General features: G+C 42.7%; 2 protein-coding genes across 4 annotated transcripts in view; one reads left to right on the plus strand and one right to left on the minus strand.

The window, feature by feature from the left end:
• Window positions 1-8,183: 8,183 nt before the first annotated feature.
• PLEKHF2 (pleckstrin homology and FYVE domain containing 2) lies at window positions 8,184-29,371 on the plus strand. 3 transcript variants are annotated; one of them, XM_079984762.1, is made up of 3 exons: window positions 8,184-8,722; window positions 21,672-21,825; window positions 25,388-29,371. In XM_079984762.1, the coding sequence occupies exon 3, from the start codon at window positions 25,402-25,404 to the stop codon at window positions 26,149-26,151; it is 750 nt and encodes a 249-aa protein (XP_079840888.1). In that variant the 5' UTR covers window positions 8,184-8,722; window positions 21,672-21,825; window positions 25,388-25,401; the 3' UTR covers window positions 26,152-29,371. The 3 variants fall into 3 exon arrangements, with proteins under 3 accessions (XP_079840888.1, XP_079840887.1, XP_079840889.1); XM_079984761.1 differs by lacking the exon at window positions 21,672-21,825 and having other exon boundaries at window positions 8,186-8,722; XM_079984763.1 differs by lacking the exons at window positions 8,184-8,722; window positions 21,672-21,825 and adding an exon at window positions 8,760-9,062.
• An 18,391-nt stretch (window positions 29,372-47,762) lies between these two features.
• Window positions 47,763-56,260, minus strand: part of CFAP418 (cilia and flagella associated protein 418) — a 9,514-nt gene continuing 1,016 nt past the window's right edge. Inside the window, exons 2-6 of the mRNA XM_079984768.1 lie at window positions 55,266-55,365; window positions 54,601-54,671; window positions 52,603-52,668; window positions 51,468-51,563; window positions 47,763-51,027 (exon numbers count right to left, since the gene is read on the minus strand). Coding sequence (XP_079840894.1) covers window positions 50,868-51,027; window positions 51,468-51,563; window positions 52,603-52,668; window positions 54,601-54,671; window positions 55,266-55,365 — 493 coding nt within the window. The 3' untranslated portion in view covers window positions 47,763-50,867. The remainder of the gene's footprint in view (window positions 51,028-51,467; window positions 51,564-52,602; window positions 52,669-54,600; window positions 54,672-55,265; window positions 55,366-56,260) is intronic.

The raw sequence follows: 56,260 nt of genomic DNA on the forward strand, positions 1-56,260 counted from the left end.
ATAGTTCCTTGTTCCAGCAAATGAGCAAGTCAGTTGTGCTTGCAAACACAATTTCTGGCACAAATAGTAGATGTAAGTACATTGGACCTTGGCCACAGTCCCAAGTCCCTTGCATAAACAAGGGCTCGCTGTTCTCTCCCTTGAAGGGAAGCAGTCTGTATGAAATGCAGCAGCAGTTCTCTATGAACAGAAATGAGTGGGGAAGTCTCAATGTAGCTGTATATATGCTGATAAGACCTGCTGGATGATTGATCACAGCCTTACTTTTTCAAATCCAACACAATCTGAGTTAAGCCAGTACTGGTCACACTCTGACCTATGATTTATAGTTCACCACACATATACAACCACCTTGGTTATTTGTTACAGGATGCAAATGATTAACTTTAGAAGAGCCCCGCTGAGATCTGACCAAAGATCTTGCTGCCAGTAAGTCAAAACTTTTAAGACTCCCTTAAAGCATCAGACATAGCTTCAGTTTCTGATGTAGACCTTGAACCTAAAAAGGCTGCCCCAAATACAGGAGGTGAAAATAATTGAAATAGAGAATATGGCAGAAATTCCAAGCCAGATTCTAAGGCAATCAATGAGAGTGTGACGGCTGAAATGGTGATGTAGTTAATTTCTCTGGAAAAAACAACAAATGACTGTGCTCACTGAGAAAATGTGGGCAGGGGTAGTGGTACAGGAAAGTGGATTTTAAAAAGTGAGTGTGTTCTTAAGAATAACATTAATAACTTGAAGAACTGCGCCTGAGGGAATAATCTAAGATCATACAGGATGCTAGACTATGATGAGGTGCTGAACCAGCTCCATTTTGCAAAAGTGCTTGGTTGAACAACTCACAGATATATCGGAAGATAAACTGCTTACCTAGCATGTTCTTAGTTTGTGGTGGCCTCCACTGATGAAAGCTACAAAATCAAAATACTTCATGTTATCTAGAACAAGAGCTCTCATATCTGGGTCTTGCTGTACTCTTGGAGGCATATTGAGAGGGCTTCCTCATGCGGTGGATGCTGAAGGACATGGTGGCTGTCCATGGCCATTTCTCTATGGGTTCCTCCTTACAGTTATTGCCATTTTCCTGAACTGGCAGTGATGCTTTACTGTTACAGGCTGGGCTTTCTGTTTAGCCTGGTTACATTTCCTAAACCACCTCACAGTAAGGTGAGTTGAATTTTTCAACTTTCAAATTGCAAAAAATGAGGGGTGCTAAAAAGTTTGCAACATGACTTGGGCATTCAAAAGATATTTTGGTTACATTAATATAATGGTAGTTTTGCTTGGTAAATAATATGTATGTAAAATTGCATAGATATAATTAAAAATGATTGCCAAGTACAGTGGTACCTCGGGTTACAGACGCTTCAGGTTACAGACTCCACTAACCCAGAAATAGTACTTTGGGTTAAAAACAGAAATTGTGCAGCGGCGGCGGCCCAGCAGCCCTATTAAGAATGGACCTCCAGAACGAATTGAGTTCTTAACCTGAGGTACCACTGTACTTGCAGTTGTATTATATATTAATATTATTTTTTCATTTATATATTATACATATTTTATATTGCCTGACTTTCAAAAGGTAAAATTAAAATTCTTTGTTTCTCCAAGAATAGTTTATGTGCTTCTTCATCAAATGTTGACTTACCAAGCGAAATGTTGTCCATTCACAAAAAACAAAAGCAGATTTGAATTCCTTACCCCCAAAACATATTTTTAATACCCCTCACTAAAGAAATTTGCAAAAATTAAGACCCCTAAAATGACATGCTCTAATCTCACACTGTTAGGAAAGTTGCCTATGCAAGCAAGCAGGCAGGTAGGCAGAGGCAACCAGCCCAGGTCATGTGCTCCTCCATTCATGTGTTGCACAATGGTGCTGCATTGCAGCATTGGAGCAGGCAGTGAGCCGATAGCAGGAAGCAAAGAAGCCAGTGAGTAAAGTTAGAAGGGAGATCTACATATACCACGTGGCCTGCCCTGCACCCTCTTAAGCTAGCCTGCTACTCTCAAATCCTGTGGAGGACTCTCTCTTGTCAGCAGTGCTAAAATAAGACCAAATTGCCACGATGGCAGATGGGAGGTGGAACACCTTTGCTCCAAGCGGCAAAATATATTGGGCCAGCTCAGATCATATTCTGTTAAGTAACAGAAAGGATGGAGATGAAATTTGGGATTCAACCACCTTTTACTGTATGGCTTTATGCCAGTTTACTAATGACATTTGCATCTCACTGCCATTCACCTCCCACAGTACAATTTTCTCCTTTATGCACTTGCCAACTTAGATTTCACTTCACTCACCTGGCAAAGTGGGTTTGTCCATGAAAGCATAAGTAATTTGCTTTATTGTTTTTCTTTATTTCATAAAAATTATACACCGCTTGACTGTAAATAACCTCATTAGTCTTTATTTGCTTGTACAAATTGTTAAGTCTCCAAAGTGCCACAAAACTTTGGCTGCAAGATAGTAATACACTATTAAGCGCTTTAGGATTTGTTTTACCTAAGAAAGCTTAATGAAACTGGAGTGTTAGGGATATTTTACTTTACTTACGTGGTTTAAATGGGAGAAACGGATGGCTATTTATAAAATAGTGTTATTTTCTGAAATGTATTATAAAGAAATGATTCAAGGATTTTCAGCAAAATTACGCAAAATGTTACATCATCTTTCTGCTTTCAGTGCCATGGAGTTTGATAAGTTCAAACACTTGTCTCAAATAGTGAATCTTCCTCTTTATCAGTATCTTGAATTGAGGCACATTTTGTTCATTTCTACAGAAGTTTATTGTTCACTGGACTCTTCTGCAATATTGGTTAGAAGTGCACAATGTTGCCACTAAATTAGTATTGTAATATAGTACATCAGTACTGATGGGGAAACTTCTATAAAATTACAATGAAACAATTGCTTTTAAATGAATGCAGCCACTGATTATGCAAAATGCAACCACCACCACCACCACCACCTCAATGTGGGTGGTGACACATAAAACAATGAAATTGGAGTTTCTGCAGATATTTCATCCTGTGATAAATATCCAGGTTGAAGTTTGAAAAATACATTTTTTTGTGGGGGTGCACACAAACACAAAGTTTAAATCATAAAACAAATAACTGCTGAATATTTCTATTCTGATTTTATTTGATCCTCTTTTATATTGTTCTATTTTTCTATTTTCTGGATCAGTGGAAATAATAATTTATAATAATTTATTATTTATACCCCGCCCATTCCCAGCCACGCTGGGCGGCTTCCAACAAAAGATTAAAAATACATTAAAACATCATCATTAAAAACTTCCTTAAACAGGGCTGCCTTCAGATGTCTTCTAAACGTCGGATAGTTGTTTATTTCTTTGACATCTGATGGGAGGGCGTTCCACAGGGCGGGCGCCACTACCGTGAAGGCCCTCTGCCTGGTTCCCTGTGACTTCGCTTCTCGCAGTGAGGGAACCGCCAGAAGGCCCTTGGCGCTGCACCTCAGTGTCTGGGTTGAACGACGGGGGTGGAGACGCTCTTTCAGGTATACTGGGCTGAGTCCTTTTAGGGCTTTAAAGGTCAGCACCAACACTTTGAATTGTGCTCAGAAACATACTGGGAGCCAATGTAGGTCTTTCAAGACAGGTGTTATGTGGTCTTGGCGGCCACTCCCAGTCACCAGTCTAGCTGCCGCAATCTGAATTAGTTGTAGTTTCTGGGTCACCTTCAAAGGTAGCCCCACATAGAGCGTGTTGCAGTAGTCCAAGCTGGAGATAACTAGAATATGCACCACTCTGGCGAGACAGTCCGCGGGCAGGTAGGGTCTCAGCCTGTGTACCAGATAGAGCTGGTAGATAGCTGCCCTGGACACAGAATTGACCTGCGCCTCTATGGACAGCTGTGAGTCCAAACTGACTCCCAGGCTGCACACCTGCTCCTTCAGGGGAACAGTTGCCCCATTCAGGGCCAAGGAGTCCCCCCAAACCCACCCGCCCTCTGTCCCCCCAAAACAGTACTTGTCTTGTCAGGATTCAACCTCAATCCGTTAGCCACTATCCATCCTTCAACCGCCTCCAGGCACTCACACAGGACCTTCACCACCTTCACTGGTTCTGATTTGAAAGAGAGGTAGAGTTGGGTATCATCTGCATACTGATGAACACCCAGCCCAAACCCCCTTATGATCTCTCCCAGTGGCTTCATATAGATGTTAAAAAGCATGGTAAAGAGTATGCTGTTGCCAAAAGCTGTGTAATTGATATGCTATGATGAAATTTTTTTGGCTTGACTTTTAAAACTGAATTTATGTTTTGCATATCTTCTGTTGTATCCAATAAACTACTTTGATAAACATAGTTAAAAAGGTGTGGTGGTGGAAGGAACCATAACAGGAGATGAAGTGCGTGAAACAACTATATCCCAGTCTCAAGAAGGCTGATCTCTAAATCACCGACATAAAAATAACCATATTCATGGCACCATGCTCTTATGAGCTTTGTAAAATTTAAGGCACAGTCAACTAAGTGGTGTGCTGGTGGAAGTGTTTATATAAGGTTGAAAGAGCGTTTTATCTTGCCGGTCGAGAGCTTTCAAAAGGAAACCATCAAAGGAAGTTGGAAGAGAAGTGAAACGGAAGAGAGCATAAGATCAGAAAAAAGCAAAACTGTGAGGCATCTAATATAAGGTTTTTGAATTTCTGGGCTTTATGAGGAAGAAGTTCTTATACAAACTGAAGTTATGTGAATATGTAATTACTGGTAATTGTAAACTGTTACAAGTGGGAACTGCAAACAGCTTGCAAAGTCATACATGACTTAGGACTCAAGGAGAACCCAGCCTAGAACTAGCCAGCCTGAGTTTTGTGATCTGCAGGGGATGCTTCGATTGTGTTGTCCTCAGGCAATATGGCTCAGGGGGACATTGCAAGGCTATGGAACTCCTTCCCTGAAGAGATCAAATTGTCTTCCATACTACCGTAGTATGTTCAGTAAGACTTAGCTGTTGCAGCAGGCCACTAGAACATAATAGAAGTGACATCATTTGTACAATGTAATGTTGATTATTTTTGTATGTTTTGTAGTTCTGCTCTTGCTTTTAATGCTTTTTAACAATGTTAACAATTATTAATAATAATTAATGTTGCTACGTGGACTGCTTCTGTTCAGAACTCTCCACTCCATTCCATTTTCCCCAAACAGGTTTCCATATTTCTCCCTAATGTACAGTGAGCATTCCATAACTACTGAGCATACATAGTTCTTTCTCACTGAACTGTTCTCTGGGTTCCTCTGAGCCTGCTGATACCCCACTTCTTGTATGTAGGTGCTGTCATTTTGGCTACATAAGAGTGATACTCACAGCCTGAAGCTTGAAAATAGAAGTAACTATGAGAACATCTGGTTTAGGCAGCCCAGCCACCACTTTCTGCTGGAGGATTAAGCAGAACAAAAATTGATCGCTCGTTAGATTTGTCTTGCATTTGATATGCAGTTTGGATTTGAAGTTCAAGCACTTAGTTTCCCAGAAATAAAAAGTGTAGCTGTATGAGCAGTGAAACAACCCAGTGGAATGAGCAGTGTTAAATACCATAACAAGAATATATTACAGTCATAAAAACAAGGTAAACTTGAACCACCAACATCAAGATGCATATTTCCCCCCCCCCCCCCCGAAAAAGAACGTTTAACTCATTCCTTTAGATCCTGCTTGAGGAAATGAAAATGAAAAGAAAATGAACAGGGAAAATGAAAATGAAATTACCAGAGTCACAACGAGCACAAGGGGATATAGTATAAAGCAAACTTTGATATGTCATTTTAGGGAAAAGACTGAAAGGCAGATTTTTTTTGGGGGTGGAGGCATGAAAACTCAACTGAGTAACATAATGGCAATGAAAGGCCAGGACAAAATCAGTTAGTGGGAACAAGGGAATACAAGAAGCCCTGCTTAGGCTCAATAATATTGAGGCTAGGTAGATGAATTAGTAGAGAAAGGTAGGTTGCATTTTCCTAGAGTGTCAGAATCAAGTACTGATCACAATAATCAAAAAGATGTTTTATTTATTATAATTATTATTAATATTCTGTTAAGAATTTTGCTTTGAGAGTGGTGATAAACGGGTGTGTGTGTTGTGGATCTGGTGGTGTGAGGGTTGCCTGTGGTTTGAGACTGGAGGCACAGTGTGTGTGTGGCTTGTCACTGTGGTTGTAGACCACAGTGTCATGTGTCTGCGGTTGCCACAACATGCACTGAACTGAATAATTTGAATATTAAATGTTTATAAGTGGGACCTGCAACAAAATATTAAAGTATGGAGGGTTCCTGTTCGGTATTCCAGTAAGCCATGCTGTCCTCCACGATACTCTACTCCATTATCGCTCCATTTTCCATTCCTTCCCCAGATATTCAACATTTTGTGGCCATTATTGGACTGGGGTGCCTTTTGGGGGGGGTCCCTGTAGGGTTTTGCCCCCTAAAGAATTTTTTGTATTTATATAAAGCCTTCTCTTGTACATAGATGTGACAGTGGCTCCTCCTTTATGTAAAATGCAAGAGGACCACCAAGACAAGTGACTTGGTAATCAAATTATTGTCATATACCCTGAACCAGGTTGAACTCAGACTTTTTTTTGGGGGAAAGGGACTATCATTGTACCAATTCCACGACATAACGCCCTAAATATTAAGATCAATATATTCAAATTTATTAGACTTCTTAAATTCAGAAAGGTCTGAATTAGGTCTGAATCCAGATATATCCCAACTATTAATAATCCCAGTATCACTACTTTTGAAAGGGTAGTATTATGGGATATAGCACAATCTATCCCTTCATGAAAAGGCTATAATTCAGATACCGTAAGTAAACCAGCAAATAAGTGTGGAACAGCAGTCATTTTGAATGGAATCCACTTCTGAAATAACAATATGTGGATATATGTATGTGAAATACTGTAGATGCTTGTCTTGGTTGCAAAGGGAGAGAGAGAATGAGGTCTTAACTCACACCAAATTCTGCACAGGTCTTAGAGAAGATTTCACACACACACAGTGAAAGTAGAGAGTAAGTTCTCTGTACACTCAACCTCTCCTACTTTACCTGGTAAGCTATTGTTATCTTTACTTTTAAGACGAAGTGTGGAAGCCCTTAGTGTCCAGCAGTCTGTTATTACTCAGGTCCACCAGTTGAGCCTGCGGAAAAAAACAAACAAACAAATGCTACAAACTGGGACGGCAATTCAAACCCTGGCCAGGTTTAATGGAGTGGATGAGTGCGTCACTGCCGCATCTGCAGCCCTGCGTCTTACACCATTCAGCGCAAGAGGACAGGCAAATTGTTTCGCCAGCTTGGAGTTAGTGTAGCAATGGACCCAATGTTGGGGATTCAGTGGACTGTGGATAGCTCAACCCCTCAGTGTTTCGGGGCTTTCTGTGGCCTACCTACCAGTGCAGATTCTCCTGGCTGCACTTCCCAGGCGGATGGAGCGAAATATTTTGCAGTACTAGTGCCAGGGGCTTAGCCAAGAGGGGGGCAGGGAGGGGCCCCTAAAAAACAAAAATCCTGGCTATGCCCATGGCTAGTGCAGTAATGCTGGTGTGAAGGAAATTTTACTTGCTGACTAAAACCCAAGTGTTAAAAAACACTTCCAAACACATTCTAAGCGAGACCTACCCAAAGACATCTAGGTGCTACACAAGCCTTTGTGGAGGTGAATTCCCATCAGGAAAAGTATTGCACTGAAGATTTAATAGGCAAGGTGTTTCATGTTCATCCCCATCCTCAGTGCTAATAATAGATGTGTGGGCACAAGCGGCTCCAACAAGCACAGAAACAGCCTTATTATATATCTTCTTCCTCATCAAAATGTTGATTGCACTCATCAAAGGCCATAACAACATTCATAACATCAACGGACACAGCAATCACAACCCAATCTGGTGAAAACGTTCTTGTAACACAAGGCGAGTTAAAATAGAGGGGAATCACATATGGTTTGTGCGTGTTAGATCCTCCGAATCTCTTTTACAATGAACGGATCCAAATTATTCCCCTTATACTACTCTAGGGCAAAGTGAAGTGGCAAGTGATGGGAAGCAGCAGACAGGTGATGCAGGACCTTGCTGCCTACGTATGCCAGGTAACCAAAGACAATCCTGCTGCTGCCTCAGGAGAAGGCCCTTTTCCAGGCTTGAAGCGAAGCCCTTCGGTGTTAGTGCACGGAAATGCGAGGTGTGCTGCATCCACATTGCCCTTCACCTCAAGCAGCAGAAATGTTTTGAACCGCTCGGATTGCGCGGGGGGAGGCCAGAGAGCTTCAGGGGAGAATGACCCAAGGCTTTGCTGGAAGGGCGCCCCGTGTGAACCCATTCCCGTGCGCCCCTTCTCCAGCAGGGAGGGCTTCGACCCTTACTCCCCCTTCAGCAGCGCACCCCCCCCCCGGCTTCGACGGGCGCCTCTCCCAAGATGGCGCCGGCCCCTCCCCTCGGCTCTCTCTTGGGAAATCGAGCTGGGGTGGGATGCCGCCGAGGCTCGTCCTCCTCGCCGCTAGGAGGCCGGCCCAGGGTGTTGTGTGTGTGTGTGAACGCGCACGAGCGGCGGGCGGGGCAGCGGCGGCGGCGGCGGCGGCAGTAACCCGACTAGCAACGGCGGCTGAAGGAAACCAAGGGAGAGCGAGAAGCAACAAGCTGCGGACCTGGGAAGCGGAGCGAAGGGAGGGCGCGCTTCGGTTTCTCAGTAAGCGGCGCGCTCGGGTCAGGGGGGCGCGGGGAGAGAGCAGCCCGCCGTCCCCCTTCGGGGCGAAGCCGAGAGCCGGCGGAGGTGGTGCGGAGGAAACTTTCTCCTCCCGGTCCCTGGCGGATCCGCGGCCATGTTGGGATCCCGTCTGTTCTGGGGAGCGAGGACGGCGGCGGAGCGGGGAAGGGGGAAGAAGGAGGCGCCCCACAAAGACCAGGACGGCGTCCCATAACTTAGGGGCGGCCCCGCGGAACCTCCCTCCGGAGGAAAGGCGGCTCCAGCTTTGCCCATTGGGAGCCGGCGTCCCAGGCGCCGTCGGGGCCGTGGGTTTGGGCTTGCGGTGGGTTTCGGGCGCGCCCGGACTCCGTCGCGCACAGGCGGCGGCACACGACTTGGCACGGATGGGGGTCCCCTGCCTGGCAGCAGCAAAGGGCGGCTGCGTGGAAGGAGAGAGGAGGAGGAGGAGGGGACGTGGCGGCCTCCCAGATTCTTACAATTTAAACCGGTTCCCCTTTTAAGTGACACTTTCCGAAAGTAGTGGTAGCCGAAACTCATTCCCCCCTCAAACTCTGGCAAAAGTGAGAAGCGGCCGCCCCCCTTCTGCGTTCAGTGTGGGGCTGAGATCAAGCGGCTGCAGCCTAATTGGCACCCCGTGGATGCCTGTGTGTGCAGGGGGGAGTGTGCGCACCTCCCACTCCTCCGCGTGCCATTTATTTTGGGTAAAATGAGGCGTATGTGGTCGTCCCCCCCTCAGTAAACAAAACGGAAATCATTTCCCACTTCTCCAGAGAAAATAGGCTTCCCGCTCAGTTCTTCTCTTTTATTCTCGCACTGGAACAATAGTGTTTTGTTTTTGTTTTTTAAATACCCTATTTATGAGATTTATTTTTTATTGGGTTGTGGGGGGTCTTTTTGCTTTTAAAGGCTGCCTGTCAAAAGTTGCGTGTGTTGCGTTTCCCCTCTTTCCCGGGCGAGTTTCGTGATGGTGCGTGATTGTTTTGCATCAGAAGGCAGGGAACTTCCTGTGACTGTCAACAAGGGTTAGCAAAGCAAGTGGATTCCGGTTGGAAGGAAGTTAGCTCTCCTAAGTTTTCTTCTGATAGGCTGGGCCTGGTTGAGATGTTGTTCATGCCAGTGCTTTTTTGTTTTAAGTTTCTAATGCCATGGCATCCTGGAGAGGGTGCCAACTTTCTGTTGGCTGCTGCAGAAATAAGAAGGGCTGGTTCTTTTCTTGTGTTACCTGTCTGCATTTGGGATTTCATTTGCTTATTTATTTAGAGAACCCATACCTGCTTTTCCCTTAAAAGAGCACTCAGTGCAGCTTGTGAAAATTGCTATCGACGACACAGACAAGTCTAACACTTAAAAATGAGGCAAACAGTTTTATAGGTGTAAAGTCACACAGTGCTAAACATGGCTTTTAAACAATAATGATTGTGATAAGTCTATTGAAGTGGTAGGTCAATTGAAGTGATTAAAGCCTTTCCCCCACATTATTCAGATTTTATTAAAAATTGCTTTCTGTTATCAGGTAAAATAAATATGTTACCTGAAAATATTCCCCCCCCCCCCCCCCCGCTGTTGTAACTTACATTGGAATATATTGGTCCAGTCAGCTACTGTTTCTTAGATTGATGGCCATGAGACCTAACAGTTTCAAACTAGCCAGTACATTTTCTTTTTCCATATTTACGTTCAGATGACCTTGTTTTTTCATTTGCGTAAATATTTTGCAGTGCAGTCTTACACCTCCTCCCAGATCAGCTGATTAGAGAGGGTTAGGAAGGAGGGGAGGGGCACCTCCACTGGTGGAGAAGAACTTGGCTGATAGAGGACTGTTGAGATCCCTCCCATGCATGCAGATGGCTCCATGTGCATAGAACTTCAGCTGGTGGTTCTTTTCTCTCTTTTTTGCCAGTGGTTGTTCTTTTGCCAACAGTAGCTGGCATTAGGCCCTAAAGTGGGATGACCTGGGGCAGGGGTGGGACAGGGGCAGCCCTGGATCTGATAGATTCAGGGTCCCTTTTTTCCAGGTCAGAATGCTCCATCTTCCCTGAAACTGGCTTAACTAATTCCTTCCATGTAGGAATATAGAAGGGGGAATTTAAAGAGAAAAGCTGTGTGAAGGAAAAGAAGCAACAGCAAGTTCCCTTCACCTTCTGGACTGGTCAGCACAAGCTGGCAGGGCTTCAGAAGTGATAATAGGTGCACCACTCAGTGATGTGGGGGCAGTGATGTGCTTTATTTTTCTGCAGAAAACTGTTTTATCCATTCTTCAGTAACAATGACTGTCAGTGTCCCTTCCAGCTCTACAATTCTATGGTTCTATGCATTAGTTAGCTGTGACTTATATTTCTCCAGGGTTGGTTTCATATAGCATTGGGTGATTGTCTTTTGGCCCCCTAGCAGCTGTGCAGTTTGGGTGCTGCAGGGTATCATACTGTCCCTAGTGTCGTGTAACATATATATGAAGCCATGGGAATGGTTATTAGGAGATTTGGGGTGAGCTGTCATCAGTATGCTAATGATCCCCAGCTCTACTTCTCAGTAACATCTGAACCAGGAGAAGCCATGTAAGTCCGGGAGTGGTGCCTGGACTTGGTGGTGAGCTGGATGAAGGCCAACACACTGACTGAATCCTGGTAAGACAGAAGTGCTGTGGATGGGTGATTCCTGAGTCCAGATAATTTGTCTTCCCTAAATGGAGTCGTATTCCCCCTGAAAGAGTAGTTTTCTAGTATGGGAGTGTTACTGGATGCATCTTTGCTGCAAGAGGCCCAGGTGACTAGGTGGCTAGGAGTTCCTTTCACCAGCTTCAGCCATTCCTGAATCAGGATGGTCTGAGCACTGTCATCCATGCACTTGTAACCTCCAGGTTGGATTACTGCAAAGTAGTGCAGGTGGGACTGCCCTTGAGGTTGGTCTGAAAGCTTCAACTAATGCAAAATAGGACAGCGACAGGGTATCTCCACCATGCTACACCACTGCTGAATTAATTGCAATGACTGCCAGTTAGCTACTGGACTACTTTCAAGGTGTTGATTTTGGTGTATAAAGCTATATACCATATTGGCCTGAATATAAGCCTCACTTTTTCCCCAAATTCCAACCGTGAAAAGTTATAAAGTGTGGCTTGTATTCCCAACCTTACGGTATTGCAGCCAGGAGCGCAGGGCAAACAGCGCCAGGAGTGCGGCCTCTCCCCCAAGGCCGGGAAGGGAGAGAGCAAAGAAGGGGAAAGGCCGCTGGCAACACAGTGCAGTCCCCCCCCCTATGTAGCCAGGAGCAGCGAGGAATGGAGCAACTTATATTCGGGTATTTTTTCTTTTTTCCCCTCCCTCCCTTCCAGTTTTAAAGGTGCGGCTTATATTCGGGCCAATACTGTACAGCTTGGGACCAGGATTGTCTCACTCCTTATATAGTCACTGTGCTCTTTTGTTGAGGGCCTCCTGCAAATACCATGTTATCAGGAGCTCCATTCCACACTGTATAGGAATTGGGCCACTGGAACTGCGGCACCTGCTCCTTGGAATTTCCTCCCATTAAATAATAGGTGGCACTTTGGTTGTCTTTTTGGCACCTCCTGAATTCCTTCCTCTTCCAACAAGCCTTTTAAGCAGGCCTTTCCCCCAGTCTGCATCTGTATTGGAATTGTTTTTAGATGTTTTTATTGCTGGTGTACTTGCCGCTCTCAGCTCCTTTGGTAGGACAGGCAGGATATAAATTTAATACAGTAAATACTTCTGTTCATAGTTCAGCAGTGAAATGCCGAATGCTTGCCAATGTATCTGTGGAGGGAAATATATCCAGTTCACTTCATAACCTACTCATATATTGGTAGGCTGCTGCCCAAAGAGGCTTTTTCGATCCATGTTTAACAATGGATGTGTTTTCTCTACTACCTATGTATCTTGAACATAATACATTTGACATTTCCTTTTCAGGAAATGAATGCTGGCATGTACGGATGTGTAACTGGCTTTCTCACCAGCTGAGATCTTAGGCCAGTCCTGGTTATTAATTTTTCGTCCCAGCATTCACAGTCATGAGTTTTGATCTTGTTCATGTAGGTGGCCTTGAATCTGTAGTGTAAGATTCCTCATCTGTGTTTTGATAGGAGCTCCTGTCATATTTATGTTTTCCTTATTTCTAAAAAAGACTTAAGCGCAAAATCAGTATGTGAAGTACTTCATATTCCTCCCACAAAAGTTTCTTTGCTTGTTAGCCCACAAAATCTTGGAAGGATGTAGGCCAGCATTTCCTAACCTAGTGCACTCCAGTCGTTTTGGACTGTAACCACCATTAGCCTCAGCCAACACAACTGTGGCAGCTGGACCTGATGGAAGTTGTAGTCCAAAGCATTTGGAGGGCACCAGGCCGGCCTGGCTGCTGTGACTACATGTAGAAGTCTTGGTTCAGATGAAGTTTTTGAACTCTTTTACGTAAGCCCCCACCCCCCCCCTTTATAAGTTTTCCCCTTATAAAACAAAAAAGGGAAAAGTCTTATGTAAAAGATGAAAAGCCACAACTAAGAGTGTTCACATGTTCATACAATATACAAAAAGCAAGAAAATTAGAGAAAGGAGGCATGAAATAGTAAAAGCATATCCTATAAATGTTGTCTTGCCAGATCTAGTGACAAATAAGCCAATGGTTGCAGTCTTTACACAGCCACACAGGAAGCATAGAGGGAGTGGACGATTTTAAGGCTCATGGAGACTCATTGCATTCCGGTTGGGCATATGTTAACAATAGAACTAAAGATTTGTTCTTGAATTGTCACAAACCTAAAATGATGTCTTGAATTCCATGAGAGCATGCATTAGTTGGTTAATCTTCCTGGAGGAATACAGATCTAAGTGCAGGCTTCATTTCTTATACTTGCATTTGGACTTTTGTGTTAGCTGTTTACTTGAACATGTTTGTACACTTATGATTTGTTTGTTCTGGCAGCTGAAAATCCTGTTCCTAGAGATAAAAAAATTATGTGCTTCCTCCTATTATGTGATTTTTTTAAATTATGCGATGACTGCAGAAATAACTGCACACATTTACAAACCTGTTTGGGACTATCATATATTGGCTTAATAAGCTGCAAACATTTTGCCAAAGCATACAACCCCTTCCATTCTTCCTTCTCTGAGTGCAGCAATAAACCTGGAAGTCTACAGTTATCTGTAGTTTACCACATAATCCGAAATGGAAAATTATGGTTACCTGGTTCAGAACAAGTTGGGATCTCAAATAAATATCTAACTTATATGTGAGCTATTGACTTGTTCTGAACGTGGTGGGCATAATTTCTCAGTTAATGATTAATTTGAGACTTAATTTCTATGAGGAGGGAAGGGGCTGCGCGTGAAGGTAAAAGGCTTGAACATATTTGTTAATTAAGCAGAGATATAATAATCTGAATATGGTCAGTTGTCAGGAGAATTTTTTTAAAGACAAAACAGAGCCAACATCACTCTGATTTATCTGAAACAAACTCGTGTTGTTAAAATGGATCCTGTGCTACCGTAAGATTCCAGAAATGCATTTTTTGTAGGTAATGAACTTGTTGAGAAGTGAAAGAGCTTAGTTAGGGCCGTTAACATCAGAGCTGAAAAAGCAAAATTTGTTGCGGCTGCCGCATCAAAGATTTGGGGGCCCCAGCCCTAAGAGCACCAAATTTAGTTTCATTGGGGAGCAAAGACTTGCCTTTTAAAGGACATACAGTGGTACCTCGGGTTACAGATGCTTCAGGTTACAGACTCTGCTAACCCAGAAATAGTACCTCAGGTTAAGAACTTTGCTTCAGGATGAGAACAGAAATCACACGGCAGCAGTGGGAGGCCCCATTAGCTAAAGTGGTGCTTCAGGTTAAGAACAGTTTCAGGTTAAGAATGGACCTCCGGAACGATTTAAGTTCTTAACCCGAGGCACCACTGTAAAGAATCTGCTGAATTAGGCCACTGGCCCATCCTGTTCTAGACCAGCATCCTCTTCTCACAGTGAGCGACCAAATGCCTGGGGAAAACCAGCAAGCAGAACATGAGCACAAGAGCAGCCTCCCCTTCCCTCCTGCAGTTCCCAGCAACTGGTATTCAGAAGCATTGCTACTACAACTGTGGAGGTATTGCGTAGCCATCACGGCTAAGTAAACATTGGTAGCGCTTTCCTCATGAATTTGTCTATTAATAAAACAGATCCTCTTGCATTTCTAATATAAATACATACCGTACTTTTCTGTGCATAAGACTAGTTTTTTTTTTTAATTGAAAAATAATGTTAAAAAAGGCGGGTAGTCTTATACACGGGGGCAATCTCCCCCCATTTTCTTAATTTTGAGTTCCCCAAAATAGGGCACGTCTTATACACAGAGGCATGTTATGCACAAAAAAATACGGTACATTTTCATTTTAAACGGTGACCCAAAGGTTCAGAGGGGTTGGTTAAGCCTTTAAGGCAGCAAAAATAAAACACATCTCTCCCCAATATTAGGTGACACCCATTAACGGCTGATGCCTCTTATGTCCGGTAGGGTGGAAGGCTGAGAGCCCAAACAGGAGCTGGGGCTGGAGTCAATGACAGGCAGAGCCAGCTGTTCGAGTTTTGTCCCTGACCTCTTCCCTGTTGAGTTCTACAAAGGCATCAGCTAAAGGCAAGGAAGCTGAAAGGCAGTGCCGTCCCCTGTGCTGGTTGTAAGTAGCAAAGCGCAGACAGGGCGAGGGCAGGCTGAGGTTAGTGGGCCAGAGCCCCATTTGCCCTGATATACCAGCCTCCACTCTGACATCCACTTATGTCTTGTCTGTGAGCTGAACAGACAGTCTTCCTTGCCACCCTCCTGCAACTCCCACATGCGCCCCCAAAACTTCACCAGAGGGTTGGTGGACCCTGCCAGAGGGGAGGGATGAACTGCAAAGGGAGAAGAGGAGGGGGAAGTTTCATTACACGAGTGGCAGTCACTCACACAGCATTACATTTTGCCAACTGTGTAAGTTGTTTTAATGTTGATAATTTCTAAAGTGACACGGCTTGCCTTTTGGTTCCCTTTGGCTACTGTGTAAAGTAAATATTATTAAGAAAAATGGCTGCATTCCAAATCCTGACTAAAATCCTGACTTTCTAAATATGTTTGGCAAGATAAGCTTCTGTGTTCTTGCCTCGAACCTCAGATTAAGAATTTCATCAATATTCATTGACTACATTCCAGAAGCTTTCAGTAGACTCATTCCATTAAGTTTATTTAGTTGCTGTGAGGATTAAAGCATGCTTGTCACATTTGTGTGTGCTTTTTCTGCACCTGATTTAGCACTAGGGGAAAATGGAGACTAAAAGCAAAATTATCAAGGCTTTTGAGAGCGTGCTGCCACTTTCTTTATAGCTAGATACCTCCTTTCCTGAGTTAGTTAGTAATATACTTCAAAGAAGAACGAAAGCTGTTAGATCATGCAACAATTTCTGTTATATTAGTTATTCAAGTGGCAGCTTGTAAAGGTATTTCCAGTGGCACATTTTTCTTTTTAAAATATGGTGTTCTTAGTTTCTCACGGTAGTAGTGTAGGGGAAATTAGGAAGTTATTTTACTGGATGTAAATAAGAAGATAATGGATTCAAAAACATTTATTGATTGCATGTGCTACTTTGCATGTGCAATCAATAAATGTTATCAAATTCATTTTTCTTGATATTTACCTCTAGTAAGGGAACCTATTCTCTGCCATTTAATTAATGGACACCTCCATGGATAGGGCTCATATTTGGATAGAAAGAAGGCAATAAATTACTTATTAGTAAAAATACAACAAAAACTTTTTGCTTGTAAATTTGCTGTAGAGGACTACGAGTCACCTTTTTCTTTCTCTCTTGCCTATGCAATTAAGAGTGAACCACATTTTCTGAAGCGATTCCTGGTTGGATAGAGAAATTCGCACTTGGTGTTGAAGACACAGGTATTTAAAATATGAAGAATGCTGACTTGCATTTTGAGTTATGGACCGTGTGCAGAAGTATGCTGCAAAAAATTTTTAGCCCATAGGGCACTGGCAAGGAGAGGGCAAGAACTCTGTGCTGGGTGCAGCTGAGGGGGCTTCTCTCCTGTAACAGCCTGCTTGCTTTCTCTGCTGGGTGTAGAGATGGAGCAAAGTACTCCATCCACCTGGGCTGCTTACTCAATACTCACTTACATGCAATCTGTTGTTGCCTATGGCCACAAGGCTGAAAATAGGGGCCATACTGCACCTATTTTTAATAAGCATTTCTCTATATTCAGTTGCTACTGGCATCATTTTCCAAAGGATTAAATTCTTTGATGTAGTTTTACCTATTTCTTTCACTTTCTTTTGTTGCACATTTGTCTTTTGCAGCTTAGGACTTCCTTGCTGACAGTGGCTGCTTCAGATTTCATCTCCTTTCCATATAACCTCTCAGACTGATAATTGTTAATGAGTACACTCCCGATTTAATGCTCCAGAGTAACACAGAGTGGCTTAACCTTCTTATCTATTTTGAGTTGCCTAGAGATTCATGAATCAGTCGCTGGCTAGCTAATCTTCTGAATGCATGCACTTTTGTGATGATTAGTAACCCAAATTTAAGTTTAGATCATAGCCAGTCAGTTAGCTGTGTCTCTTATACAAACAAGGTGTGCTCTTGAAGTGGTCATTGAACAATAACAAAGCACCCTGAGTCAGGCTGTAGTACCTACTTATCAAAGGAGGAAGAGTGACATTGTCATTCCTAGTGGGCTGCAACTGTTGTGAGATGCGGCATAATTTAGATAGGTTTAGTTTACTTTGGTCCTGTTGGGCAGAGGACATTGTGTGTTGAAACCTTGCTAATTAATTACAGCTGTGTCTGGCGGGAAAGTTTGGACTTAATTTAAAGTTTGGTCTTTCTTATTTTCTTTAGGAATAAGGATAGCATAACCTAGAGAAAACTATTTGGTATCCTGTGGATATTTATACAAAAATCTCAACTCCTCCTCCCAGTTTAGCTTGTTCTACCTTTTGTGCCCCCCAACTCCACCAATCCAGACCCATCTGTGTTACCTGTGTACAGTATGCCGCTGGTCTCTGGGCATTCCTCTGAAATTGACATTGCATGAAAGAAAGCACAAGAAACAGTGGTGCCTTCCTAAAACTAACAATAAACCAACATTAGGATAAAGCAGCAACTCCTTTTTGCAAAGAACCGGACCTTTATCTTTATCCAAGAGTCCTCTGGAGGTTTCTTCATTGGAAGTGGCTGCAGTGATTGTAAAATGCCAGACCTCAGCTGCACTGAGGCAGGATTCATCTCCTTAAGGATCTTTTTGTACTAAATGTCTCCTTGGCAGGACGATTGATTCCACACTTGGAGACACTAGTTTCGTAATCAAGGTAAACACAATATGCAGTAAACAGCTTTATACTTTCCTGATACTCTTTTGATTCAGAGGATCACCATGCCAGTTCAAAATCTTCCCCTCTTTTATGTTATGGATATTGTTTTGAAGTAGCATGATTTGTTTTATATAAAGTCAAGAAACCAGTGTAATTCTATTGGTCCAATGTCAAGCAGTTCTTTAATTAATAACGTAGTCATTTTAAAAGACACTTAAATCCTTGATGTGTTCTGCATCTGTCCAATAACTCATGCTGCCTGTATTATGCATTTTCAGTTGCTCATTGCTTTTATATTCATAGAGAGAACACCATCTTTTTAAAGTGTTGGTGACCTGTCTAACACCTTTCACAGACAGGGCACAACTTTAAGAAAACTGTGACTGTGCATCCAGTTTTAACTAGCTTTGCAAACAGAGTGTTTGAAACATCCTAGGGTTTGTGTAAGTATGGTTAGTGCTGGTTCAGATGTAAGGAAACCAGGGTTATCTGGGGCATACAGACTGATGATTTGGCAACACTCTTCTGATATACTGACTTTGGAAGCAGTATGCATGCACCTGATTATTAGATTCACCTTGCATCTCTAAAGTTTTCCATGAAGCACAGTGAAAGATGCAGTGTCAACTGTGAGAAGTAATGGGTGAGGGTTGTGGGACAGAACTGAAACACTTTACAGTAAATGCTTTACTATGCGGTGGGATCACCGAGTAAAAGCAAATAGTGTAACAGTTGGATAAATTTAGCAGTATAGTGAATCTAACTCGAGTTCTTGTGGTTAAATACGTGGACTTCCTCCACATCATCAAAATTGTTCAGTGTGTTGCATTTGTAGCTTGAATTCTGTTCTTCACGGTACAGTTAGTTCACTTCCAGAACATTTTAACTATTATTTACATTTTCTTTTTTTTCATTTATTTGGGTGGTTTATATTCCAACCTCCGGTTTTAGTTTACAAAAAGTGAAAATTACAACAAAACATATTGGAGCAAAAGCATTAGATGCCATGTCAGTTTGAATATTTTTCAAATCCAAATAACAAATGTTTGGGTGATGCCACTATTTATTTTCATATGTGCATTAAGCTTGCTGCATGCTTTACCAATTAATTTATTTGTATGGGAAGTATGATCTAACCTTATTCTGAGGGATGCATAATTATTGGGTGAGACAGAGAAAATACGTGGGATGCCTATCCAGGCTCTCAGCATTGAGAGTAACCAATATATCCTGTCGTGGATGGATTGGTTGGTCCAGTAGGATAAGAATTTACACTAGAATGACCATCTTCTATGTTTTCAAAGACTACCCTGTTCCTCCAGACACTAGTCTGGTGAGGACTAGATCATTTCAGTTGACCTAGTGAGTTGTTGGACTGTATGTATGTCATTTGGCAGTAAAGGAGTTAGAGGTACAGAAAAAGGGCTGTGATGGCATTGATTGGATGGGGTGCATAACTGATGAATGTGCTTTCCTGAAAGATCCTCTTGAGGAGAAGTTTAGTAATGGGCTTGCCATTCCAGAATGCAAACAATGTACAGTAAAATTGATATGAAATTCACATGTAGTCTCATTGCATGTGAAACAGTAAAATGTCTTGCTGTACTTTGTTTTTAAAACATGGTATGGCAACTGGGAGCAAAATACAATTGCTTCATGTGCCGATCTAGTTAGCATCATGCCTCGGCTCTGCAGCATACGGAATAATTTTATGTTTAAATCATCATTGGGTAAAATTACTTAAGAAAAGGCTGTCTCTTGCACGGAAGATTAAGTCAGCTGAGAATCATGAGCTTGTTATAGCATAGTGTTTGTACTGTTGCAAAGTCTTCAATGAATAGCAATCTTCTTGTGGGTAATGCTGAGGGAATCTTCCCAGGAAATCCTGCAGGTCCTACGACAGCAATAGCAGATTATGTAAAGCTGGTTATTGTCGAAGACCTAACTGATGTAACATAAAAACATAAGAGTCATGCTGGATTAGACCAAAGGCTTTGCTTTCCACCACCAAGTCCAGGTGCATTTAGCAGGGATGACTTTTCCTGGGCAGCTCAATGATTGTTGAACTCTCTTCCAAAGAAGGCTAGACTGGCCCTGCCTCTACCAACCTTCAGGTGGGAGGTTGAGAATTTTTTGTTGCACCAGGCTTTTAAATGTTTTAATTTATCTAGTTTAATGTGCTTTTTAGTTGCATTGATGTTTTGTTATAAACTGCCTTTCTTTTTAAGGATGAAAGGTAGTATAAAATGTTTTCCGAAATAAAATAGCCCCCAGAAAGAATTCCAAATTTATAATTTAGCATAGATTATTCCATTCCATTATTCCATAAGGGACGCGGGTGGCGCTGTGGGTTAAACCACAGAGCCTAGGGCTTGCCGATCAGAAGGTCGGCGGTTCGAATCCCCGTGATGGGATGAGCTCCTGTTGCTCGGTCCCTGCTCCTGCCAACCTAGCAGTTCGAAAGCATGAAGTGCAAGTAGATAAATAGGTACTGCTCTGGCGGGAAGGTAAATGACGTTTCCGTGCACTGCTCTGGTTCACCAGAAGTGGCTTAGTTATGCTGGCCACAGAACCCAGAAGCTGTACGCCAGCTCCCTCGGCCAGTAAAGCGAGATGAGCGCCACAACCCCAGTCGTCCGCGGCTGGACCTAACGGTCAGGGGTCCCTTTACCTTTATTCCATAAGGTTAGAGGGCACATCTTGAGATATTTAGTCTAACAGAATTTCTGACAGATTCATACCTACTTTTAATTTAATTTATTATACTGTTCCATCTTTCCAAGACCTCAAGGCAGTATGTATAGTTCATTCTCATTCTCTCTCCCCCCCCCCCACAATCACCTTGGCAGGTAGGTTAGACTGAGAGGAAGTGGCAGGACCAAGGTCACTTGCTGAGCTTCATGGCTGAGCAAGCATTTTTACTGATTCCTGTAGCTTCATGGGACTACATAGTCAAATTTTGTGGAAATGGAATTAATATAATTATAACTTAGTATTAAAGTAACCCTACTGTTACATTCATGTAAAAATTTTACTGCAATCTAGCCATATACAGATTCGTGCACGAATTGTGCTTTTTAATCATTTAAAAGAGGCAGACTTGACTGCTATAGCTGATAGTGGAAGTCCACCTCAAGTGCTGATTTTATGCACTTATTTGGCTATGTGTATTTCTTTAGGAAGTGATACTTGGATTCAGGTCACTGTTCCTGTTTTGTTTTCCCATTTCTTATTCCCACAACAAGTAAGTGTAAAAGTTTTAATTTCTGACTGATGAAGTTTGATTCTGTAGCCCTGATGGCTAAATTCAGTGATTCTATTAACTAAGTCCTTTTAAACATGAATGATAGTGAATCTGATCTAGCACTGTCAAGTAACATTTTAAAAGCCAATTTGTGACGTTTGTTTGCTGTAATAAGCCTTCTTTATAACACTGGTGTATCTTAGAACAAGATTTGCATGATAAGTTGAGTATTGAAATAAGAAGACAAGGGAAATTTCCAGATTCTCTGTAAATGTTCATGAATTATGATTGCAAAGTGAAGGAATGCAACTGGATACCTGGATTGTATTTTCATTGACAGGCCCAGGCACCTTTCAAGGAATTCATTGTGAACTTCTTTGGAGTCCATTTGAAGGAATGGTTGGAATCCAAGACACACATATAAATGGAGTTCAGAAGAGCTCATTGTAACTGCCAATCAGCTGATTGGCAGTTACAGCAACTCTTTTTGACAGGTGGGCATAATTATGATGTTAAGTGATTGACAGGTGGCAGCCTTGCCTATGGAGAGTGGAGGAACTCAGGATCCAGACTTCCAGCCACTTCCAGCTCCCTACCATGGAGCTAACTGTCATTTTAGTGCAATGGGAACATGCTGCAGCAAGCCCCGTGCTTGTGCACTCTCCTCCACGTCTCCTGCATGTTGAGTAGGTCAGGCTTCCTCAAACTCGGCCCTCCAGATGTTTTTGGCCTACAACTCCCATGATCCCTAGCTAGCAGGACCAGTGGGCAGGGATGATGGGAATTGTAGTCTCAAAACATCTGGAGGGCTGAGTTTGAGGAAGCCTGGACTAGGTACTAACCTGCTAAAGAATGGATTAGGCATGTCTCTTGTTTTCATATAGGTACTTATTTTTAATGTATAGATATAGCTGTATAGCAGAGAGTTTTGTCACGATGATGGATTTCACCCACACCTTAGGAGCTATTTTTGGCAAGTGCATAGTTAGAAACCTAGAAACTAGGGCCCTGGGCTGTCATCTGTATATTTTAAATGTAATAGGACCAAGTATACAAGGGACTTCACATATCTGCTCTGGAAGGAGAATTTTCTGTAGCTTCTTTTTTTCCTTGAGCAAAGGTCAGTTTGGGTGCATGCTTTTAATTTTTAAATGCAAGTTGGTTTATTATTCCCTAGGGGTATTAGCTTAGCTCTGCGCATGTGAAGAGGAGTTGTTTGCATTTGCTTTTTAAATAACAGACATTAGGTTAAACTGAATTTACTTCATTCGTGAATCTGAACTAATGCCATGTCAGCTCTATCTGCTGATGGATGGCCACACTGACTCGGCCCCGAACACACTGACCAGATGCTTGGAAGCTGTGGCTGGATGGTTTCGTGGGAGCTGATTGAAACTAAATCCTTCGAAGACAGAGGTCCTATGGCTGGGTCAGGATGGCATGGGGATGAGGGACCAACTGCCTTCTCTTGCAGGGGCCCAATTAGTGCCATTGCCTTCCGTTAAGAGTTTGGGTGTAATCCTTGACGCTTCCCTTTCCAAGGCGACATTTTTCCACCTTCGCCGCATCAAGCAGTTGGTCCCTTACCTTTCCCGCCTTGACCTGGCCACAGTGATCCATGCGACGGTCATCTCCAGGCTTGACTACTGTAATTCGCTCTACGTGCGGCTGCCCTTGAAGCTGACCCAGAAACTCCAGAGGGTGCAGAATGTTGCAGCGAGGCTCCTCATGGGGTTTCTGCCATGGGAGCATATTCACCCAGTGCTTTTCAAACTGCACTGGCTCCCGGTAGAGTACAGGGTCAGATTTAAGGTACTGCTTTTGACCTTTAAAGCCCATCACAGCCTAGGACCCTCATACCTACCGGACCGCCTCTCCTGGTATGCCCCACGGAGAGCCTCAAGATCCATAAATAGCAACACCCTAGTGGTCCCAGGCCCTAAGGAAGTTAGATTGGCTTCAACCAGAGCCAGGGCCTTTTCAACTCTGGCTCCGGCCTGGTGGAACGCTCTGCCTCACGAGACCAGGGCCCTGCAGGATCTGATTTCTTTCTGCAGGGCCTGTAAGACAGAGTTGTTTCGCCTGGCCTTTGGCTTGGAGCCAATTTGATTCCCTCCCTCCCTCTCTTTCTTTTTTCCTTTCCTTCTCCTCCTGCGATGAGGCTACATTTTAATGTTTCAATATTTTAATGTATTTTAATTTTGTTTTTAAGTTGTAATCATTCAACTTGTTTTTATTATTGCTTGTAAGCCGCTCTGAGCCTGGCCTTGGCTGGGGAGGGCGGGGTATAAATAAAAATTATTATTATTATTATTATTATTATTGGATGCAGAACGATATGTCAAGGTGGCTGTGTGTGTGTGTGTGTGTGTGGGAGAGAGAGAGAGTGTGTGAGTTTGGCTGATAGCAGAAGCTGGATACACACAGGCTAGCCTTGCTCTGTGCTGAACCCAGACTTGGGGCTTCACTGGAAAACTAAAGGGGAAGCAAGATCTGCTGGAGTGTTAATGCTGTGAGCCTCCTTCAAAGAAAAACAAACAAACCTTGTGCTCAGGTTGTATATATGTATATATAATACACATCCTAAAAACACCACAGTCTCAATTGACCCTCATTCTAAGGAAGCCAAACCCTGGGTGAGCACTGGAACCCCTGGAGTCCCTTGCCACTCAGAGATTGGGGTGTGCACAACAGTATTTAAAGTAGTGGCCTTCAGAAAGCTGGTGCTGCCTACTGCTGAAAATATCATAAAGTTGTAAGGTGGCTAGATTAGCACAACAATATTGGAAATCTAAACTTGGAACAATGTGGTGGTTTTCATAGTTTCCATTTGGCATTCTGCCTTTCTAGTACATTTCTAGGAAAAGGGTATCATGACAAAAGGTTAAAAGACTTTCCACTCTGTGTGCAGTGCTGATGAGTTAACTTCCCTAAAATGAGCAGTATTGGCTCATGGTTTGTTTGTTTTTTGCTGTTTTTGTACGCAGTAGCTTTCATCCTCAAGTCATCTCACCACATATCTCTAAACTGGGACTTAAAAAAACTAATAATTGGATAGGACAAAGATCAAAAGTTATAGTTGTGGAAAGGCCACAAAGTTAAAATGAACATATGCAGGACATTCAGCCAGAGACCACTCAGGTCAATGGGATAAAGCAGTGTTATTATGGAGAACCTACAATTTTAAAATGATATCTCTTGGAAGAAATCTGAAGACAATCAAGTTGCCTTGTGTTGCTCAAATCCTGCAAAGTGTTATAAAGCAGCCTAATAGTCACCCCTCCTCCCTTTTACTGTCTTGTTATTCCTTGGTAGGAAAGCAAAATAAGAGGGGAGGTACTGGTTCATTCTTGTGTTTAGTCTTCTTGCTTAAGCTGTTGATTAGTTGAAAAATGCAAACCACAGCTGTGGAGGGTGTCAGATAGCAACAGCCACTATGGAAATCTGGTCTCCTTTAATGACAGGCAAGAGGGTGGCAAAAACTGGGAAGGAAGGGTTTTCCCACTCTTTTCCAGTGATGCTTGTGACGTTAACATATATGAGAGAGGGCTGGTTGGTTTGAGTAGGTTGGCTGGTTGGGAAAGGCAGTTGGTAATAGAGAGACAGTTATGGCAGTGGGTTCTTGAGTGTGGGGAGGTAGAAGAGATAGAGAGAGGGAAATAAGACTAAGAAAGTAAAGAGCAACAATGTTTAGAATGCTGTAAAAGTTTGTTTGTGTCTGAAATAAAATACACTCTTTGTTATTAATTGAGAAGACTGAGATTGAAGTGATTTTACAAGGAAGGACTTGGTTGGTGGCAGCGGATTAGTGGTGTACGGGTCAACAGTCCGTGAGATGACCGGGGGCTCCGTACAAACACCACAATGCTCACCAAATTCCCCCTGTCATTTAAAATAGCTTGGGGGGTGGGTTAGGGAAACAGCTTAATGGTTTGGTGTGGGACCTGCTGCTAGAGGAGAAGCTGACAGAAAAATGCTTGCTGATAACATCTTGCTTAATTTTCAGCAATTGGCTGAATAGCTGTAGCGACCTAACATTATTCCTTTTTGTTTTAGGATACTAGTGAAAGATGGTGGATCGCTTGGCAAACAGTGAAGCAAATACTAGGCGAATAAGCATCGTGGAAAACTGTTTTGGAGCCGCTGGTCAGCCTCTGACTATTCCAGGCCGTGTCCTGATTGGTGAAGGAGTACTAACAAAGCTGTGTCGGAAGAAACCAAAAGCAAGGCAGTTCTTCTTATTCAATGATATCCTTGTATATGGTAACATTGTCATCCAGAAGAAGAAATATAACAAACAGCACATCATTCCACTGGAAAACGTGACTATTGAGTCCATACAGGATGAGGGGGATCTACGGAATGGGTGGCTTATCAAGACCCCGACTAAATCTTTTGCAGTGTATGCTGCTACTGCCACAGAGAAATCTGAATGGATGAACCACATAAATAAATGTGTTTCTGATTTGCTTTCCAAAAGCGGGAAGACTCCCAGTAATGAACACGCGGCTGTTTGGGTACCTGATTCTGAAGCCACTGTATGCATGCGCTGCCAGAAAGCAAAATTCACCCCCGTCAATCGTCGACACCACTGCCGGAAATGTGGATTTGTTGTATGTGGGCCCTGCTCTGAAAAGAGGTTTCTTATTCCCAGTCAGTCCTCCAAGCCTGTGCGAATCTGCGACTTCTGCTATGACCTCCTTTCCACAGGAGAGATGCCTACATGTCAGCCTACAAGATCGGACTCTTACAGTCACCCACCGAAGCTTCCTTTAAATGATATGTCAGATGATGACGACGACGACGACAGCAGTGACTAAGTAATGAAAGCGAATGTCTTAATATTACAATTGGTATTTGAACCTCAGTTGCTGGATGAGGAAACCTCTAGTTGCAGACTCTTCCGAGAGGCCTGACCTAGCCATAAAATCTGCCTGAAAAACCTTCAGCTCAAATGTGCCTCAGTATCTGAATCTCTTAGATATATCATTGCTCTCTTTTCTGCAGGGATAGACTGTTGCAAATATATCCTTTTTTCCAGCTTTGTATACTTGATTTCCTATTTAGGGGTGAGCTGATGATCATCCTTTCCTTACCCTTCTTTTCCAGCGGAAGAATAGAGAATGAAGAACAGTTTTTGTTCTTTTCTTTTGCTACCAAGAAGCATCCCACAATGTGTTTGGCAGTGATATCCTACCACTTCTTTTTAATATTGGGGAGGGGGCAATTAAACCAGCATAATGAAACTGGTATTTTTGGTTAGCGGATTGAATAGAACATCTAACCAGGCTTTGAAATTGATGCTGTGCTATGACCCCTTTTAACATAAATGCATTCTGTAACATTATTAACTTCTAAAACTTTATGCAAGAAGTCATATACCAAGCAGTGCCTTTTAATGACTGCACTGTTGCAGGAAGAAACTAATCCAATGTACCCTCTGTTGTACAACAAACTAAGAAATAGTTGGTGCTATTGACAATAATTGCTGTTGTGTAACTTGGATCTGAGTAGTGAGGACTGTATGTTACGGCAATTTGAGTTGTGCCCCAGCCTCAGCCCCCAGTACCTCTAATAGGATGCATGAGGGTAGATTAAACATTACTGTGGAGTCTGATGAATACTGCTTGAGCTCCCACACCATGTATACAACTACTCAACTTGGGGACCGCTAATAAATTAGATATTCTTCAAATGGATTTAATATCTTGCTATTTTCAAAATTGTGTGAGATTTTTAAATGTTTATAGCTATCAGGTATTTATAATTGAGAACTGTATTTTGTCTCAGATCATGGTATTTGCTGTAATGTTTTCGATTTGATATTTATAAAATTAATTCCTTAGAACTTACGCTAACCATTTTAAACTTTAGCAATGGGTTTTAAAAAAATAATTAGAATGCCTTTTAAAAGCACAACACCATGGGAAAACATCCCAATCAGCCACCCGAAGAGAACTTGCAAAAAATATCCATCCTTTGTACACAGCTGACCTCGAGATAGAAAAGAAATGCAGATGACTTCATTTTAAATATATAAATCCAGGAAGCAGGGCAATTAGGGCAAAAAGTGTTTCCAATAGAGTATTTTCTTTTTACCTTTAACAATACTATTTTCTATGATGGTGTCGTTTTTAGAGAAGTGTCAGATTTAGCTCTGTGAAGTTTTGTAAAACCCCAATACATATCTCTATTTTTATATAATGGTAGCGTGTTTAATCAGTTTATGTAAAAGTCCCCTGATGGAATTGTGTTGGGAATTCAGTAGCATCTGAGAGTTTATAAAAAGTGTTGAATATTGTTTGTACAAAAAAAAAAAAAAGTTATAGTATCTAGAATTTCATTTATTAAGTGACAGTTTCTGCACTGTTTGCCTCATCTGGCACTAACTGGGCTATATTTATTAAATAAACAATCAATTCTGCATCTTGTTCTAGTCTCCTAGTCTGTAATCTGGCCACAGTAGCACAGAAGTCAGTGTTGGAAAAATGAGATGGGGAGTGCACTCCATCAGGGCAGGATGGTGAACTTGTGACCACCCAGTGTTCTAATCCAGCTCCCATCTGTGATTATTGGCCCTGCAGTTAGGGGTTGATGAAAGTACAGTAGGTTCCCCATCCCAGCATTAGATGATGCGGAGCAGCTACCATTCACTTGGGGGTTGCTTGGGAATTTGTTGGAGAATGTGCAGCAGCAGTGCCTTCCTCGTTGGTTATGCCAATTTAAAGCTATGGTTTCCATCTTATATACAGATAACTGAATAGTGCTACCAGGGAAGGAAGGAGCCATGGCGTTAATTCAGGTGGCAGCCCAGAATAAGGCACATAATTACCGAGAACTTCTCTTAAGAAATGCTCCCCAAACGTAGCCAATTGCTCCTCGAATTCCCAAGTTGTAAAGCAGTTCGTGGGATTTGGGAAGAAGGCACTTGAAGGTTAAAATGTTTTCATTTTGTAAACCATAGTTTAGTGTTACAAATTTCAATGAGCATCGGCCTCTGCATTCCCTCCTCCCCTCTCCTGCTTTGCCAGTTTCAGGCTAACCACAGTTTAGCACAAAATGTGGTTAAACTTAACTATGGTGTGTGAGAGCAAGCCAGCTTCAAGCCATGATCACTATGGTCTGAAGATGGCTTGTTTTTTAAATAATAATAATAATAATAATAATGATTACCCATGGTTGTTCTGGGTTGGGACAACATAGCAAAATATTATTAAAATGGAAATGACAGTTTCTGAACTTCTCAGCAGTGCTGGAAGGTGGCTGGGAGAGCACACAAGCCCCATGTTTGTTGAGGCTCTTGCTTGTAATGCTAAAACATGGTTTAGCAGTGCGTCCAAACGAGGCGTTTGACTTGCTGTTAAAACTATAGATCATTAAAACACTAAAAATCAGATGAGCAATAACGTGCAGTTGATGTCAGGAAATGGATGGCCCTGAAACGCTGAGACATGATCTCAAGGAAGGAATCCTATGTGCATTTACTTGAGAGAAAGTCATACTGAAATCAGACTTTCTTCTAAGCAGACCTCTGTAGGAGCTTGCTGTAAATGGAATTCATCTGTTTTTTCCACTGAAAGCATAATTTGAAGATTGTTTCTTTTTCATGGCACAGATAGGAACTATAAGGTACATCTTGATATAGTTCATCTTCATTCTTATCCTACGTTGTGCAAAAGATTTTGCATAGTCAATATTGAATGTCATACATGTATTTACCCAATTATTTTTGAATGTTGCACAAATGCTTCAGCACTTTCTACCTGCAAGAAAATTTATCCTCCCATTTGGCAATGTGTTCTGCCTACCTACCTTAACCCCATCATTATCTGTGAATGAAATTCACATTATGCTGCAATTGATCCCTGAAGCTGTTACCAAATTCACATTGTAGGAGAAAATAATTGTAGGACTAGGAGTGTGAAAATAGGTTGCCACTTTGTGGTTCCGTTCAGGATGTTTATTGTGTAAAATAAACTTTTGTCTTGTGTGTTAGTCGAACTTTAAAAGGGCTTAATAAATGGTTTTGTAACTTTGTCAGTCTGGGCTGCTTTCATTTTGTAAATATGCGAAGAGTTTTGAATAAGCAAGTCTTTATACATTTCTTGTAAGGTATCTAAAAAGGAAAGAGTTTTAAAGTGTCATGTTCAAAAAATGAGCGTGGTTAGATAAGCAACAATTAAGCTGCAACTCTGTATACACTTAACCTGGGAATAAAGCCCACTGAACACAGTAGGATTTATTTCTGAGACGGTATAAGAATGAACTGTAGGGTTATATTTATTTTTAGTAAATGTGCTAATTTCCATTTTCAGACAATAAGCTAATTACCTTTTTGTTACAGTGAATTTATTCCTGATTTATCTCTTTTGTCTGTGTTAATGGTTATTGGAGTGCCAAAAGCTGGTATGTGCCCAGGACTTGCCATCAACTGAACCCTATAATTGAGTGCCAGATTGCATGCAAGCCTGCAATTCTCACTTGCACACCACACACCTCATAACACTGGAAAGATGGGTGGGAACTAGTATATGACAAGGGAGGAGGGAAGCAAGCCAAAGGTGGCATTTTCTTTTGTGTAGGCCAGCAAGACAGTTTTTTAAACCACACTCCATGGAATGGACCTAAAGGTTTGTTTAATGTACAGTACACCAAAATCTGTGGCACTGCTAAGGAAACTTATCATCCCTAGGAAATAGTCATATGAGCACTGTGTAGTCTAGTTGAGGTTTCTGTCCCTATTTATCAGTGCTGCTATTTAAAACAAGGTGGGCTGGAGACACCCAGTGTCTCGTTAATAGCATTATTGCTAAGCTTGCACCTGTCCTGACCTTAATGTTATATTGGCACTAGGATTCAAAATGACAAAGGTCAGGGACGAAGCGTACAGTGTCTGTGAGTATCAGGTGGCTGAACTGGAATAAATGAATGGAAAGATGTTTGCTTCCTCTACCACTACGTTCAGTAAGATCAGCATTGCTTTTTAATACTGCGTGGTTCTTCAGGTACTAACTGTCTGTGCGAAAGTCTGCTGTTCATATCAGTAGTGTAATGTGAAGTGATCATGCACTGAATTTTCACCAGCAGTAAAGGGCAGGAAGCATTCCCTTCAATTTGAGCTATTGTCACAGAGAAGAGAAAGAGCTTGTGTGTTGTGCCTCTCAACTTAAAAATGCCCCAAAGTGACTTTAAATGGCTCAACGTTTGGTTTGGCAATAACATAAAGAACTGAAACTCAGCATATATATCTAACCGGTTCCGAGAAGCAAACTACATGCAACAGTAAATCATCTTGTCATTTTGTTGTGAAATACCAAAATGGAAAGAAAAACTTGAGGAGGTGTGAAATTGGTTTGTTGTACATTATATTACAGCAGTGCTTTTTTTCCTTTAAAAAAATGTTTAGGGGTACTCTCATTTTGCTACTCATATGGAAATACTGCCCCTCAGTGAGGCCAAACTTAGATTCACAAAATCCTGCATCCCCCCAGGAAAAAGCAGTGCATCATAGTAAATTGGGTAATGTGCTCACTTCATTGATTTTATAAAAAACCAGGAGCCAGGAGCAAGCTCAGTTGGAAATTGGTGTGTGTTTTCCAAGAGACACGGGGAATGCAACTTGGTAGTACTTTCCACAACGTTTAGGTTATCTTTTAGCTATTTACAAATAAACCACTCATTGGGTAATTGTGTGATAGCTGAAAAGATCTGGACATCAGATCAGTCATTTGAGGGGTGCTATCCATTCTTTTGGGACGCGGGTGGCGCTGTGGGTAAAACCTCAGCGCCTAGGACTTGCCGATCGTCAGGTCGGCGGTTCGAATCCCTGTGGCGGGGTGCGCTCCCGTTGCTCGGTCCCAGCGCCTGCCAACCTAGCAGTTTGAAAGCACCCCCGGGTGCAAGTAGATAAATAGGGACCGCTTACTAGCGGGAAGGTAAACGGCGTTTCCGTGTGCTGCGCTGGCTCGCCAGATGCAGCTTGTCATGCTGGCCACGTGACCCGGAAGTGTCTTCAGACAGCGCTGGCCCTCGGCCTCTTAAGTGAGATGGGCGCACAACCCTAGAGTCAGACACGACTGGCCCATACGGGCAGGGGTACCTTTACCTTTTTATCCATTCCTTCAGTTGAACTTTCTGGGAAGACTTGTGTTCCTGTGTATGTGGGGTGTATGTGCTGGTAATGTGGGGTGGCCACATTTGGTGGAGAGTAGGTTGGTTGAGGCCACCCCATAAGTATAATGGCTGAAGAGGTCTGAACCCCATTTTTTGCCCAGCTAAGTCCGGTGCTCTAGCTATAACCACAACGGCACTGTTGAAATTGCAGTAGCCCGTGCACAGCGGAATGATGAGGAGTACGTGCCACATACTCTATATTACTTTATTTACACTTCAAAGCTGGTAGATTACAGAGAAACATCTTGCCTCTGCCGGAGCAGAGAAAGCATCCTCTCTCCTCTAAAGCACGGAGAGAACTCTGTGAAAAACAGGAAACCAGTGTACGTCACATCCAGTCTCCTTTCCCGTGAGAAACTCCAACAGCAACTCTGACTGGAATGTAAACATTGCCTCGTGACAAGCACTTCGCTGCACAGTGAAGAGAGCAGAAACCAACAGGCACTTCACATTTTAAGCTGCATGAAACCAGCTTAAATAGTCATGGTTATCACCAAAGAACAATTCATCTGCCAGGGAACTCTGGGATTTGTAGCTATGTAAGAGAAATTGGGGTCTCCCAACAACTCCCAACACCCTTTACAAACTACAGTTCCCAGGATTCTTTGATTGAAGCCATACCAGTTTGAAGTGGTGTGATATTTGCTTTAAATGTACAGTGGTACCTCAGGTTACAGACGCTTCAGGTTACAGATGCTTCAGGTTACAGATTGAAATAGTACCTCGGGTTAAGAACTTTGCTTCAGGATGAGAACAGAAATTGTGTGGCGGCGGTGCGGTGGCAGCAGGAGGCCCCACTAGCTAAAGTGGTACCTCAGGTTAAGAACAGTTTCAGGTTAAGAACGGACCTCCAGAACAAATTAAGTTCTTAACCCGAGGTACCACTGTATAGGGCAGATGGGACCTGTGTCCCATTTGCTCTACTCTTTGATACAGGAATGTGATCCAGCCAAAATTTAGCACTTTTTAGAATCATAGAATAATAGAGTTGGAAGAGACCACAAGGGCCATCGAGTCCAACCCCCTGCCAAGCAGGAAACACCATCAGAGCACTCCTGACATGGTTGTCAAGCCTCTGCTTAATGACCTCCAAAGAAGGAGACTCCACCACACTCCTTGGCAGCAAATTCCACTGTCGAACAGCTCTTACTGTCAGGAAGTTCTTCCTAATGTTTAGGTGGAATCTTCTTTCTTGTAGTTTGGATCCATTGCTCCATGTCCGCTTCTCTGGAGCAGCAGAAAACAACCTTTCTCCCTCCTCTATGTGACATCCTTTTATATATTTAAACATGGCTATCATATCACCCCTTAACCTCCTCTTCTCCAGGCTAAACATGCCCAGCTCCCTTAGCCGTTCCTTATAAGGCATCGTTTCCAGGCCTTTGACCATTTTGGTTGCCCTCCTCTGGACACGTTCCAGTTTGTCAGTGTCCTTCTTGAACTGTGGTGCCCAGAACTGGACACAGTACTCCAGGTGAGGTCTGACCAGAGCAGAATACAGTGGCACTATTACTTCCCTTGATCTAGATGCTATACTCCTATTGATGCAGCCCAGAATTGTATTGGCTTTTTTAGCTGCCGCGTCACACTGTTGGCTCATGTCAAGTTTGTGGTCAACCAAGACTCCTAGATCCTTTTCACATGTACTGCTCTCAAGCCAGGTGTCACCCATCTTGTATTTGTGCCTCTTATTTTTTTTCCCAAGTGCAATACTTTACATTTCTCCCTGTTAAAATTCATCTTGTTTGTTTTGGCCCAGTGCTCTAATCTGTCAAGGTTGTTTTGAAGTGTGATCCTGTCCTCTGGGGTGTTAGCCACCCCTCCCAGTTTGGTGTCATCTGCAAATTTGATCAGGATGCCCTTGAGTCCATCATCCAAGTCGTTGATAAAGATGTTGAATAAGACTGGGCCCAAGACAGAACCCTGTGGCACCCCACTAGTCACTCTTCTCCAGGATGAAGAGGAACCATTGATGAGCACCCTTTGGGTTCGGTCAGTCAGCCAGTTACAAATCCACTGAGTGGTAGCATAGTCAAGACCGCATTTTACCAGCTTCTTTACAAGAATATCATGGGGCACCTTGTCAAATGCCTTGCTGAAATCAAGGTAGGCTACATCCACTGCGTTCCCTTCATCTACCAGGCTTGTAATTCTGTCAAAAAACGAGATCAGGTTAGTCTGACATGACTTATTTTTCAGAAATCCATGCTGACTATTGGTGATCACAGCATTCCTTTCTAGGTGCTTAATGATCTGCTCCAGAATCTTCCCTGGTATTGATGTCAGACTGACTGGGCGGTCTGTACACATCCTTTTTTAATCTTAACTCAGTTAAAAGTTCTTTAGATAGCCACCCTGGCTTCTTTAGGCACCTTCCATGTTTCTGTCTCATTGGTATTGCCTGAAATTGTGCTTTTACTAGCTCCCTCTTAACAAACTCCCAGCCATCATGAACTCCCTTTCCTTTTAGTATTACTGTCCATGGGATCTCACTCAGCACTTCTCTAAGTTTTATGAAGTCGGCTTTCTTAAAGTCAAGAAATTGAGTCCTAGTATGCTTGGCTGCTCCTTTCCGCTGTATAGTAAACTTCAGAAGAGCATGATCACTCGCGCCTAATGACCCTTCCACTTCTACCCCACTAACCAGGTCATCAACATTGGTTAGGACCAGATCTAAAATGGCTGTTCCTCTTGTTGCTCCTCCCACTTTCTGGACAATGAAGTTGTCTGCAAGGCCAGTGAGGAATCTGTTTGACCTTATGCTCTTGGCTGAGTTTGACATCCAACAAATAGTCTTGCAGATTTAAATCTTTCCCTTTGGAATCCACGAGTTTTTGAATTTCCTGTCTTAGGGTAAGAACTAGCTGAGCACATGAAAGAGATGAGCCATGGCATCTGGGACATGCTCAGACCTGATAGACGTAAACTTGGCTACTGTAAAGGAAAAAAAACCAGTTTCCCCACAGAGGCTTTGAAAAAAAGGAAAGAGATTTGGGTTCATACTCAGTCACAGGTGTGTCTTAACTCTGTAGAAGCAGAAGAGGGCAGAGGACAGTTGAATTAGGATTGGGTGTGCTCTACTTCCACTCTTGGCAGAGGGCACAGAGGGCACCTGTCTTGTGCAACTGGAGTTGAGTCTGCTTTACTGGAAAGGTATTAATCACCATGTTGGGAGGAAATACCTTTGCCATGTGAGAAATCATTCCTATAAGCCCTACTCAGCTGAAGGGAAAGAGTTATCAGATTAGCAATGATTATTTCATATTCGGTCCTCTATCTGAAACAATTATGTTACTTGTCTGGATTTGCATTCTCACAGACGATGCACAAGATGTGCTATGGCCAACGTCTTATGGTAGGCAATGCAGACGTGACTCTTGTCTCTTTCTGCATGATAGAGGATGCTCAAATGTGTTCACTCTGGTTTAAAACCAAAATAAGGGAAAGAAGATAAACATATCCTTCAACAATGAAGGGGTCCCCCCCAACACCCTCCCCCCTAAAAAATTATGTTTTTAAAACAGTGATGCAAATATCTGGAGAACCCCTATTGGGAAAGAAAGCGATACTTTCCGTTTTGTGTTTTCTGTATCTAAAATGCAGCAATCTTCCCTCTTGCCTGAATGAATGTTTTCATTTCTTCCTAGGAAAGCAAGCACTCGTTTATTGGAATACTCCTCTTACTCCAGACCTTTTGTGCAGCTTGAATTTGGAGCCTCTTTGCGAAAAGCATTGACATTGCTTCAGTTAGGATGATAAGAACCAAGGACTGTAACCATCAGACAGGCGAGGGTAAGGCTATCGATAGCTAACAGCCTCCGTGGCTGTTTTTCTACCTCCACTGACAGAGGCAATGCTAGTTGTTGGGAATTGTTAAGTGCAGGGAGGACTATTGCACTCGGATTCTGCTTGCGAGCTTCCCCGTTGAACCATACTGAAATATACTCAGAGTCGCAAAGTGATTTCATGCTCTTTATTCAGCTCATAGTGGTGAGGAGGAATGAATGAAAGTCCCCTCAAGGTATCTGCTTTATATACATTATTTACACAATGGGCTGCACATGATTGGCTAATTCCGGAATTCTACTGTAAGCCAATCAGGTTGTGGATTCACTTCTATCTGGAGCATGATTGGGTAGTTCCTGCCAACCAATCGTACTGCTGCATTGTTCTAGGACCAATCAGACTGCTGCATTCTGAATCCTATTGTTCTAGGACCAATCAGGCTGCTGCCTTTTGGATCCTATTGTTCTAGGGCCAATCAGACTGCTGCAGTTTGGATCCTATTCAACCCAGTACATAACACATACTGTACCACCGTGAGAAAAACATGTCAGACTTGATGGGCCTGTGGCCTGATTCAGCAGGACTCCTATGCAGCGGCGGAGCAAGCCGATCGGGCGCCTTGGGCGGCGTGTGTGCCCTGCACTCAGGGGCAGGGCCAGCTGGGGCAGAACACTCCACAGGCCTATGAGGAGTCTGCCTGCATTCTCCCACTCAGCCACCCTACAGCTGAGGGGGAGACGGCGGGCAGACCATTTGGGGCAGAGCGTAGCCTGCTGGTGCCCAAGCCACCGCGTCACTTCCAGGAGAGACGTGTGGCTCGGGCACGCTGCAAGCCCCATAGTGAGTGCCGCATGGCATCCTATCCCCCCCCCCAGTGGTGACACACGGGGCTGCCCACCCCTTCCTCTGCCCCTGCTCTTATGTGAGGGGATTTTGGCAGGTGCCACTTGCCATGTTTGGAAGGTCAAAGCCAACTATCTGAAAGACTGTTTTCCCACAGACCCTTTCAGGTGTTCAGATAAACAGAAGGAACCCTTTTGGCAGTTCCCCTGTCAGGTGATGGCATTATGGGAGAGCTGTCTCCCCACAGAGATACACCTGGCACCTCTGTTGCACAGTTTTTTTATCAGGTGCTTTTATCAGGATTTTTATCCCTGCAACAGGGTGAGCTCATGTTTCTCTGTCCCTGCTCCTACCAACCTAGCAGTTCGAAAGCACGTCAAAGTGCAAGTAGATAAATAGGTACCGCTCCGGCGGGAAGGTAAATGGCATTTCCGTGCACTGCTCTGGTTGACCAGAAGTGGCTTAGTCATGCTGGCCACATGACCTGGAAGCTGTACATCGGCTCCCTCGGCAAATAAAGCGAGATGTGTGCCGCAACCCCAGAGTCGGCCACGAATGGACCTAATGGCCAGGGGTCCTAAAGACACCTCATAGGTGTATATCTTTTGGGCCTGCCCTGACTGTTAACTATTTTTAATCTTGCATTTTTGTATTGTGGCCACCTGCCAGCTCATAGTGAATTGCGTTTAAGAACTCCAGTTAACAACAACAACAATCTATAATTATGCCTGCTAAAACGCCTTCTGTAACAATTAAGGCAAATGCATCCTGACAAGCTTTGTTTTGGGTTATTCTAGGTGTGATAGTCGAATAAATCTCACTAATTTCCTAAATGGAATAAGAAACCCTGAGTTATCCAGCACCACCTTGTGTTAAAATGGGATGCCTTGCACCTGACTAAAATAACGTAAGAGTAGCAGAGATTTCTTCTATTTCTTCTTTATTATTAAGCGTGCTACAAACACACACACAAACTAAATCTGCCTTCTGCTCCTGTAGTTCCAAGAGGTTTCTAGCACTGTTGAAGGACTGTGCTGTCTTCTGGTCTGTTCATACGTCTCGTGCTGTGTACCAGGCACGGCTCCAGCTACTGATGGAAAATCCTGTTAGGGTTTTCCTTATTAAAGCCATATGCTTCTTTCTTCACTGTGCAGCTAAGTGGCTAGTATTAGGATCCCTTCCCCTTCCTTGCAGGCTGTAATTTCCAGTTAATTGCAGTGTAGCATTTACCTTCTTGTTTTTCCAAAGTTTCCATCTGAAAGTGAAGTGGTTAATAGAGTAGTAATTTGCATCAGACTTTGCTAAGATGAAAATGAGAACAGGGGCAGGACTGGTGCTGAGAATCATAGCCTTTCGAAGATAGGGCAGCTCTCCCCATGTGGCTTTTAATACACGTCTCAAGTTTCGTGGCTTTTATTTATTTAAAAACACCCACAATTACTGGAAACATCCTTTTGAAATGAAAATCCTTCCCAGAGCACAAAATGCAGAAATGAGTGCTGGCCTGTTACACACTTGGTACCATTTAAGCTCATCCACTGGACGCTCGTTATTTTTGCATTAGTATTTTACTGATTGCTCTTTTTATTAAACCATCATTTAGCATTATATGCAAATCATGCCATGCAACAAGGCTGTGTTCATCTGTGTATAAATTCAGGGCTATAGATAGGTAGCTCTGGCCTGTATTTACTATAAAAGAGAATTTTTCTAAGAGACAGAAGGGAACATGAAAGGGAGCAAAACAGTTTGGAGATTGGAAGTCGGAATGTTCCGTTCTATCCAGGGGGTGGTCACAAGCTGCTTCTTTCTGGCCCATTGAATTCAAAGTTGTTTTTCTTTGTGGGTCTGAAGCACTTTGAGACATTAGCCACATTCCTGAATGCCACAGAACCATAGCGATAAATTTTCAGTTATCTGCATCAATGTTTAATGCGATTTGCAAGCTGGGCTTGTTTTTGTTTTGTTTTGCATTGCTGTAAGAATGACCAATTGGGGTCCCACTGTTTCCTAGCTGAAAACTGAGATGATGAGAGGAGGGTGGGTGGGTTTGTTTTCTTGGTTTAACATCCTCAAGTATCTTGGGAGGATTTCTGGACAACTTACAGCCACAGGACGAAAGGGAATCCTCCTGTTCTCAGCTGTTTCATTTTCAGATTTTCCTTGAAGAGGAAAATCTCAAAACAGCCCAGACTGCAAAAAAACTAGCACAAGCTGACATATGTTTCATTTCCCTGCAGTTAGCAAATATGAAAAGGGAAGTGTGTGCTACTTGCTTTGTATAGTTCCTCAGCAATCAATATAGTTTCTGCCTCCTTCTGGAAAAAATAAATGTGGTTGGGATTTCAAGCCAGGAGGAAGCCTAGAGCTTCTTGAATATGCTCTGCCACTTTCCAACTTGTTTGTGTTTCTACCAGTCTGGAATTCTGCCTCCTGCAGCTTTTGTACATGGGCTTTGACTTGAGAGGCTCAGGATACAAGCATACAAATGTTACCCTTTGCAACATTATAATATGATGCAGCACAATCTGTGCAGGTGATTTTATTTTATTTTATTACCTTAAAGCATTTTAGTCACACTTCAGTAGTAATCATCCCTTCAGTTTTTTTCTTTAGTTTTTTTTTAAATAAAAAAATACGATGTCTCCCTCATCTCTCTGTCACTCTTCCCGCTTACCAATTAGTTCTTGTGCTGCTCTTTGCAGTGGTGTGTGTGTGTGTGTGTGTGTGTGTGTGTGTGTGTGTGTGTGTGTATGCAGTTGCATTAGATTTAATTGACAGCATTTCCAGTTAAAAGATCTCGGGTACAAGAGGAATACCTGCTGAGCCTCTGCCAAATGGTTCAGATTCACCTAAAGCAGCTTAATATGTTCAACACAACAGATTTCCATAGCAAACTTTGCAAATTCAAGATGAGATCTTTGAATTATAAAACGTTGTTGAATTTTAAATGTGTGCAAAAATTACATCGGACCTGAATAAATTCCCCTATACTGTATGTGCTCTACTGTCATCATATTGTGGCTGCTGTACACCATTCAGTCTGAATATCTAACCATGACCCCAAAAGTCATTGTTTCCTATTTATGGAGACAAAATAGACCCCACAAAACTTCTGTGCTGCCTGTCACGCTTAATTTGATTAGTATTCTTTTCTTGATCCAGCAAGGGATATCTGCACATATAGGGGAATGTATTCAGGTCCGATGCATGTCATTATGTTGGTTTAGTTTCTGTTGGATGATAATCTTGATAACAGACTGGAAAGAACATCCTCAACTCAGGGTTGGTGTTCATATATACCACAAAGTACAACTGGATCAAGACCAGCTTGTTTAATGGAACTGTTGTGACCAGATAGGAACCAGGCATCGCTCTGTTAATCTTGTCAACCATAAAATTACAGGGGAGGGCTGGAAAACAGCTGACATTTTGTAATGAAAGGTTAGCACTGGATCTCCTGTATAAAGGACAGCTATGGGAGAGGTGGCATTTGCTTGCTGGGGACTGCCAGAAATTAATCTTTGACATCCATGAGGGATTGAATCTCAAAGGAGAAAGATAGTAGTGGGTTAAAGCACTTTATTTAAAGCCTGGAATGATGTTGCATGGATTTTTCCACCATTAAACCATAAAACAAACCACTTTTGGCCCAACCACTAGGCTGGTACGATCCATCAAAAGTCCCGTTGAAAGTATCAGATCAACAAACCTTATCCCATTTCTACAGAAATTAGTTACTTCTAAATTGGGCTGGTTTGTGCCCCTTGTCTCTAGAGACTCTTTTGATCTAACACACCCGCTTTTTTTGCTGTGTAGATTTCCAACATGTACAGACATCAGTCTGGTTTTAAGAGAGCCCAAAGCCTAGCCATTAAGTGTGCTTTCAGAGTGTAATTATGACTGTTGCAGAGTTCCAATTGAAAGGCGCAATTTTGAACTCTTCCTGCAATAGAATCACCTCTCTTCTCCTCTCCAGTAAAGAAACAAACAAAAAATAACATAAATTGTATACATAGAGGGCAGAGGGGGGTGGGGGGAAAAAGGAAAATTAGAAGGATGATCTGAAAAACCTCATTGAAACACCTGAAGTCAACATTTCACAGTGCTGGAGATCCAATGTGGGTTTGTTTCTTGCCCCAACTGAATGTCTTCCAGATGTTTTGGAGTATAACTTCCATAAGCTCCAAGCAGTAGACCAAAACATCTGGAGAGCACTCAGCTGGGAAACACTGGCCTAAATCAGTGAACTGACTTAACTTTGGTCATGTGTTTATAAGCTCATTTTGCATAGCTTAGCTTGGGTGTGTTCAGAGTCAAGTGTTCTGTGTGTAAACAGCAAGGTCACAAGAACGTGATCCTACATGCATTGGCCGAGGCCAAATTCCATTCCCTTTAATCAGAGAATAATGGTGAAGGAGAATATCTGGGCAAGGAAGGTCATGCTACAAAATGGGAAGAGGATGGTTTTCCTTTGTTAAGCTAAGTGCTTACTGATGGTGAGGAGTTGATTGCTTCCTCAGTAGGATATGGTGGCAAGGAGATGAATGGGAAATCTACTTGCGGCTGAGATCTGAGACTGAGATCCTGTGTGCCTGTGTGAAAGAGAGAGAGAAATGGAGGGAGCTGGCTGTGTGATTGTTGGGGTGAGAGACAAGACAGTTCATTTTTTTAGATGGAACTGGTTCTGCTGAAGGATCTTTGAGGTCCAGGTGCTCTGTGGGACCCTCATGCAGGATTAGTGATTGCGCTGCCTGCCTTAGGAATCTGCTTGCTCCCAATAGGCTTTGCTTATTTATTTGTAAACAATTGATTTATGAAGCTACCAATGCGCTCTCTCATCCAAGAGAAAAGAAACCCTGCAATGCTGCTCCTAAACACCTCATATTTGGGGAAGTGGGAATAAATACCAACTCTACAATATGATGCAACGAGATTTAAATTGCAGAGGGAAGACAAATCTGAATGGCTCTGTTGGTTTGAGCGTAGTGCTGATAACGCCAAGGTTGCAGGTTTGATCCCCATAAGGGACAGCTGAATATTTGTGCATTGTAGGGGTTGGACTAGATCAGGCTTCCTCAACCTTGGCCCTCCAGAGGCTTCGAGACTACAATTCCCAGCATCCCTGACCAGTGGTCCTGCTAGCAAGGGATCATGGGAGTTGTAGGCCAAAACATCTGGAGAGCCGAGGTTAAGGAAGCCTGGACTAGATGATCCCCAGGTTCCCTCCCAATACAATTCTCTGATTCTATGAAATGTGAACACAGGGTGTCTCTAGACAATTAGTGAATACATATTTTTAACCTCTGTATTATGGCCCCACAAGCCTCCATTCAAAGTCAATAGCATAACAGAAGGGAGGGGAATTATCTTGCCGACAGAGAAGGTTTTTATCCATATTGTTCTGTCCCTCTAAAGAACAATGGTAGCAATTATATGTGTGCTGCAGCTTTATGAAGAGGGAATCCATAGGCTCAATTTACATACCGGTACTTAACCCTGTTTATGGTCCTCTTCTCTCTCTGGCTAAGTGCAGGTGAGGATTGTAGGATCAAATAATAATAATAATAATAATAATAATAATAATAATAATAAATTTTATTTATATCCCGCCCTCCCCAGCCGAAGCCGGGCTCAGGGTGGCTAACAACAATAAAACAGTACAAAAGTACAACACCTTAATGTGCACCTTGTCCTGTGCCACGTTATGGCTTCAGTTGGGAGATGCTATCCTGCACTGTTCATGGGCTGGAAGCAGAGTGCAGGAAACGGAAGACCACAGACACAGTGATTGTAAGAAGTGCAAAGCACCATGCAGGTGAGAGCTTAACCTACCACCTCAATTTGTTTACAGTGTCCTGGGACCATAAAGTCCTGTTGCAACTCATAACTCAGAGCAGGGGTCGCCAACATGGTGCCCGTGGGTGTACCTGCACCTACAGAGGCATTCAGTGTCACTCACATTGCCTCTTCTAGTTAAATCAGACTTGAAAGAAGCATTCTGCTGTAGCCAATAGGTTGTGGTGCGTGAGAGACTGCACGTGTGTTGTGTCCACAAATGCCCCTCTGGCCCCAAAAGTCCGGCACCCCGAGAGCAAAAGCAAGAACTGTTGTTTTGCTCCTCTGAAAGTTGCCATATATTTGCATCTGTAAACAAGCACAAGCAAATTTTATGCAAAGTTGTGTCATGGGCTGTGCCTTGAGTCTTTTAAATACTTAGCAAGCATCTGCAGTCTGCAGACTGAGATCTCCTTTGTTAAACTTCCCAAGTCTAACAGGTATCATAGCCTAACCAGGATTTTTGTTGAAGTTAATAGGATTTGTCATGGGATTTTAAGTGAAATTCTGTGCTCAGTTACACTCATGTAAACTAAAACTAATTCCATGGGATTATATTGGGCTTATTTCAGTGTGTAGCCCTGAGCTCTCTCACACATACTAGCACCACTGTAGCTCTCCTTGTTTTTGACAAAGTGGCAGCTTCTCTCTGGCTTGATACCCAAATTTCACAAAATGGCTCTGGTGGAATACAAGTGATTTCATCAGTCCTTTGCATACTTTAACAAACGTACTCTCTGCCCCAATGGTGGTCTAGCAATAGTCTACATAACATGCTATTTTTTAAACAGTTTGCTGCGGAGATTATTTAAAACACGCTCTAATCCATTCTGTATTCTCCTCTCATTGTGCACAGAGATTTATGGATGTGACTTCCTGCACATCTGGATTATGACAGACCTCACAGTTGTTCCCTGCACCCACCCCTTACAGCAAAACCACCAATGCCTGCTACAATTTCTGTCCCTGAAAAGTGTTGTGCTCTTAAAACAGAGAAATAGTGTAGAATTAGGGAAGGCAGCAAAGATGGAGAGGATCTAACAAATATGAACAAGTGTTTCCTTTGATGCAAGAGAAGTCCTGAATGTACTGAAAAGGATCATGTTATTGTGTGTGTGGCCTCCAGAATGACAGTATTTTGCAGGGGGGACCCAAGCACATGCCTGATATTTAGGCTTGCACAGTTGAAATGGATTTCAGTGTTGTCCTGGCACATCAAAACCATTTTTCTTTTTAAAAAAGGGACTTCTGCAGTTTGGAAAGTGACAGGAAAAAATACATTGAAAAGTGTAGGATGAACAAATGGGAAGCTGTGTAAACAGCTCCCAAGCAGATCAGGATGAAGGCTAATTGTCATATAACCACCCCATGAGCAGATGAGAATTAATCACTGAAGACCGGACACAACACCATGTAAGCTTTTTGCAAGCAAATCAAATAAACAGGAGGAATCCAGAGAGAAGAAACACAAGTAGTGAAGGCAAATGCCACAATCCTACAGTTATGTGCCAGATGCTTCCTTATTCCCTTTATTCCAAACAATTCTGTAGTATGACACCAGAGGAAGTTGCATTACAGGTTTCTCCTGTAACTATGTTTTAAGGAGAAATAGAATGGCACAAGGAAATGCTTCAGTGCTTATTCTACACTTGCAGTACAATTCTATGCACGTCTTCTCAGAAGTCCCATTTAATCCAATGGGCTGTACTCCAAGTGTGTTTAGGACTGCAGTCTTCAGTATGCCTCTGCTGGATTGTGTCCAAAGGCTCCATATAAATGAATCCCCCATATGATTCAATGTGCAGATGAAGATCCTCTCACTCCTCTCTGTGCAAACTTCTCAGCTTGATTCTACTTAGGGATGTAAGTTTTCAAATTTCCCTAAAATTGACTCAGATCTGATTTAGCAGGTGTTGGTGACACACAGTTTTGTTTTTAATTTACCTCCTTATTTATATCCACCCTCCTTAAAAAAAAAAAAAGCGCGGGGGAGCAACCCTATGCACAAGAATCTGGTGTTAAATTCAGCCACCATAAAGCCACACCAGATCATAAACCCTGTTCTGCATCCGAGCTACTGCTGCTGCTCTGCCTGATTCTGGCAGAGGGAAAACAAACTTTTTTTTCTTCAAAACATGGGAGGTTGGGGAGCAGCATCTATTTCTAATACAGTTCGTTTAAACTACATTTGAAAATAATAATAATTTAATTTATGCCTACCCTGCTGTTTGATGACATCTTGCGGTGGTGAGTTCCAGAGATAAACAGTGTGCTGTGTGAAGATGTACATTCTTTTGTCTTTCCTGACAACATCCAGCTTCAGTAACTGATAAATTACTCAACGTAAAGATGTGGGTCGTGGTGGGAACCCTTAACTGAGGTCAAAAAGAGAAGGGGGGAGGGGAGAACTATTGTTTGACATATTTTTATCAGGCATTATGCAACATACAGAAAACTAGGTTTTGATATCTTGGGTTCATATTACTCAGTTTATAGCCAGAGGAGTGGTGGTTTGAAGGAGCTCTGGGTCAGCTTTTAAGAAGTGCTTAAGACTTCCTGTGCAGATAAACACAAATGCAAGAGACCTACCTTGGTGTAAGTCTGCCCTCTGCAGTTTTGAATAGGAATACTATGTTTACTTTACATGGAGAATCAATCCTCCTTTTTGTGATCTGAGAACATAAAAAAAACACCTTCTAAGAAGTTAAAATCGTGGACTGGAATGTAGAATCTAGCATGTGTGCTTTTAGCCAGATGGAAGGCAGAACGGGCTGTTACAGGCTCCCAAATTAGCTGCTAAAAGGGCTTTTCCTCATATAGAAATAAAATGCTGATTTGGTTCAGCTTAATTTTGGGTGCCTGGCTAATGCTAAAAGCACAGGGCAGGAGCAGCATCATAATGGAAGAACCAAAGTACAGTGGTACCTCGGGTTAAGTACGTAATTCGTTCTGGAGGTCCGTTCTTAACCTGAAACTGTTCTTAACCTGAGGTACCACTTTAGCTATTGGGGCCTCCCACTGCGCTGTGCGATTTCTGTTCTCATCCTGAAGCAAAGTTCTTAATCCAAGGTACTATTTCTGGGTTAGCAGAGTCTGTAACCTGAAGCTTCTGTAACCCGAGGTACCACTGTAGACATAACAGGGGAAATCCAGTGTTTTTACTTCTGAATGAGGGGTGCAGAACCTTTCTGCCCCACTGAGACAGCTTTTTACCCCCCCCCCCCCGCAAACAGGCCCACTTTGACAGGTTGGTGGTGATCACTCAACTGTCAATTATCCATAAATCTCTGCGTATATATTTTGTTCTATTTGCCCATAACCAGTATTGATTTTTCAGTCAACTATGGAAAACCAATCAGCTTTCCCTTCCTCTGTTGTTTCCCCTGTTACATTTAAAGCACATGGCTGGGAATGGTAGTTTGCTAAGGCTGCTGGGAACAGTAGCTCTGTGGGGACAAACTACAATTCCCAGGATTTTTGGGGGGATAGTGGTGAGGAGCAATGACTGTAGAAGTGGTATAAATGAGCTTTAAATGTATGGTGTAGATGTGACCTTTATAAGCTGCTCAGAGCAAACACCCCTCCTCTTGTACAGTGGTACCTCGGGTTACATACGCTTCAGGTTACATTACAGACTCCGCTAACCCAGAAATAGTACCTCGGGTTAAGAACTTTGCTTCAGGATGAGAACAGAAATCGTGTTCCAGTGGCGCAGCAGCAGCAGAAGGCCCCATTAGCTAAAGTGGTGCTTCAGGTTAAGAACAGTTTCAGGTTAAGAACGCACCTCCGGAACGAATTAAGTACTTAAGCTGAGGTACCACTGTACTCTGTAAAAGTATGAGACTCACAGATGGCATTAAAATTATAAACACACTCTAAGGTTCCCTCCCATTTTGAATAGGACTACCTTATACATTCTCCATATATTGGAAACTCCCCTGTGATCCTCAGGTGAAGGGTGGTACAGAAATTTAATAAATAAAAATAATAAATAAAAGTCAGCAGGAGTGGACACAGACCAGCATTGCTAACAATGTGTTCCATCAATTTCCTTCTGGACCGTCTTGAGGGGCTGGGAGCTGGGGGCACAGTCCTACAGTGGTTCCGCTCCTTCCTCCTGGGCCGTGTTCAGAAAGTGGTGGTGGGGGATGAGTGTTCAGACCCCTGGGCTCTCACTTGTGGGGTGCCTCAGGGTTCTGTCCTCTCCCCCATGCTTTTCAACATTTACATGCAGCCGCTGGGAGAGATCATCAGGGGGTTTGGGCTGGGTGTTCATCAGTATGCGGATGATACCCAGCTCTACCTCTCTTTCAAATCAGAACCAGTGAAGGCGGTGAAGGTCCTGTGTGAGTGTCTGGAGGCGGTTGGAGGATGGATGGCGGCTAACAGATTGAGATTGAATCCTGACAAGACAGAAGTACTGTTTCTGGGGGACAGGAGGCGGGCAGGTGTGGAGGACTCCCTGGTCCTGAATGGGGTAACTGTGCCCCTGAAGGACCAGGTGCGCAGCCTGGGAGTCATTTTGGACTCACAGCTGTCCATGGAGGCACAGGTTAAATCCGTGTCCAGGGCAGCTGTGTACCAGCTCCATCTGGTACGCAGGCTGAGACCCTATCTGCCTGTGGACTGCCTCGCCAGAGTGGTGCATGCTCTGGTTATCTCCCGCTTGGATTACTGCAATGCACTCTACGTGGGGCTACCTTTGAAGGTGACCCGGAAACTACAACTAATCCAGAACGCAGCAGCCAGACTGGTGACAGGGAGCGGCCACCGAGACCATATAACACCGGTCTTGAAAGACCTACATTGGCTCCCAGTACGTTTCCGAGCACAATTCAAAGTGTTGGTGCTGACCTTTAAAGCCCTAAACGGCCTCGGTCCAGTATACCTGAAGGAGCGTCTCCACCCCCATCGTTCTACCCGGACACTGAGGTCCAGCACCAAGGGCCTTCTGGCGGTTCCCTCACTGCGAGAAGCCAAGTTACAGGGAACCAGGCAGAGGGCCTTTTCGGTAGTGGCGCCCTCCTTGTGGAATGCCCTCCCACCAGATGTCAAAGAGAACAACAACTACCAGACTTTTAGAAGACATCTGAAGGCAGCCCTGTTCAGGGATGCTTTTAATGTTTGATGTATCATAGTATTTTAATATTCTTTTGGAAGCCGCCCAGAGTGGCTGGGGAGGCCCAGCCAGATGGGCGGGGTATAAATAATATATTATTATTATTATTATTATTATTATTATTATTATTATTATTATTTCTAAGTGCGATCGGGGTCTCTCTGTATGAATGTTGATTTGAAGCATCCAGCAAACCAACTTGTACAAGTCAAAGCTGGGTTGACCAAAAGCTAGTATGCGCTGGGAAAAACATGGAAAAGGAAGATATTTTTGTGAATCATCCTGGGGCTAGTTCATATACTTGGCCTGCTTGCAGTGGGATGCTCTTAAACCCTGAATAGTCGCTGGAAGATTTTGCAATCCCATTCATGGAGTTTTCTCATGGCAAACAGTTCAGGTATCTCATTCGCCATGAGCAAAGGGTTCATACAGTATAAATAAGCCCCCCTTTCAGCAACTCTGAGGGGGGAAAGAATCCTATTTGGCTTCAAATGTGGCATTGTGAAGCCCTCCCTTCAGACTGCCTATGTAGGTCAACCGCTTTCCCAACAGATGGCTCAGAACCAAATAATCAACTCTGTCCATGCCCACTTAGCCCCTAAATCCTGCAGGTTTCAGAGACCTGAGCTGCCAACATTATCGAGAGAATGAAAACTACAGGACTGCAGGGGATAATACTGTGCTTTGCATTTATAGTGTGTGTTTTAATTTTAAAAACCAAACAAAACATCAAATACAACTTCCATTATCAGAAAGTAATGCAGGTAGGAAAGAATAATACGTCAGTGACTCACACAGAGCGCGTAACAGAAGATCAACCAGGTAAGTCAAATGAAAAGCAAATAATATCCTACTTTGAATACCACCCCTCCCAGATTCAGTTATCAAAGTGAATTACGGTAGCTTTGCTTTCTTTTATGTTCTTGCTCATTTATTATGACACTCAACATTTTTGTATTCTTACGAAGGGTTTCAGCTAATGGTTTTAATGAAGGAACCAATAACAAAGGGAAAAGGGGACACCCCTGTTCAGTTCCCCTATGAGTTTTAAAACTCCGTCAACCACATCAGTTGACGTGGACTCTTGTCATTATTGGACAATACAGAACTCTGATTACCTGTGTAGAATATTTACCAAAATTTATCCTTTCCAAGACACAAAATGAAAAGGACCAATGAAGATGATCAAACACTTTATGGGCACCTAAACATATGATACTTAATGTTTTGTGCTGTGTAAAATGTGTAATGTTTAAAATCTTTCAGATATAGTCTGAAATATTTTAAATTGCCAATTACTGTTTCTATTTCATCTACAATCCAAGTCCAGATCAGATCCTTTTCTTTAACCCCCTCCCACCCCCCGAGTTGAAGTCCTGTTTAAGAAGTCAAATTGCTGTACTTGTTTGTAACACACTGAGGCACAGGTCAACAGTGTATATAGCACCTTTTAGGCTTTTGAAGTTCTTCAAGCACAATAGTTCAGTAATTCCAACAGTAACCTGATAAGACTGGCCTGTGCTGTTCTCCACATACTGCAGATGGTATGTGTGTAGGACCAGTACTTTGTCTAAGGTCACCTAGTGAATTTGTATCTGAGCAACCTCCTGGCATACAGTGCACAGAACTAGCTCTTAAAGGTGATAGAATCTAGTGGTGTTTGCTGTGTCAACCACTGTCTAAGTCAGGGATGCCCCCCAGATGTTGTTGGACTACAACTCCTAACTTTCCTGACTGTGGGCTAGGCTGATGGGAGTTGGGAGTCCAACATTTGGACTCCTCATTCCTGGTCTAAAAACACCTTAGGTTCAGCCAGCTATATCTGGCTAGGATCAGTCACACCAAACCCTGCCTCCCATCAGTAACCAATATTTATATTCACTCCCAACCCCATCTCTCAATAATAATAATAATAATGATGATGATGATGATGATGATGATGATGATAATAATAATAATAATAATAATAATCAGTATTTATATAGTGCTGTTTACTAATTATTCAGTGGGTTTCACATTCCATATTTCATAAATACCAAACTATGCATGTGTTTAACATTTCAGGCATGTGTTAGCTATCAAGACACCATGGGGGCCTAAAAGAACAAATACAACAGGCAATTAATACATGAAATTTAACCAACTTATTCAGATATGCCAAGAATACAACTTTTAATGACTCTAGCATTACAGAGAAATTAGAGGGAACGATTTCTGCCTTGTGGACTTTTAGATTCCATATTTTGGTTTAAAAGAAAGTATATCCAAGTTATTTATTCTAAACAGATTACATGGTCTAAAAAGCAACTGAAATTCCTTGCATAGGATGATGTGTTTTAAGATCGTATGAGCAACATTTTTTTTCCAAATGTGCTATTGTTTCCCACATTCTGAGTACTACTTGCTTGCTACAATTGTTTACGCTTCAATGCGCTTTTAAACTTTCAGTGCTACAGAAAAAACTCCTGGAATAGTGCTACACGTGCTGGTTGAGAAAATAATTCAGGATCAGCTAAATCATACAACTCAAAATCATGCAACCCTGCTAAGTCAACCTCTGAGCAGACCCACTGAAATCAAGGGAATTCAGTTATGCAAGTCCAGTTCATTTCAATATGTCCACTCTGGGTCTGACTAACACTGGGTATCACCCATCGGCTCAATTCTTTTTTTAAGATGGAAATGGGGATGCAAGAGTTCTAAACCACTTTGATTATATTTGGTATTCCGATACAAAGATTAAAACATAGAATGTGGATGCACTGTCAGTCTCAAAAGACAACTGAAATAGACATCTAACAACAGTTTTCTGATAACTTAAAACTTGCAGAGTGCCAGTGAAGGTGGAATAACCCTATACCTAATAGGACGTTTACCCTTGTCCCCTGCAAAGAAATACATTGATTTTGAATATCATTGCAAAAAAATTGTTTAGGCTCCGTCGCAATATCATTTACACGAACAGCTTTGAGTGGCTCAATCCAATGCATTCTACTCAGAAGTAAGTCCTACTGAATTCAGTGGGACTTTGTTCCAAGTGAGTGTGCACAGGATTGCAGACTTAAGGGAGTGGAAAAAGCGCCACCCTAGCTCAACTCTGGTTATGTTTACTTAGAAGCAAGTACCACTGTGTCCAGTGGGGCTGATTCCTGGGATGGCATGCATGAAGACTCCAGCCTAAGGACCTGGCTCACAACTAGAAATGAGCTTATTAAAATGCTGGAGCTGTCGTGTCATTTTCCTTCCCATCGCTGGACTGTCCAAGCTATCTGCTCTTGCTCTGAAAGCAAGCTTCAGCATCCTGCTAAAACAACTCCGAAATAATATTAATTTGAAGATTGGCTCACTACATACACATGTGCAGGTAAAAAGCCAAAGCCAAAATATCCCACATGCATATTCAAAAAGTGTTCTAACCCAAGTATTAGCTTAGGCAGATTTCTCTTTCTTTTCAGGTGTATCTCTCGCTTCTACATTTGTGGGATGCCTTCTAGGACCCGGGCCTTGTTTCCTTTCAGCTTCACTCCCTGCTGTGCTGGAAGTACTCAACAGTTCTGCCTGCCTGGTCCTCTAGGCCGAGGAAGGTCTCCGGCTTACTATGCCCCCCCAGTTCCATTAGTTCACAAGGGAATTGCAGACAAGGCAAAGTCCAGAGTTTGTATTTGGATTATCAAAATCTAAGTGTACACGGAACACACTCAATTCATCACTCGTGATGCCGAGCAGTGAACAGATGGTCTTCATACAGAAATGAGCATGTGAATGACAAAGACAACTTCATTCGACGTGTTTGCTGCAAACCCAGCGGAGCTGTCGATCCACAGTGAGGTCTGTTAATTCATCTATTGATCTCCAAGTGCACTGACAAGCATAGGCCCTCGATCCATTCTTGGTTTGCATCTTCGTCCTCAACTTGCAGAATTCAGGCATGTTATTCCTACCAATCAAAAATATTCTATTTCAACAGCGTTCTTGTTTTATTATGCTTTTACATTTGTTGGACTGGCTGGGGCAACCCAGACAGATGGATGTGATGATGATGATGATGATAATAATAATAACAACAACAACAACAACAACAACAACAACAACAACAACAACAAACCAACTCCCTCAGAACCACACAGCCAATCATTGCCCAATTAGCCACAGAGTGGAACAAAGACAAAGATACTCTACCCTTGTCACTGAAATGAAAGCCTTTGGGTATTTCTGCTATAGGCTTTCCCCCCAATCTATGTACTGAAATATCCACACCTGCAATTCTGTAAAGTTGATATCAGAACATTTACGGACCACAACATTTATATGATACCCCAATACCATATAGGCCACATCACACCAAATATTCCTATCAATATTATCTGTAAAGCATACCTGAAAAAGAGGTAATCACATGACTGATCCCACTGAAAGTCATCGTATTGCAAAACGCGGAAGTCACATGCAGTACACCGCAGCTGATCACAGGTTCTGTCCAAAAAAAATTACAAACATTATAGATTAAACACATGGAACAGTTCAATCAACTTATTTCTTAACTTATTAAACTTGTTCATATTATCCAATCTCATAATAGGTGCATTTCTTAAATCTTGACAGAAGTGTGAAAAAACTCACAATTTAATAAACAGCTGTTAAAAGGAAAGGAATATTCTGTTTCACATTTCCTATCCTAACTCACCAGAACTAGACTAACCTTTAAACAGAACGGTTACACTCTAAGCTTTCAGTGCCACTGTTTAAAACTAGCCTCCACTAAATAAAATCAGTTCTTACCATTCAATAAAATAAAACCTCAGTTGATTAAAGGCTGCAACTCTGGTATTTACTAATTCAATTTTCACCCTTTTTTCTATGTATGGGTAAAAGCTTGGGTGCCTCCATTTTACAGGAAGAATTTAGCCTAGGAAAAATCCTTATGGGAACTGACCTTTATGGCACATCACAGCTGATCTCTCACCACTTCCCTCCTCACAAGAGGATCATGTTTGTGAAACTATGTGAACATATATCCAAGATCCTCTGTGTTTCTGATTCATATGCTTCTTTAACATGGGTAAGCATGATCTGTACACGCAAATGCTGGTGGTATACAGAAATCTAAACAAACATAGGCTGAATCCTGCATGTGCTGGGGGCTTTTCTCACCTGCCTTGCCACTGGCTGATGCAGCTGAATAGTGAACTCAGACTGACTCCTTGTGGCTACAGACCACACGCTGAGATAACTGTGTGCAGCAGCTTGGGGTGGGGGTGGAGAGGGTCACAGATGGTGCAAAAGCTCCCAGGTTCAGTCCCAGCCATCTCCAAGAAGGACTGAGAAATGCCTCTGTCTGAAACGCCAGAGGGTTGCTGCCAGTCCGTGTAGACAATACTATGCCAGATGGACCAACAGTCTGATTCAGTATAAAGCAGCAGCTTACAGTATGTTCCTTCCTAATATAGCAGTAAGAGAAACATGAAGGTCTCATAATGCAATTGCCAGTATTTATTTATTTTTAAATGCCTACCTCTGAGAAATATTTGTTCCTATACCATGTGGCGCACTGCTTCCACCAAGATATACAGGGCAACATCTACAAGAAATAAATCGGAAAGCCTTGAAATAGTTGTGAAGAAGAAGAAAAAACCCCACCTTAAACCATTTGCCTGCAAAGTTTGCATCATTTGATTTCTCAGGTGTCATTACTCTAGTGAGCATGTGTACCTTTTCAACAAACCTTTTGTTTGTAGAACTATAAGGCAGGACAATTCAGAAGAAATGGTAATATTATTATCTGCATGATATATGTATCTTGGGGGCAAAAAACCCAACTGGAAGGGAAATACTCCAGAACCTGCAGGATTTCTACCAAACACATCAGGGACTAGAAATCAAGCAAACATCATCATCAACATGGAGGTTTAAGTTCTGAAAAGCTATTAAAATGCCCCCATCCTCATTTCATGGCATATTCTATATAGTTAAAAGAAGAACTGATGTGACCATTTCTTCATAAACATCAACTGGTGCTCTCACATACTCACAAAACTGTCAGCATTAGGGAGACCAGAAGCTAAAGAGTAGAGCATAGCTTGACAAACACACATGCTGAAATTCCATCTTCCGCACAGCTATTAAAGATGTAGGAGCCCTGTTCTCTTTTGCATCTGGCTGCCCTAACCAGCAATAATGCAACAAGCAATAAAATTCTGTCCACTGAAGACATAGGGTTTGATCCATGCTGTGGGTTAAAGCCTCAGCGCCTAGGACTTGCCGATCGAAAGGTCGGCGGTTCAAATCCCTGCGGCGGGGTGCGCTCCCGCTGCTCGGTCCCAGCGCCTGCCAACCTAGCAGTTCGAAAGCACCTCCGGGTGCAAGTAGATAAATAGGGACCGCTTACCAGCGGGAAGGTAAACGGCGTTTCCGTGTGCGGCTCTGGCTCGCCAGAGCAGCGATGTCACGCTGGCCACGTGACCCGGAAGTGTCTCCGGACAGCGCTGGCCCCTGGCCTCTTAAGTGAGATGGGCGCACAACCCCAGAGTCTGTCAAGACTGGCCCGTACGGGCAGGGGTACCTTTACCTTTACCTTTACCTTTATGCTAGTTGCACTTAGGTGCCATTGAAATCAAAGTGAAAAGTTAGCAATGATTCAAATGAATCTGCCCTTTCTTCCTTGCTGTCCTGTACAGTGGTACCTCAGGTTAAGAACTTAATTCGTTCTGGAAGCCCATTCTTAACCTGAAACTGTTCTTAACCTGAGGTACCACTTTAGCTAATGGGGCCTCCCGCTGCCATGATATTTCTGTTCTCATCCTGAAGCAAAGTTCTTAACCTGAGGTAGTATTTCTGGGTTAGTGGAGTCTGTAACCTGAAGTGTCTGTAACCTGAAGTGTCTGTAACCCAGGGTACCACTGCAGTTTGAAACTGCGTCCCGGGTAAGACTCTTCCCTCTAATCCACCCTCAAAATACACATACCCTATATGGATCTTTTGGCAGAACTTTCTCGTTTCCATGTTGAACATAGACAAATTTACTTCTGAGAAAACATACACAGTTAGCTTCTGATGAACAGTGATATCCTAGAAATAGCTATATGGAAATACCGTGTTCGATGGGGCTTAGTCTCCGATAACCTGGCATTAGATTGCAGCCTAAACCTATGCACACATAAATGAAATAGCCATACCATTCTTCCAATTTGCCTCTGCCTTCCCTTCCACTGTTGTTTTGCTTATCCTGCACTTTAGATTGTAAGCTCTTTGGGGCAGTGACCTACCCAATGGTGCAATGTAAATAACTCAATTCCCATTGATTTCAATGAGAAATAACAGCAAAAATTAAATCCCACTGAGTTCAATAGGACTTACTCTCAGGTAAGTGTGTACAGGCTTGCAGTCTTAGTGCAACTAAGTCACTCTTGATCCAACCCATGCATTCTTTCGTTTACCGACTGTCAATAGAGTTAAGTTGAAATTAGCTGTTTACTGTTCAAAGCATTTACTCACTCATGTGATTTTTACTTACCTCTTACCATGAGCTTGAACGGAGGTAGTTCTATTTTCAGATGCAGGGCTAGGTGACTTAGATTTATGCTTCTAACAAAGAGAGAGAGAGATGGGGACCTCTTAACACAAACCAGCAGCACGGTAAAGCTTTCCTGCTTTTGTTTCCAAATAACAAGGACCAGAAGTCTACTCGAAGAGGAGGAAGACAGAGGGTAGAAAAGCAACAAACAACATGAGGGCTTCACAAATGGCTCCCATGTCTGCAGGCAGCTGCAGCAAAGATACATGGGGAACCACACTGCTCCATCAGCCAGGCAGTATTTTCCTTCCTCCAGTAAGGATGTACCCATTCTCTTAATGTGAACTTTGGGTTCTGGACTGGAGTAAATGGCTCTGGCTGATGCATAGGACTAGAAATTTTAATCTGATGTGACAACTGAAGCAGTCTTAGCTTTATTCCAGATTAGGGAATCTAGAACACTTTTTCTCTGCTTCCTTGGCTTTGGTTCTACCCACCGCCACCATGCGGCCCTGACGGATTACTCCTGAGGGAAAGGTTGACTATTCTTACTCTAGACTTCCACCACTTTCCCTTTTCATCTGGCTTTCTTCTTCAAAGGTTCTGACTGACACTCCCCCCCCCCAACTTTCCCTTTCCTCATAGGTTGCTTTGTCTTGACCTACCACAAGATTTTTGGCATAGCTGTTTTCGTCGATGATATCTTTAATTATGTCATCTATGTCTTCTTCTTCACTAGCACCTTTTGTCAACACTTTGGAAAATCTGGAAAGAAATGGAAGAGGAGCATCCTTTGGTAAGTTTATTTAGAAGATGCTGACCAAAGTATGGGGACAGCCGCTTCAGATACTTAAAACTCCTGTGGCAATTGTCACACGTGAAAATGAAACGTTTTGTCTACAAGTATCCACAGTGTCAAACCAATCCATTCTCAAGGAAATCAGCCCTGAGTGCTCACTGGAAGGACAGATCGTGAAGCTGAGGCTCCAATACTTTGACCACCTCATGAGAAGAGAAGACTCCCTGGAAAAGACCCTGATGTTGGGAAAGATGGAGGGCACAAGGAGAAGGGCACAAGGAGAAGGGGAGAGAAGGGGACGACAGAAGACGAGATGGTTGGACAGTGTTCTCGAAGCTACCAGCATGAGTTTGATCAAACTGCAAGAGGCAGTGGAAAACAGGAGTGCCTGGCATGCTCTGGTCCATGGGGTCACGAAGAGTTGGACACGTCTAAACGACTAAACAACAACAAAACCCGCAGTGTGCACAGTGGCCAAACACAGTTTCCCACAAAGGTGACAGGAAGCAAAGATTGTTCATCCGTGATACTTGCTACTTATGCAAGCCTGCCCAGATGCTTAGAAAGCTGAGGTAATTTTAAGCTGTTTTAGTATTTTAACTTTTGCACGTTTTAAAGTAGGGTTGTGATTTTTTATATTTTATTTTACTGTTTTATCTTCTGTAAACCGCTGTTAGTTTGTTTGTTTGCAGTGCCTAAGTTTTATAAAATAAAATAAAATAAAATAAAATAAAATAAAATAAAATAAAATAAAATAAAATAAAATAAAATAAATGAACAGACTGTAGCCTGCAACTGTGGCTTGAGATGCATCTTCCCTGGGTTTGACATAATTCAGTGGAGAAGTTGGTGGAAGGGGAA

This window comes from Podarcis cretensis (assembly GCF_951804945.1).
Source record: "Podarcis cretensis genome assembly, chromosome: 7".
Taxonomy (NCBI): domain Eukaryota; kingdom Metazoa; phylum Chordata; class Lepidosauria; order Squamata; family Lacertidae; genus Podarcis; species Podarcis cretensis.

Coding starts and splice junctions, on each gene's coding strand:
- PLEKHF2 (XM_079984762.1), top strand. CDS start 25,402: ATGGTGGATCGCTTGGCAAACAGTGAAGCAAATACTAGGCGAATAAGC.